At 48.5% G+C, this 72,089-nt stretch overlaps 2 protein-coding genes and 1 non-coding gene across 3 annotated transcripts; 2 read left to right on the plus strand and 1 right to left on the minus strand.

Moving 5' to 3' along the window:
* The first annotated feature begins 24,172 nt into the window (after positions 1-24,172).
* Positions 24,173-29,614, plus strand: LOC109769582 (protein NRT1/ PTR FAMILY 2.3). Its single transcript, XM_020328310.4, has 4 exons — positions 24,173-24,636; positions 24,754-24,971; positions 27,955-28,499; positions 28,588-29,614. The coding sequence occupies exons 1-4, from the start codon at positions 24,519-24,521 to the stop codon at positions 29,423-29,425; spliced, it is 1,719 nt and encodes a 572-aa protein (XP_020183899.1). The 5' UTR covers positions 24,173-24,518; the 3' UTR covers positions 29,426-29,614.
* A 13,614-nt stretch (positions 29,615-43,228) lies between these two features.
* On the minus strand, positions 43,229-43,302 carry TRNAI-AAU (transfer RNA isoleucine (anticodon AAU)). Its single transcript has one exon. It is a non-coding gene; the product is annotated as a tRNA-Ile (tRNA).
* Positions 43,303-44,830: 1,528 nt separating this feature from the next.
* On the plus strand, positions 44,831-47,844 carry LOC109769580 (uncharacterized). Its single transcript, XM_020328309.4, has 8 exons — positions 44,831-45,039; positions 45,314-45,482; positions 45,831-45,921; positions 46,006-46,064; positions 46,168-46,228; positions 46,861-46,951; positions 47,035-47,111; positions 47,558-47,844. Exons 1-8 carry the CDS (start codon positions 45,012-45,014, stop codon positions 47,684-47,686), a joined length of 705 nt encoding a protein of 234 aa, XP_020183898.1. The 5' UTR covers positions 44,831-45,011; the 3' UTR covers positions 47,687-47,844.
* Positions 47,845-72,089: the final 24,245 nt, after the last annotated feature.

A 72,089-nucleotide genomic window follows, 5' to 3' on the forward strand; every position in this document is an offset into this window, starting at 1 on the left:
AACTCTGCATCTTTTGGTTTCAACATTATGAATATGTGTATCACTACTATCGAGATTCATCAAAAATAGACCACTCTTCAAGGGTGCATGACCATAAAAGATATTACTCATATAAATAGAACAACCATTATTCTCTGATTTAAATGAATAACCGTCTCGCATCAAACAAGATCCAGATATAATGTTCATGCTCAACGCTGGCACCAAATAGCAATTATTTAGGTCTAATACTAATCCCGAAGGTAGATGTAGAGGTAGCGTGCCGACGGCGATCACATCGACTTTGGAACCGTTTCCCAGGCGCATCGTCACCTCGTCCTTGGCCAGTGTTCGCTTAATCCGTAGTCCCTGTTTTGAGTTGCAAATATTAGCAACAGAACCAGTATCAAATACCCAGGTGCTACTGCGAGCTCTGGTAAGGTACACATCAATAACATGTATATCACATATACCTTTGTTCACCTTGCCATCCTTCTTATCCGCCAAATACTTGGGGCAGTTCCGCTTCCAGTGATCAGTCTGCTTGCAGTAGAAGCACTCAGTCTCAGGCTTAGGTCCAGACTTGGGTTTCTTCTCTTGAGCAGCAACTTGCTTGTTGTTCTTCTTGAAGTTCCCCTTCTTCTTCCCTTTGCTCTTTTTCTTGAAACTGGTGGTCTTATTAACCATCAACACTTGATGCTCCTTCTTGATTTCTACCTCCGCAGCTTTTAGCATTGCGAAGAGCTCGGGAATCGTCTTATCCATCCCTTGCATGTTATAGTTCATCACGAAGCTCTTGTAGCTTGGTGGCAGTGATTGAAGAATTCTGTCAATGACGCTATCATCCGGAAGATTAACTCCCAGTTGAATCAAGTGATTATTATACCCAGACATTTTGAGTATATGCTCACTGACAGAACTATTCTCCTCCATCTTACAGTTGTAGAACTTATTGGAGACTTCATATCTCTCAATCCGGGCATTTGCTTGAAATATTAACTTCAACTCCTGGAACATCTCATATGCTCCATGACGTTCAAAACGTCATTGAAGACCCGGTTCTAAGCCGTAAAGCATGGCACACTGAACTATCGAGTAGTCATCAGCTTTGCTCTGCCAGACGTTCATAACATCTGGTGTTGCTCCTGCAGCAGGTTTGGCACCTAGCGGTGCTTCCAGGACGTAATTCTTCTGTGCAGCAATGAGGATAATCCTCAAGTTACGGACCCAGTCCGTGTAATTGCTACCATCATCTTTCAACTTTGCTTTCTCAAGGAACGCATTAAAATTCAACGGAACAACAGCACGGGCCATCTATCTACAATCAACATAGACAAGCAAGATACTATCAGGTACTAAGTTCATGATAAATTGAAGTTCAATTAATCATATTACTTAAGAACTCCCACTTAGATAGACATCCCTCTAATCAAGTGATCACGTGATCCAAATCAACTAAACCATAACCGATCATCACGTGAAATGGAGTAGCTTTCAATGGTGAACATCACTATGTTGATCATATCTACTATATGATTCACGCTCGACCTTTCGGTCTCAGTGTTCCGAGGCCATATCTGCATATGCTAGGCTCGTCAAGTTTAACCTGAGTATTCTGCGTGTGCAAAACTGGCTTGCACCCGTTGTAGATGGACATAGAGCTTATCACACCCAATCATCACGTGGTGTCTGGGCACGACGAACTTTGGCAACGGTGCATACTCAGGGAGAACACTTTTATCTTGAAATTGAGTGAGAGATCATCTTATAATGCTACTGTCAATCAAAGCAAGATAAGATGCATAAAAGATAAACATCACATGCAATCAATATAAGTGATATGATATGGCCATCATCATCTTGTGCTTGTGATCTCCATCTCCGAAGCATCGTCCTGATTACCATCGTCACCGGCGCGACACCTTGATCTCCATCGTAGCATCGTTGTTGTCTCGCCAATCTTATGCTTCTACGACTATCGCTACCGCTTAGTGATAAAGTAAAGCATTACAGGGTGATTGCATTGCATACAATAAAGCGACAACCATATGGCTCCTGCCAGTTGCCGATAACTCGGTTACAAAACATGATCATCTCATACAATAAAATATAGCATCATGCCTTGACCATATCACATCACAACATGCCCTGCAAAAACAAGTTAGACATCCTCTACTTTGTTGTTGCGAATTTTACGTGGCTGCTACGGGCTTAGCAAGAACCGTTCTTACCTACGCATCAAAACCACAATGATAGTTTGTCAAGTTGGTGTTGTTTTAACCTTCGCAAGGACCGGGCGTAGCCACACTCGGTTCAACTAAAGTTGGAGAAACTGACACCCGCCAGCCACCTGTGTGCAAAGCACGTTGATAGAACCAGTCTTGCGTAAGCGTACGCGTAATGTCGGTCCAGACCGCTTCATCCAACAATACCGCCGAACCAAAGTATGACATGCTGGTAAGCAGTATGACTTATATCGCCCACAACTCACTTGTGTTCTACTCGTGCATATGACATCTACGCATAAAACCTGGCTCGGATGCCACTGTTGGGGAACGTAGTAATTTCAAAAAAATTCCTACGCACACGCAAGATCATGGTGATGCATAGCAACGAGAGGGGAGAGTGTTGTCTACGTATCCTCGTAGACCGTAAGCGGAAGCGTTATATCAACGTGGTTGATGTAGTCGTACGTCTTCACGATCCGACCGATCCAAGTACCGAAAGCACGGCACCTCCGAGTTCTGCACACGTTCGGCTCGGTGACGTCCTCGCCTTCTCGATCCAACAAGAGGGGCAAAGTAGTAGATTAGTTCCGGCAGCACGACGGCGTGGTGACGTTGTTGGTGAAGAACAATCTTCGCAGGGCTTCGCCTAAGCACTATGAAAACTATGACGGAGGATAAACTAGAGGAGACGGGGTTGCCGGCACACGGCTTGGTGTTTCTTGATGTGTCTTGGGTGCTAGCCCTACCCCTCTATTTATATGTTGAGCCTTGGGGTCAAAACTTGGAGTAAAAGCCTCCACAAAGTCGGTTTCACCCGAAAGGCAAGAGTCCTTCTCGGACTCCAGGGCCAGACGCCAGGGTTCCCGGCGTCTAGACCCAGATGCCAGGGACCCTGGCGTCTGGCCCCTGGACTCCGCAAAACTTCCTTTTGCGCTTTCCAAAAACCTCGTGGGCTTTCCCCTTTGGCCCAGATAAAGTGTTCTTATGCCCAAACATTTCGGGAAACATCCGGAACCCCTTCCGATGGATTCCGGAACCTTTCCGGAGATCAAACACTACTATCCACATATCAATCTTTACTTCCGGACCATTCCGGAGTTCCTCGTCATATCCGTGATCTCATCCAAAACTCCGAACAACATTCGGTCACCAACATACATAACTCATAGTACTATATCGTCAACGAACGTTAAGCGTGCGGACCCTACGGGTTCGAGAACTATGTAGACATGACCGAGACACCTCTCTGGTCAATAACCAATAGCGGGACCTGGATGACCATATTGGCTCCTACATATTCTACGAAGATCTTTATCGGTCAGACCGCATAACAACATACGTTGTTCCCTTTGTCATCGGTATGTTACTTGCCCGAGATTCGATCGTCGGTATCTCAATACCTAGTTCAATCTCATTACCGGCAAGTCTCTTTGCTTGTTCTATAATACATCATCCCGCAACTAACTCATTAGTTGCAATGCTTGCAAGGCTTATAGTGATGTGCATTACCGAGTGGGCCCAGAGATACCTCTCCGACAATCGGAGTGACAAATCCTAATCTCGAAATACGCCAACCCAACAAGTACCTTCGGAGACACCTGTAGAGCACCTTTATAATCACCCAGTTACGTTGTGACGTTTGGTAGCACACAGAGTGTTCCTCGGGTAAACGGGAGTTGCATAATCTCATATTCATAGGAACATGTATAAGTCATGAAGAAAGCAATAGCAACATACTAAATGATCGAGTGCTAAGCTAACGGAATGGGTCAAGTCAATCACATCATTCTCCTAATGATGTGATCCCGTTAATCAAATGACAACTCATGTCAATGGCTAGGAAACATAACCATCTTTGATTAACGAGCTAGTCAAGTAGAGGCATACTAGTGACACTCTGTTTGTCTATGTATTCACACAAGTATTATGTTTCCGGTTAATAAAATTCTAGCATGAATAATAAACATTTATCATGATATAAGGAAATAAATAATAACTTTATTATTGCCTCTAGGGCATATTTCCTTCACAAGCTGGGCCACATATCCAAACCTCTCACCTAAGCCTAACATCTAAAGCCGGAGGCCCCGACCAAGCCATCTGCTGGGTCCGGGGCTCAAACCGGTCCGACGCACTCACATGTGTCGTCGCTGCCATCTTCCACTGGTCCATCTTCAGAGCAGATTAAGGTGACAACCTTGGCAGGTCCTCCGCCATCGACGCCACCACGACGCCAAACGAAAACCTCCACCTACGCGAGCCTTTGCAGGTCCTCCGACATTGACGCCACCGCGACGCCAGCCGACGACCTCCACCTATGCGAGTCCATCTCCAAGCAACGGACGTAAATCCATGCTAGGATAGGGCCACACCACCGCCGTCGCCGACCACCCACAAGCGCCACAAACCCCAAGGTTCCCAAAGCGGCGCCTTCAAGAAGGGAACGGCGCCGTGAGCGCCGCCGCCACCCAACAAAGTTAGGGCTTTCGCCCGGGAGACCTAGGGGAAGGTGAAGTGAGGACATTAGTCCATACCGACGCCTCCAAGGGGGGGAACGGCGCCCTCAAGCGTCGCCCTCGGCGCGGCCGGTCATGGCCGGCCAGGGATTTCGCCCGAACTAGATCCCCCCACCACCAGCGCCTCCTTGTCAGGACCCCGATCCTAAGTCACACCGATCTAGCATGTAACACCTCATATCACTTTGCGGCCTCACGCACGGTATTCCCACGGGTGCCACCTTACCTAGCCCAGGACCGTTTGTGCCTTTTGGCTCATGTATATGATAGTGTCGCTAGCATCCATATGACAAAGAAACCCGGGCCGACATGACTAGTCGTAAACCCAAAGTGGAACTAACTTACAGGGACAGGCATACATGACCCAGCAACGAACGTGTCGGTCATCATCGAGTGAATCCGGGCTGTAGCAGCTGGGCTAACAGGACTTCGGAGAATCCAGGCTGTAGCAGACTAACAGGACTCTGGCAGACACCGCGTGACATTTCCCCGAAGGGACAGACACAGGAACGAAGAAGGACACATGCCGGCTAGCCTAAGTGTTCCGGAGCAGTAGAAAGCTACCATGGCTTGGTGGAAGCACTAGGAGACATTTCCCGGTAAGAGAGGCTACTAAGGATAAACAACTAGGTTGTCGGATCCCACACATACCAAGCATTTCAAATCATACACACAATATGCTCGATATGTGCAAATACAACATGGCATCACAACAAAACTCTACAACTCAAAGTATTTATTCATTAGGCTCCGAAGAGCCAGATATTACAAACATGGGTCTCATGACATTTAAGTCATACAAGCAACAAGCACAAGCGGAAACTTAACTTGTCTGAGTACACACAACTACAAATGAAAAGGCTGAGAAGCCTGACTATCTACAAGACCCTGCCGAGGGCACAAGATCGTAGCTGAGGTAACAAGCTAAACGTCGAAGTCCACGCGGAACTACTAGTGAGACTGAAGTCTCTCTGCAAAAACATAAATTAAGCAAATGTGAGTACAAATGTACCCAGCAAGACTTACATCAGAACTAGCTACATATGCATCAGTATCAACAAAGGGATGGTGGGGTTTAACTGCAGCAAGCCAGCTTTGACTCAGTGGCTATCCTGAACTATGACTGCAAGTAACTCTTTGAGGTGACGCACACGAGTCCACATATTCACCATATCAATACACCACTATGGATCCGCTCCCGTCTCCCTACGAGAAGGCCATCCATAGCACTCATGCTTATCTTGCGTATTTTAGAGTATCCACTTTCACTTGTCTAAGAACTGTATAGGCAACCTAGAGGTCCTTTACCGCGGACACGGCTATTCGAATAGATGATGTTAACCCTGCAGGGGTGTACTTCTTCACACACACTCTCGCCAGTTACCACCATGTACATGTCGTGTATCTCGGCAACCTTCAACCGGAAGCCTGGCGAGGGAGTCGGCCACGACCTGACTAACCACACAAGTCTCTAGTCCAGGTTTATCACCTATTCGGGTTCCATCCGCAAGGAGATCCGGCCGGGGTGTCGCTCACGGCCCCAAACGATGTGTGCAGGGTTCCCAAGCCCACCTCGTCGGATGGATCTATGCTTGGTACACCGTGCCACGGTGCCTAGTCTGTCCCAAGCCCACCTGTATCGGGTGCCACTTGGTAGACTACTAACACTACCTACAAACACCAGAAACTAGTTGCAACTCCTGGACAGAGATCGAGGCGGTTAATAAGCCGAGAGGGGCACTTAAGCATTCCAATGCGTGGTAGTAACTGTTCATGGATCACAAACACAGAACTCAGTTCTTGAGGACGGTTTCAATGAGACAACCCACCATGTACTCCTACATGGCCTCTCACCGCTACCTTTACCAAATCGTGTTCACACACTTAGCTCTCAACAGTAGGACATGTTCACCACATTCCAATTCATCCCTGATGAATCAGACCAGACTCAACTCTAAGCAGTAGCAGGCATGACAAACAAGCATGAATGAGTAGGCACATCAGGGCTCAAACAACTCCTACTCATGATAGTGGGTTTCATCTATTTACTGTGGCAATGACAGGTCATCCAGAGGAAAGGGGCTCAACTACCGCAGCATGTAACAGTTGAATCGTTGTTGTCCTAATGCAGTAAAAGAGAGCAGAAGTGAGAGAGTGGGATTGTATCGGAATAAACAAGGGGGTTTTGCTTGCCTGGCACTTCTGAAGATAGTATAGCTCTTCATCGGTGTCATCGAACTCATCGTCGGGATATACGTCTACTGAGGGGGAACAACCACCGGCAACAAAGAAAGAACACAATCAATGCAATGCAACAATATGATGCATGATCATGACATGGCAATATGTTGTTGTTTGAGCTAATGCAACTAGCAACACAATTAAATGAAGTTGGTTTGAACCCTAGTTTCAAATTCAAACTCCATATGTGAAGGTTTAAATGCCCTTTATATGGTTTGTCCTAAACAGCAGCCATAAGTTGTTCTAACATGCATGAAAATGCCATAAAAAGATTCTTTGGATTTTTCTGATCATTTTTCATATATAAACTATTTCATTTGGAGTTATGGTTGATTTTCTATGATATTTAGAAGTTTGGGATATTTTCTAAAATAAATAAATCATTTCTGATTTATTTTAAATCCAGATAATATTTACTGCATCAGCATGATGTACCAGTGATGTCAGCAGGTCAACGGGCTGGTCTAGGTCAAACCTGACCAGTAGGGCCCACTGGTTAGTGATACGGAGTCAGCTACAGAGGCTGACACGTGGGACCCGGTCAATGCTGACGTGGCCAAGTCAAACTGACCGGTGGGGCCATGGCATTAGCTTAAACTAAGCAGGGAGATAAACCTGTGATTAATTAAGGGCATGGGCCCCATTTGTTAGTGACCTAAGACTATTAGGTTAGCGCCTAATCTGCAGTTAGGCCGGTGTTTAACCGGGGTTAACTCGCCGGCGAGGTGCCGCGGCGGTGGGCTGGCCCGGGAATCGCCCACAGGGCACGGCTTGCGACGCGGTTGGGTTCTACGGCGAGTTGGGGCTCGTGCGCATCCAGTGGTGGCAGTGAGAGGGTGCGAGGTGGTCTGTAGTGGCGGCAGTGGCGAGTTGGGCGGAGGTCGGAGCTCTGGTGTCGACGGAATTGACGACACGGCGCGCGGGAGGACCAGCGGTTTGCACCTACGTGATCTACGAGAGCTCACGAACCCAAGGAGGCACGCACGGGACCAATTGGCCACTGGAGCCTCGTCGGCGACGAGCTCGTGCGGCGGCGTGCTTCGGGCATCAATGAAAACGGCGGCTACAGCGAGTGCTAGGCCACGGGGTTAGGGGGAAACAACGACAAAGCTCATAGTGATCACGGAGAGGGGCTCGGCTTGCTCGGGGATGTCATGTGGCCGGCGAATCGACGACGGCGGTGGTCGGCTCCCGAGGACGAGGACGACGGCGATGGCGAGGCTGAGGGGCTCCCGGGCTTGTTTTGTTCTTCTCGTCGACGTGTAGAGCCGCGGCGGAGCCTAGGGATACGGTGAGGAGGTCAGGCGAGCTCGGTGGGCGCGTTGGCAGTGAGCGGCGGCGACGGCTAAGCTCGGGTGGTCGCGGGAGAGAGAGCAGAGAAGGGGGAGGAGTTCCAGAGAGAGGGGGGTTCGTGGCGCTAGGAGAGAGTCTCGGGGGTGTGAGGCGGGCAGGGAGGAGGTGGAGGCCTCACGCGCGCAGGCGTCGACACGCCTCTCCCTACTGGCAGAGGTTGAAGACAACCGCTCCAGCCATTGGGCTGGGCCGTCCAGCTGGCCGCGCTAGGTAAGTGCAGGTAAGGTTCCTCTCTCTTCTCTGTTTTCTCTTTTGTTTCTGTTTTCTATTTATTTCCTCTCTGTTTTGATTTAGTTTTAGGACTAAATCATTTTATTAAATTCTGAAAATAATTATGGGCACTATCTGAATTATTCCAGAGGCCCTCAAGTGATTCCAGAATATTTGGAGCATTTAAAATATTTATAGAATTCAAATTCCCCAATTCAAATACATTATGATTTAATTCAAACATCCAGGAATGACCTAGAAATATGTTCATCATTTTTGGCAGAGGTTTTTACCTTTATCAGAAATCATGAACATTTTCAAAGGGCATTTCGGGATCATTGAAAATGATTTTATTTGAACCTATTTGAATTCATTTGGTGCTAGGGCTTGGATCAATCCCCATTTCAAGTTTCATGAAATTTAAACATGATGCATGGATGCAATGCCACTAGTTACAGGCAAACTCTAGGGCTGTTCCCCACGCAGATGCAGGGCAACCGAGGCCCCGCCGCCACCATCCTTGGCGCCCCGGGCTTGCCCGGCGGCTGCCTCAGGCGGCGGCGAGGAAGGGAAGAGGGGGTGAGGAGGAGGGGCTGCTAGGGTTGGAATTAGAAGTTTCTATCCCTAGAAAACTTTATGATGAGTGGAAACCTACTATTAAAATTAATATTAAAGATCATGAATGCTATGCTTTGTGTTATTTGGGTGCTAGTGTTTCCACGATTCCTAAAACTTTGTGTGATGTGTTAGGTTTCCGTGAATTTGAAGATTGTTCTTTAAATTTGCACATTGCGGATTCCACCATTAAGAAACCTATGGGAAGGATTAATGATGTTCTTAGTGTTGCAAATAGGAATTATGTGCCCGTAGATTTTTATTGTTCTTGATATATATTGCAATCCTACATGTCCTATTATTCTTGGTAGACCTTTCCTTAGAATGATTGATGCAATTATTGATATGAAAGAAGGAAATATTAGATTCCAATTTCCATTAAGGAAGGGCATGGAACACTTTCCTAGGAAGAAAATTAAATTACCTTATGAATCTATTATGAGAGCCACTTATGGATTGCCAACCAAAGATGACAATACCTAGATCTATTCTTGTTTTTATGCCTAGCTAGGGGCGTTAAACGATAGCGCTTGTTTGGAGGCAACCCAATTTTATTTTTGTTCCTTGCTTTTTGTTCCTGTTTAGTAATAAATATTTCATCTAGCCTCTGGTTAGATGTGGTTTTAGGTTTTAATTAGTGTTTGTGCCAAGTAAAACCTATAGGACCTTCTTGGGTGATAATTATTTGATCTTGCTGAAAAAGACAGAAACTTTATGCTCACGAAAACAATTGTTAAAAATCATCAGAAAGTGATAAAATACTGATCCCAATTGTAGTAGATCAATAATAAAATTATCTAGGTCCTCCTATTTTGGAAGATCTTTCTTAGTTACATAAGTTTGCGTTTGATACAGATTACTACAGATTGTTCTGTTTTTGACAGATTCTGTTTTTCGTGTGTTGTTTGCTTATTTTGAAGAATCTATGGCTAGTATCGGGGGGTATGAACCATGCAGAAGTTGGAATACAGTAGGTTTAACACCAATATAAATAAAGAATGATTTCATTACAGTACCTTAAAGTGGTGGTTTGTTTTATTTCGCTAACGAAGCTCATGAGATTTTCTGTTGAGTTTTGTGTTGTGAAGTTTTCAAGTTTTTGGGTAAAGATTTGATGGATTTTGGAACAAGGAGTGGCAAGAGCCTAATCTTGGGGATGGCCAAGGCACCCCAAGGTAAAATTCAAGGACAACCAAAAGCCTAAGCTTGGGTATGCCCCGGAAGGCATCCCCTCTTTCGTCTTCGTCTATCGGCAACTTTACTCGATGCTATATTTTTATTCACCACATGATATGTGTTTTGCTTGGAGCGTCTTGTATTATTTAATTATTTGCTTTTTTGTTTACCACAATCATCCTTTCTGTACACACCTTTTGGGAGATACACACATGAATCGGAATTTATTAGAATACTCTATGTGCTTCACTTATATCTTTTGAGCTAGATAATTTCGCTCTAGTGCTTCACTTATACCTTTTTAGAGCACGGTGGTGGTTTTATTTTGTAGAAATTATTGATCTCTCATGCTTCACTTATATTATTTCGAGAGTCTTTTATAAAAGCATGGTAGTTTGCTTTGGCTATAATATTAGTCCTAATATGATAGGCATCCAAGATAGGTATAATAAAAACTTTCATATAAAGTGCATTAAACACTATGATAAATTTGATACTTGATAATGGTTTTGAGATATAAAGGTGGTAATGTTAGAGTCATGCTAGTTGGGTAATTGTGAAATTGAGAAATACTTGTGTTAAGGTTGGCAAGTCCCGTAGCATGCACGTATGGTAAACGTTGTGTGACAGATTTGAAGCATGGGGTGTTCTTTGATTGCTTTCCTTATGAGTGGCGGTCGGGGACGAGCGATGGTCTTTTCCTACCAATCTATCCCCCTAGGGGCATGCGTAGTAGTACTTTGCTTCGAGGGCTAATAAACTTTTGCAATAAGTATATGAGTTCTTTATGACTAATGTGAGTCCATGGATTATACGCACTCTTACCTTTCCGCAATTTGCTAGCCTCTACGGTACCATGCATTGCCCTTTCTCACCTTGAGAGTTGGTGCAAACTTCGCCGGTGCATCCAAACCCCGTGATATGATATGCTCTATCACACATAAGCCTCCTTATATCTTCCTCAAAACAGCCACCATACCTACCTATTATGGCATTTCCATAGCCATTCCGAGATATATTGCCATGCAACTTTCCACCGTTCCGTTTATTATGACACGCTCCATCATTGTCATATTGCTTTGCATGATCATGTAGTTGACATCATATTTGTGGCAAAGCCACCTTTATAATTCTTTCAGTCACTCTTGATTCATTGCATATCCCGGTACACCGCCAGAGGCATTCACATAGAGTCATATTATGTTCTAAGTATCAAGTTGTAATTCTTGAGTTGTAAGTAAATAGAAGTGTGATGATTTTCATTATTAGAGCATTGTCCCATGTGAGGAAAGGATGATGGAGACTATGATTCCCTCACAAGTCGGGATGAGACTCCGGACTAAAGATTAAAAAAATGAGAGAAAAAGAGAGAAGGGACAATGTTACTATCCTTTTTCCACACTTGTGCTTCAAAATAGCACCATGATCTTCATGACAGAGAGTTTCTTATTTTGTCACTTTCATATACTAGTGGGAATTTTTCATTATAGAACTTGGCTTGTATATTCCAATGATGGGCTTCCTCAAAATGCCCTAGGTCTTCGTGAGCAAGCAAGTTGGATGCACACCCACTTAGTTTCTTTTGATGAGCTTTCATACACTTATAGCTCTAGTGCATCCATTGCATGGCAATCCCTACTCCTCGCATTGACATCAATTGATGGGCATCTCCATAGCCCGTTGATTAGCCGCGTCAACGTGAGACTTTCTCCTTTTTTGTCTTCTCACATAACCCCTATCATCATACTCTACTCCACCCATAGTGCTATATCCATGGCTTGCGCTCATGTATTGCGTAAGGGTTGAAAAGGCTGAAGCGCATTAAAAAGTATGAACCAATTGCTCGCCTTGTCATCGGGGTTGTGCATGATGGGAGCATTTTGTGTGACGAAAATGAAGCATGGCCAAACTATATGATTTTGTAGGGATAAGCTTTCTTTGGCTATGTTATGATAAGACATAATTGCTTGTAGTATGCTTGAAGTATTACTATTTTTATGTCAATATTAAACTTTTATCTTGAATCTTTTGGATCTAAACATTCATTCCACAATAAAGAGAATTACATTGAAAATTATGTTAGGTAGCATTCCACATCAAAAATTCTGTTTTTATCATTTACCTACTCGAGGACGAGCAGGAATTAAGCTTGGGGAGGCTTGATACGTCTCCAACGTATCTATAATTTTTTATTGTTCCATGCTATTATATTATCTGTTTTGGATGTTTAATGGGCTTTAATATACCTTTTTATATTATTTTTGGGACTAACCTATTAACCGAAGGCCCAGTGCAAATTGCTGTTTTTTTGCCTATTTCAGTGTTTCGCAGAAAAGGAATATCAAACGGAATCCAAACGGAATGAAACCTTCGCGAGGATCGTTTTTGGAACAAACGCAATCCAGGAGACTTGGAGTGGACGTCAAGGAAGCAACAAGGCGGCCACGAGGCAGGGAGGCGCGCCCAGGGGGGTAGGCGCGCACCCCACCCTCGTGGGCCCCTCGTAGCTCCACCGACCTACTTCCTTCGCCTATATATACTCTTATACCCTGAAAACATCCAGGAGAGCCATGAAACACTTTTTCCACCACCGCAACCTTCTGTACCCGTGAGATCCCCTCTTGGGGCCTTTTCTGGCACTCCGCCGGATGGGGAATCGATCACGGAGGGCCTCTACATCAACACCATGGCCTCTCCGATGATGTGTGAGTAGTTTACCACAGACCTTTGGGTCCATAGTTATTAGCTAGATGGCTTCTTCTCTCTCTTTGGATCTCAATACAAAGTTCTCCTCGATTCTCTTGGAGATCTATTCGATGTAATACTTTTTGCGGTGTGTTTGTCGAGATCCGATGAATTGTGGGTTTATGATCAAGATTATCTATGAACAATATTTGATTCTTCTCTGAATTCTTATATGCATGATTTGATATCTTTGCAAGTCTCTTCGAATTATCGGTTTAGTTTGGCCTACTAGATTGATCTTTCTTGCAATGGGAGAAGTGCTTAGCTTTGGGTTCAATCTTGCGGTGTCCTTTCCCAGTGGCAGCAGGGGCAGCAAGGCACGTATTGTATTGTTGCCATCGAGGATAAAAAGATGGGGTTTATATCATATTGCTTGAGTTTATCCCTCTACATCATGTCATCTTGCCTAATGCGTTACTCTGTTCTTATGAACTTAATACTCTAGATGCATGCTGGATAGCGGCCGATGTGTGGAGTAATAGTAGTAAATGCAGAATCATTTCGGTCTACTTGTCACGGATGTGATGCCTATATACATGATCATGCCTAGATATTCTCATAACTATGCGCTTTTCTATCAATTGCTCGACACTAATTTGTTCACCTACCGTAGAACATGCTATCTTGAGAGAAGCCACTAGTGAAACCTATGGCCCCCGGGTCTATTTTCCATTCCCGTCAACTAGCTATTTCTATCGCCATTTATTTTTGCAATCTTTACTTTTCAATCTATACAACAAAAATACCAAAAATATTTATCTTATTATCATCAGATCTCACTTTTGCAAGTGGCCGTGAAGGGATTGACAACCCCTTTATCGCGTTGGTTGCAAGGTTCTTAATTGTTTGTGCAGGTACTAGGGATTTGCGTGTAGTCTCCACTGGATTGATACCTTGGTTCTCAAAAACTAAGGGAAATACTCACGCTACTTTGCTGCATCACCCTTTCCTCTTCAAGGGAAAACCAACGCATGCTCAAGAAGTAGCATGCTACTATTATAATTGAGTTTTAGTGTTTTAATTAGTGTTTGTGCCAAGTAAAGCCTTTGGGATGATTTGGGTGAAAGTTGATTTGATTATGTGCATTAACAGGAACTTTTGTGTCCAGTAGCAGAATTGTTCAAATTTTCTGGAATGCGATAAAATTCTGAATTTTCTACACATGATTGATATACAAATTTCCCACATTTTCCTAATTTTTTAGAATTTGTGGAGTTGCAGAAGTATGGTCAAAGTTCAGATTACTACAGACTATTCTGTTTTTGACAGATTCTATTTTCATTGCATTGTGCGCTTATTTTGATGAAACTATGGATTGTATCGGGGGTATAAGCCATTGTAAAGTTAGAATACAGTAGGTATACTGCAATAACAAAATAAGAATGGGTTTGAAACAGTACTTAAAGTGGGGATTTGCTTTATTATAGTAACAATTCTCACAAAGGTTTTGTTAAGTTTTGTCTGATTGAAGTTTTCATGTTTTGGGTGAGATCACGATGGATGAAGGAATAAGGAGTGGCAAGAGCCTAATCTTGGGGATGCCCAAGGCACCCCAAGATAATATTCAGGGACTCCCAAGCAACTAATCTTGGGGATGCACCGGAAGGCATCCGCTATTTCTTCTAACGACCATCGGTAATTTTACTTGGAGCTATATTTTTATTCGTCACATATCATGAGTTTTGCTTGGAGTGTCTTGTATTATATGAGTCTTTGCTTTGTTTATTATTTAGTTTGTCACAATCATCCTTGCCGAACACACTTCTTTGAGAGAGCCACACGCATATCATGATTTGCTAGAATACTCTATGTGATTCACTTAAATCTTTTGAGCTCGGCAGTTACTCTAGTACTTCACTTATATGTTTTTGAGCACTGCGGTGGTTATATTTTAAAGAAATATGCTCTCATGCTTCACTTATATTATTTTGAGAGTTGGGAAATTTTAAAGAAATATTTATGCTGTCGTGCTTCACTTAGATCTTTCTGAGAGTTCACAATAGTAATGGTAATTTGCACGAGATATGAATTTGGTCCCAAAGTGATAGATATCCAAGGGGATATAATAAAAACTTTCATGAAGATCATTGGATATTATAAACTTGATTCCTTGCAATAGTTTTGAGATATGGAGGTAATGATATGTGAGTCATGGTGGTGAGTAATTATGCTTTAGTAAGAATATTAGTCTTAAGGTTTGTGATTCCCTATGCATGCACGGAAAGTCAATAGTTATGCATGAAATTATATCCTACTTGTGGTGCATTATTCGGTGTTAATTATTTTCAATGCTCATTTATGACTGTTTTTGTTTTTTGGTTGGTTGCTTCTCAATCTAATTGCTAGCCTTCCCTTGTACTAAGTGGGAATAATGCTTGTGCATCCAACTCCTTAAACCCAAAGTTGTGCCAAATGAGTCCAGCATACCTACCTATATGCGGTATTTCCATGTCGTTCCAAGTAAATTTGTATGTGCCAACTCTAATTTTCAAAATGAATTTCCGTTTTGTGTGCCCATACCGCTCATGAAGCGGCAAGGGGTGGCCAATATTTTCCATGCTAGGTATTTTGTTCTCACGATGAGTATTTATTCACTTGTCATTGCACGAGAGTGTGGCGGGTAATAGGGATGCCCAGTCCTGAAATGAAAAAAAACTTATGTTGTTAATAATAAATTCCTTGGAAAGTGTTGGTATGGAAGGCACCCGTGGATACGGCTAGCCATGGATTGTGAAAGAATGGTGGAAAGGAAATAAACTTTACTTTTTGTTTGGGAACCGCCTATGATTTATCTAGCATGGAAGATATTGGTAATTTTTGGTTGTTTTCGTTGACAGGAAAAGCATGCCTCTCAAAACAAATTTATCTCTTAATTTAAGCTATGAGCACTAGCACCTCTACAAATCTCTGCTTCCCTCTACGAAGGGCCTATCTATTTTTTTATGCAATTTTTATTGAGTCTCCATCTTCTCTTACAAAGAACCAACTAGGGAACACTATTGTCATACATGTGTATTGGACGTAGTTAATATTTGAGTTTGTTTCATGAATGGATCAATGATTGAGCATAATGGGCCAGGGATAACTTTCTTTAGCGTTGATATTTTGAAAGACATAGTTGCTTGTTGATATGCTTGACTATTGATGTTTCCATGTCAAATTATAGACTATTTCTTTGAATCATTCAAGTTCAAATGTCCATGCTACAAAGAAAAGAATATATGATGAATATGTTCGGTAGCATTCCACATCAAAAATTTTGTTTTTATCATCTCCAACGTATCTGTAATTTTTTATTGTTCCAAGCTATTATATTATCAATCTTGGATGTTTTATATATATTTACACAACTTTATATCATTTTTTGGGACTAACCTACTAACTTAGTGCCCAGTGCCAGTTGCTGTTTTTTGCTTGTTTTTTACTTTGCAGAATATCAGTACCAGACGAAGTCCAAATGCCATGAAACTTTTTGGAGATTTTTTCTGGCGATAAGAGAACCTGGAAGCTTCTGGAGGCCACGAGAAGATGGAGAAGTGGCCCACTAGGCACCAGGGCGTGCCAGGGGCCTCTAGCGCGCCCTGGTGGGTAGTGGGGCCCATAGCCCTCCGTTTGACCTACCTCCGCCTCTATAAATACTCTAAAATCCCAAAACCCTCAGGAGAGTCCACGAAATACTTTTTCCGCCATCGCAAGTTCCAGAACCACGAGATCCAATCTAGAGGCCTTTTTCGGCACTCTGCCAGAGTGGGAAATGATCACGGAGGGGTTATTCATCATCCTTGCTACCCCTCCGATGATGCGTGAGTAGTTTACCACAGACCTACGGGTCAGTAGTTAGTAGCTAGATGGCTTCTTCTCTCTTTTTGATCTTCAATGCAATGTTTTCCTCGGTGTTCTTGGAGATCTATTTGATGTAATGACTTTTTGCGGTGTGTTTGTTGGGGTCCGATGAATTGTGAGTTTATGATCAGATCTATCCATGAATATTATTTGGGTTTTCTTCAAACTCTTTTATGCATGACTATTATAGCTTCGTATTTCTTCTCTGATTTATTGGTTTGGTTTGGCCAACTAGATTGATTTATCTTGCCATGGGAAGAGGTGCTTCGTAATGAGTTCAATCTTGCGGTGCTCAATCCCAGTGACAGAAAGGGACATGGCACGTATGTATCATTGCTATTAAGGGTAAAAAGAAGGGGCTTATTCATACGTGAGTTTATCTTGTCTACATCATGTCATCTTGCTTAAAGCATTACTCCGTTTTTCCATGAACTTAATACACTAGATGCATGCTGGATAGCAGTCGATGTGTAGAGTAATAGTAGTACATGCAGGCAGGAGTCGGTCTACTAATCTTGGACATGATGCCTATATACATGATCATTGCCTTGGATATCGTCATAATTATTTGTTTTTCTGTTAATTGCCCAACAGTAATTTGTTTACCCACCATATTTTCTCGAGAGAAGCCTCTAGTGAGATCTATCTATTTTCTATCATATATTAAAACCAAAAATACCTTGCTGCAATTTTCTTTCATTTATTTTATTTTGTATTTTAGTTAGATCTATCTATCAAAACCTATATAATTTAATCTTGCTCATAACCGTTGAGGGATTGACAACCCCTCTGCGCGTTGGGTTGCAAGTATTTGTTGTTTGCGTGCAGGTGTTATTTACATCGTGTTGCTTGGTTCTCCTACTGTATTGATAACCTTGGTTTCATAACTGAGGGAAATACTTATCTCTACTGTACTGCATCATCCTATCCTCTTCGGGGAAATCCCAACGCAACTCACAAGTAGCATGCTTCACTTATATTTAGTGGTATTTTGTAGAAAGAATTAAACTCTCATGCTTCACTTATATCTATTTATAGAGTCAACAGGAATTTGTCATTCACATGGTTAGTCATAAAGTCCTACATAAAACTTGTAGATCACTTAATATGATATGTTTGATTCCCCGCATTAGTTTTACGATATTAAGATGGTAATATGTGGGCGTACTAGTGGATGATTGTGGTTTAGTAAGAATATCGATGTTAAGGTTTGTGATTCCCGAAGCATGCACGTATAGCTCTAGTTTTGCGATGAAGTTGGAGCATAATTTATCCTTGATTGAAATCATTTGTGCTACTATAATCAGGGGCATGCGATGGTAAACTCCTACCAACCTCCCTAGGGGCATGCGAGTAGTACTTTGCTTCGAGGGCTAATAGGCTTTCACAATAAGCATGTGAGTTTTTTATGACTAATGTGAGTCCATGGATTATACGCACTCTTACCTTTCCGCAATTTGCTAGCCTCTTCAGAACCGAGAATTTCCCTTTCTCACCTAAAGAGTTGGTGCATACTTCGTCGGTCCATTCAAATCCCGTGATATGATATGCTCTATCACACATAAGCCTCTTTATATCTTCCTCAAAACAGCCACCATACCTACCTATTATGGCATTTCCATAGCCATTCCGAGATATATTGCCATGTAAATTCCATCGTTCCATTTTTATGACACGCAAATTCATTGTCATATTGCTTTGCATGATCATATAGCTGACATAGTATTTGTGGCTCAGCCACCATTCATCTTTTTTTCAAATGTTACGCTAGATCATTGCACATCCTGGTACACTGTCGGGGGCATTCATATAGAGTCATATCGTTCTAGATATCGAGTTGTAATATTGAGTTGTAAGTAAATAAAAGTGTGATGATCATCATTATTAGAGCATTGTTCCAGTGAGGAAAAGATGATGGAGACTATGATTCCCCCACAAGTTGGGATGAGTATCTAGGCAAAAAAAAGAGCCCAAAAAGGAGAAAAGAAAAAGGAAAAGGAAAAAATGAGAGAAAAATTTAGAAGGGGCAATGTTACTATCCTTTTACCGCACCTGTGCTTCAGAGTAGCACCATATTTTTCATAAAAAGAGTCTCCTATGTTGTCACTTTCATATACTAGTGGGAATTTTCCATTATAGAACTTGGTTTGTATATTCCGATGATGGGCTTCCTCAAATGCCCGAGGTCTTCATGAGCAAGCGAGTTGGATGCACACCCACTTAGTTTTCGTTGAGCTTTCATGCACTTATAGCTCTTAGTGCATCCTTTGCCTGGCAATCCTGACTCACATTGATATCAATTGATGGGCATCTCCATAGCCCGTTGATCCGCCTAGTTGATGCGAGACTTTCTCCCTTTTTGACTTCTCCTTATTGATCCCTACTACATCATTATATTCCATATATAGTGCCATGTCCATGGCTCATGCTCATGTATAGCGTGGGAGTTGAAAATGCTGAAGCGCGTTAGAAGTACGAGTCAATTGCTTGGTTTGACACCGGGTGCTCATGATTTATACTTTATGCTAGGAAGACTAAGCATGATAGGCTATACAATTTAGTAGGGATAGCGTTATTTAGCATTCTTTATTTTGAAGGGCATGATTGTTTGTTAGTATGCATATGTATTGATGTCCTTATGTCAAATGATAGACTATTGCCTTGAATCACTTGTATCTTAATACTCATGCCATGATTAGATTATATGGTCAAGATTATGCTAGGTAGCATTCCACATAAAAATTTATCTTTTTATCATTTACCTACTCGAGGACGAGCAGGAATTAAGCTTGCGGATGCTGATACGTCTCTGTCGTATCTATAATTTTTTATTGTTTCATGCCAATACTCTACAACTTTCATATACTTTTGACAACATTTTATATTATTTTTGGGACTAACATATTGATCCAGTGCCCAATGCCAGTTCCTGTTTTTTTGCATGTGTTTTTGTTTTGTATAAAATCCATATCAAACGAAATCCAAACGCGATAAATTTTATGGAGAATTATTTTGGAATATATGTGATTTTTGGGAAGAAGAATCAATGCAAGACGGTGCCCGAGGTGGCCACAAGGTAACAGGGTGCGGCCAGGGGGGTAGGTCGCACCGTGTTGCCTTGTGACTCCCTCGTAAGTCGGTGGTAGACCTTCTTTTGCTGCAAGAAAGATAATTTTCGGATAAAAAATCCCTCAAAATTTCAGCCCAATCAGAGTTACAGATCTCCGGGAATATGAAAAACGGTGAAGGGGTCCGAAAATAGAGGCAAAATAGAAGAGAAATAGAGAGAGAGAGAGAGAGAGAGAGAGAGAGAGAGAGAGAGAGAGAGAGAGAGAGAGAGTGAGAGAGAGAGATCCAATCTCGGAGGAGCTCTTGCCCTCCTGGAGCCATGGCAGCCATGGACCAGAGGGAAAACTCTCCACTCATCTAGGGGGGAGGCCAAGGAAGAAGAAGAAGGATGGGTCTCTCTCTCCCTCTCTCCCCGTGGCGCTGGAACACCGCCGGGGCAATCATCATGACGACGATCTACACCAGCAACTTCGCCACCGTCATCACCAACTCTCTCCCCCTCTATCCAACGGTGTAACCTCTCTATTCCTGTTGTAATATCTACTTAAACATGGTGCTTTGTGCTATATATTATTACCCAATGATGTGTGTCCATCCTATGATGTTTGAGTAGATTTGTTTTATCCTATGGGTTGATTGATGATCGTGATTGGTTTGAGTTGTATGTTTTATTTTGGTGTTGTCCTATTTGTGTCTTCCGTGTCGCGCACACGTAGGGGATTCCCGTTGTAGGGTGTTGCAATATGTTCATGATTCGCTTATAGTGGGTTGCGAGAGTGACAAAAGCTTAAAACTGAGTAAGGGGCTTGTTGCGTATGGGACTAAAGAAGACTTGTTACTTAATGCTATGGTTGGGTGTTACATTAATGATCTTTAGTAGTTGTGGATGCTTGCTAGAGTTCCAATCATAAGTGCATATGATCCAAGTACGAAAAGTATGTTAGCTCATGGCTCTCCCTCATATAAAATTGCAATAATGATTACCAATCTAGATATCAATTACCTAAGGACAAATCCTTCTCTCGTGCTACAAAAAGCTTTCTACTAAACAACTAACTTTTATTATCTTACAAATTACTCCTAGTTTTACTCTTGCTAACTACTTCTAGTTTTATTCTTGCAAACTTATCCTTACACCTACAAAGTAGTTTTATTCTTGTTCTTGGTAAAGCAAACGTTAAGTGTGCATAGATTTGTATCGGTGGTCGATAAAACTTGAATAGAATATAAATTCTACCTTTAGCTCCTCGTTGGGTTCGACACTCTTATTTTTTGGGTTATCGCATCACCACTTACGCGGCTACATTCACACCAATAGATTTATCTAAAATATTCCATTCTATTCTAAACTACTAACAAGGGTAAAAATGAAAATAAAAAGGTAGATAAAATAGAGAGGCGACACTTGAGTAATAAGAGCATTCTCGAGGGATTTGGAGTCATCACTACCGTTCCGATCTACGTCGCATGTGCAAATGCATAGTTCTAGGTTGGATACCAAAGCCACTTATCATGTTTGTTTAAGTGGGCAGAGCCGGATATGTATAGGTTCATACATGTAGCAGCCCCGTATCACATTCGCCACCACCGTTCATCCCCACTCTGATTACCGAACAGTGATCGATTAAGGGTTTCCCCATGGATGCAGCCAAAGTCGGTCTCCATTTGTCCCCTATTGCAATGATCGCTGAAGGAGGGAGATAAGCACCATCACTACCGACCTTCTCAACCCAGCATCACACCAATAGTAATTACCTTTCGTCCAAAGCCGGCAAATGTTGGATGGTCGACTTCATCCAACATCGAGAAGATCATTAACATAAACATGTAGAAGAGAATCTCATATCTTGCGTAGGTGTTCGATTCTAATACATAGTACTAGAGTTCATCTTATTTCCCGAGAACTAATGGAATTACTCAAACATGAAGATGAAATACATAGAGGGTAGGGATGAGTTACACGCCAACGTGATGTTAGATATGGAGATAGGCGTGATGGTGTTGATGGAGACGGCACCGGCCCTCCGGCTGACGCGGGATGTTTGCGAAACCTCCTCCTTTCTTATTCATTGTCTTGACCCTTCCTCTATGGTGGATTTGCAGCAATAGAGGTGTGCCGACAGGAGATGAGACTTGTGGGTGATGATTGAGATGATGATCCCGACAGCTAGGGTTGGAGGTCATCTTACAGGAGGCATCGTCGGGCCTCCTCCATTGATGTGGCTCCTCCTCCTTCATCAAAGGGCTCTAGGGGAGCCAAATTCTCTCCTAAATCATCTCTTGTCCTCCAAGGATCGTGTACGAACAAACCAGAACAAAATCGGAGCAAAATCAAAGTAGTTATGGTGGTGTTTTCGAGCTGTCTCGAGCGGTACAACCGTTGTATCCTGCGTCGTTGAACGTTGTGGACTACTTCAATAAACTGCCCGCCATTTCTACATACGGACTCCGATTTTGATGTTGTTGGGCTCGTTGGAATCGCATGAATGACGCCAATGCACCTTTGGTATTAGATCTTCATTTTGAGCACTTATAAAAAAGTCATTTTTGACTTCCAAAATGCCACCCCAACTTAGTCCTCTTTGATGTGCCAAGTCCAGGAACATGTGAACATACATACAAAGACCAATAAAACAAAGAAAAACTAAAACTTGTGCAACGAAAGTGGTAAAACGAGCAAACGTCATAAACTAAGCATTGTGAATATGAGAAAGTGCTAGATGGATATGATATAAGGGATTTAGGCACTAAGATATGCTCTAAAAAATGTGCATAAAATCCACTCATCATTTAGTTAGTTTCTCAGTGCTAAATACATGCAAAACCTTGTTTGGATGGAAAAATAGACAAAATAGGTCCTGACTAAGTCTCAGTTGACTCGAATGAGACTTGACTAAGTCTTGGTCATCTTAGTCAGGATGATGTCATCCGAATATAGTCTTGCCCATTTTATTTCCTCATTCAGACTGGTTTTTGCTCTTGTTATTGGATTGGCCGTGCTACGATCTTTGTCTTCTGTTGCTTTTTGTTTTGGGCCAGCGATTTTTGACTGCATTGTGGTTTTTCGAGGTGCTCCTCCTCCTGGTGGTGCACTGGCTAGACACCTAGGATAATAGCGTAACTTTAGCTTTTCCTACGATTTTCTTAACGTTCAATTTTTTGTTGATTTTTGTTCAGTTTTTCTATTTCATTTTCCCTTTTTCCGTTCAATGTGTTTTTTCTTTATTTCATTTTTAGTTACATGTTCATTAAAAAGTAAATGGAAGCATTTGTTTACATTTGTCATGATGCTTTAGAAATAGTGTTCGGGCATTTGTGTGTCAAGCTACGCATGTGCATTTCTAGTTGGAGGAATTTGTACCCCTTGTAGTTGTGTATCATGTTACCGTGCAGTTGCAATCGAGCTACGATGTGTGTAGTCGAAGGTCGGGTTGGACATGCAATTGCCGCACAAGTTTTTTTTAAACCACTGTGATGAAAAACATCCCGAACCCTAGGTGGATCCTCATCTTAGGATGTAGCTTTCACACGCTCATTCCCCTCTCATCTTACTAGTTGGAAGCACTTGTACCCCTTACAATCGTGTGTCATGTTAACCGTGCAGTTGCCGGTCACGTGTGGACATGAAACTGTTGCAAAAGTTCTTGTAAAAAAACTATGATGAAAAACATTCGCCTCGTGGCGTTAAGCCCTTTGGAGGGTTCGGATAGAGATGCTATGAAGAGGGAGAACCGAAAAATAGACTCCATCTCTTTCTAGATTTTCTTTTTCATCGTTGTTATGTCTGGCAATTCTAGAATTTTCTTACAAACTACAGTGAAAAGAAACTGGTCCTCAGCTTAGGTTGGTCATAATGAAAGTATCATAAGCGGTATCATGCATGTCAACTAGACTTTTTAAATGATGCGGCACACAATTAAATGAGGAAAGAGATGATGTGGTATCATATTAAATATTATACTACTTTGTGTCATGCATGACAATTAATAAGTCAACCTAAAGTACTAACTTGTGATACTCCCTCCGTTCCTAAATATAAGTTTTTTTAGACATTTCAAATGGAATACAATATATGAATGTATGTAGACATATTTTAGAGTGTAGATTCACTCATTTTGCTCCATATGTAGCCATTTGGTGGAATCTCTAGAAAGACTTATATTTAAGAACGGAGGGGGTACTATGCATTACGAAACTAATATCATACACTAGTACGTATCATATGCATGATACTAGTATATGATACTCCATATTACTGCCAGCCTTACATGCAAATTTCAACAATAGCCCATGTGTGCCCAGACGCAGGACCGACCCCTCAAAAGTATTGTTGCAGATTAATGTTCAAACACAGCCTTGATTTTGGTTCGGAAAATAAATAAATAAATAAGATACAACGACCACTCGATCAAAATTTATTTCTTCACAAGCTATCCTACCCAGCAAAGACACCCTACTTCCATTCCGTTCCGTATGTGCAGCTATATATGCGTAGCCAAACCGTGATACTTCAAGCCCCATTTTCGACGCCGGGCTAGAAGCAATGGCAGACGCAGGGACGGAGAGTTCGCCGAGATCTCAGCCCAAACCATCCGACCAAGAAGGGCAAGCCAGTGGAGAGACGAAGCAAGGAGGGTGGATCACCCTCCCCTTCATAGCCGGTTCGTGATCTCTCTGTCTCTCCCTCTCTTCCCCGCACAATTAATTAATTCTCATACTGAGGTGGAGAAAAACATGCGTCCTGCACATGCGTGTGTTTTGTGTGAGCATGCATGCAGGGAGCATGGTTGGGCTGGGGCTGGCCATCAACGGCACCACCAGCAACCTGCAGATTTACCTCATCAAGGAGTACCACGTGGAGAGCATCGACGCGGCGCAGATCGCCAACATCGTCCGCGGCTCGCTCAACTTCCTCCCCGTCGCCGGAGCCATCCTCTCCGACTCCTACTTGGGTTGCTTCCCGGTCATCCTCGCCGGCGCGGCCATCAATGTTCTGGTGCGTACATCCACCTGCTTCCTCTGTTCAAAGCTTCTTGTTTGATATCATTTTGTCCAGGGTTTTTTCTTAGAAAAAATCATTTTGTCCAGGTGATTTATCTCATTGTGTTCAAATGACTGACTTGGCTAGCTTATTTCTATTATAACATGCCTAAAAAGTAGCTTCGGAAGTATTTAGACAATCTAAGCTAAGAACTCAAAAAATGATCAGATTTAGACTATAAACTCATTTATGTTATCATTGAGGCGAAAAACGCAGGAGGGAAACAAATCATCCACGTGGCTGCTAGGTCAGCATATCTTGGACCACTCGCACTAGGTTCATGTTTATGCTTTTTTTACAAGTTGACATGTGCAGACACAAAATAGCTCGTAGCGGCCGAGCTATTTTGGGCGTATGGTTGCTCGCATGAGGCCTAACCAGGCCCGCGCGGGAAGGGAACGGGCTGTTTGGTTGCCTGATTTTTCTGTTGGGTCTGCATAGCACGAAACTTAAAGCACCTCTGAGCCTGGCTCATTGGAAACGCTCAGATCGGTAGTTTCTCGCGAGCCAGGCCGAGCCGAGCGCAAGCGAGTGGGCCCTCGCACGAGCGGAGACGCGAGGGATGCGAGGTGATAAAGTGAGGTCTTCTTCAACCTCAAGTAAGCTTCTATCTAATCTCCTCCCTCTAATTTACACAACGGTGCTTCGGTTTGAGGTGAGCTCTACACGAAAAAGATGCACCTCGATGCTACGATTCCATTCAGGCGATCGGTTCGTAGTTTCGTCGGCCGTAAGTTCTTAATCTCGTGTTCCTGTTTGGGGCTATTCTGAATGAATTTTGTCAGATTCGTCGCGCACAATCAATATGAAATTTCCTTTGACCAGCAGCATAATCTCGCAGTTCCTCACAACATTCGTGTTGTAAATTTTTGGTTTCGACGATCGTAGCTTCATCTCTCTTTGAACAGCAGCCTACTGCACTTCCGCCGCCATGTCGAGCTCCTCTGTCCTCTGCTCAGAGCCCTCCTATTCGTCCCTCTCGACGCCGACGCCCTTCCCCTTGATCTCCTTGCCCATGTCCTACTACACTAGAGTCTTTTCCGATGTCGCTCATCTCGGCCTACTCTCTGTCGTCCTCCTACTGCACTGACGGTGCAATGGCGCGTACACTGCTTTCTTGTGTCCTCTGCCTCCGTGCACACTGCAGTTCGCCGCACCGCCGATGGGGTCGATCATCTTGGCCTCCTCTCTCTCGTCCTACTACACTGGAGTCGTTTCCGGCGTCGATCATCTCGGCCTCCTCTCTCGTCCACTGCACTGACGCTGCAATGGCGCGAGCATTGCATTCTCCTCCTTTGTCCACTGTCTTTGCGCGAGCACCGCAACTAGTTCACCAACGGTGTCGCTAGCCGTGCCGCCGACGGGGTCGCTCGTCCACGACTCCATGCTTGTCATGTCGGACATGGCGCCACGGCCACTATCCACCGTAGTCGCCATGGTCCGGCGCACATTGTACTTCTTCTCCCCTTCCCTCTGCTAGCTCTTAGCCCTGTCTACTAAGTGAAGTGCTACCTCTTAATCATACCTCATGCGTGCAACCAAACACCGAGTTCATGTGCCGCTTGGGCCAATGCAGGCAACCAAAAAAAATGCACTTGCGTATTACCTAACGCAGGGACCCTAGATGCAGGCAACCAAACAACTCGCAAATGTCGCATATGAGGCTGTTTTTTCAGAGACGGGCTGGGTTGAGATGTGTATGCAACGCAACTACTATTCACTACGGCAACCAAACACGCCCTTTGTGTCTGCATATATCATCTTTGAAAATGCGAGGTGGTTTGTTTGTAAAGCGGGTTATATAATGTATTCTGATGAGAAATGAAACTTAAGCTTTGGAACAGCTTAACTTTCATTTCTCATGGTTTGAAGACACGGTTTGAAAGCTCAACTTTCATTTTTTGCAAACGAACAAATTTGGTTGAGCGAGGTTTTTCATAATTTACGCAATGCCAATATGGATGGGATTACTTGCGTAAAATCACCCCTCCTGTTTATAAAAGAAATATAGATATAGATTATTGTTTGATGTGCAACACACATAATTAAAGCTTGAAATAAATCAATACCAATAGACATTATAGACTTATAGTTGTCATGTCTCACTCTCTCCCGAAAACAACCACACGTAATTATACAAACATGACCACTTGACACTGATGCAATGACGTTGACAACTAACAATAACCATTATGTTTCTGACAAACAACGGCGATGGGTATGCTCCTATCATTTCCAACAACCGATGATTTGTTACCAGCAAGACCATTTCAATCCAACACTAGCTAGTAGTACGATGGATCACATGCACCGTTGGATTGCATCATCTTTAGTACGATCGGTCAAAAACAATTGGTACGGATTTCATCATGTGGCTCACAGTGGTGTCATATCAGAATCAGACTTCAAACCATGGTATGCACATCAGTTTCGTTCTACATAGAACACTTCTCGAGCATTACCATTTATAGTGGATATCATATGGAGACAAAGTTTCGATAGAAACCGATGAAAACCATGTGAAAGTGATATTTGAAGTTTTTTTAAAAAAAATCCAGGATGTTAAGAGTGTGAAGTTCTATTAGCATGAAAAATTCCCAAACGCATTACCATTAACACGGTATGAAAAAAAATCAACATTGAGTAGCGTCGAACAGTAAACATCGATATTCATTGTTGAAGTTGCTCTTTTCATAGCTCGTAAATGGTAATGTGTTTGAACGTAAAATTTCACATGGCAATAAAACATCATCCTCTCAACATCCCAAATTTTCTTCAAATTTTTTCGAAACTTTCAAACATGTTCCACGAATTTTTCTGTGAAGCTCGGTTTCCATGTAATATTCTCTCTTGAACATCCCCGCAAAAAAATGTTTATATTCAATTAATGCTTGTTTGAGAGCAACTAATTACCTGCCCATCCAATGTCAATTTCCAGTCCTTCGTACTGTTCACTCTCTCAGCGGCACTGCCGTCCCTGCGGCCGCCGCACTGCCCGGCGCCGTCCGCCGCGTGCCAGCGCGGAACGGCCGGGCAGCTCGCCGTGCTGTACGCCGCTGTGTCCCTTCTAGCCATCGGCACCGGCGGGACGCGTTTCAACGTGGCCACCATGGGCGCGGACCAGTTCGGCGGCGCGCGCGACCAGGACACCTTCTTCAACTGGTACTTTGTCTTCCTCTACGCTTCCTTCCTGATCGGCGACACGGCCATCGTCTACATCCAGGACGGCGTATCCTGGGCCCTGGGCTTCGCCGTCTGCCTCGCCGCGACGGCGTTCAGCCTAGTCCTGTTTCTCCTCGGCACGCGGTACTACCGGATGCCCGCGGCGAAGGGCAGCCCATACTCCGAGCTGGCCCGCGTCGTAGTGGCCGCCGTGCGCAAGGCTCCCGTCCATGTCGGCGCGCTAGGTCCCGTGCGGTACTACGTGGGAGACAATGCCGTCGCGGACTCGGCCGGCGAGGGCGCTCCAAGTAAACGACTAAGGTCGGTGCCATTCCCATATTCCAATTTATGGAAGAAGGATGAGCGCTGGTACGTGCTGACACCCGTGTTCATGCCGTCTTGCTTGCAGCTTTCTTAATCGTGCCGCCATGATCACCACCACCGACGACCCCATGGATGATGCGTCCGGTGGCCGTCGTGCAAGCGGCTGGCGGCTGTGCAGGGTGCAGCAAGTGGAGGATCTCAAGTCCCTGCTCGGCGTCTTCCCGCTGTGGTCATCTGGTATAATGCTCAGCGTGTCCATCGGGGTGGTGATCGGCATGATCATCCTGCAGGCTCTCGCCATGGACCGCTCCCTCGGACCGCGCTTCAAGATCCCAGCAGGGTCCATCACCGTCTGCTCGCTCGTGGCCTTCATCGCCGTCACCCCGGTCCTTGACCGTGCCGTCTTCCCGCTCTGGCGCAGGATCACCGGCATGCCGCCGTCCCCGCTGCAGCGCGTGGGGCTCGGCCACGTCGTGAACATTGCGGGCATGGTGGTCGCAGCTCTGGTGGAGCGCCGAAGGTTGAGCGTCGTGCGCGCGCACGACGGCGCCGATGCGGCGGCCGGCTGGGTCACCCCCATGTCCGTACTGTGGCTCCTGCTTCCTCTTGGTGTCGTGGGGATCGGGGAGGCCCTCCACTTCCCAGGAAACATGGCCTTCTACTATCTGGAGTTCCCCAAGACGTTGCGGAGCTTGGCGACGGCCATGGCGCCGCTGCTCATCGCCATGGGGTTCTACCTCAGCACGGTGTTCGTCGACGTGGTGAGACGGGTCACGGCGTGGCTGCCGGGGAACGTAAACCATGCGAGGCTGGACAACGTGTACTGGACAGTGGCTGTGGCAGTGACTCTGAACTTTGGCTATTTCCTCATTTGTGCCAGCCGATATAAGTATCAAAACCAATCGACCACCGTGGTGATGTAAATACGGATTTGTAGGTTGAGTCTTGAACTGTTATTTTCATGATGAGGTGCCTGATTTCCTTTTTCTTTTGAGAAATTATGAGGGCTTTTTCTTTGAGAAATTATGAGGTGTCTAGTTAGATTTGGTTTGTCTTCTTCTTGTCTTAGCCTGATGGCCTTTGTTTGTGGCGAAACACTGAATATCCATTTCTGAACTCGAGCTTATCTGAATTTTTTTCTTTTTGCATTGAAGATGTTTTGAGTGCCTGAAGTCCGTTTCAATTTTCTGCTCGTTCAGATATTTGTGTAGCTCTCAGTAAAAAAAAGTGTTAGAGCATCTTCAACAGGCGTGCAACGCGCGGCAGGCTAAAAAAGCGTTTACATCGTCGGAATCGCGAGTTTTTGTGCGCCGCGGAGCGCTGGCTCCAGCGGCCGCTGCAAAATATAGCGCGCACGAGCCGCTCCAGCAGACGCGCTAAACTGCAGCGCGCGCGAGCAGCCGGCGCTTGCCATATGTTGCATTTTGGAGACAATATAGTGATATTTCAAACATCAAAACAAGACATGGCATAGTTAAAAATCACCCAAACAAGTTCAAAATCATGCCACATCACATCATCATCCAACCAAGTTCAAAATCATGCAACCAAGTTCGTGACATAAAAGTTCACACAAATAAATGGCACATCAACAATCATGCCTCATCATCCTCATCTTCGTCCTCTTCCTCCGTTTCTTCATCCTCCGAAGACGATTCTTCTTCCTCCACTTCATTGTGTCGCGCCGCATCATCATGGGAAGCTCGGAAGGCGTTGGCAAGATCTTCAACGGCATCATGCGAAGGTATGTGAGACACACCGGAAGACATGCGTCCACCCATGTCACCCGGAGGTGCTCCCATGCCTCCCATGAGAGACGCAAAACTCAAGCCTCCCATGGTACATCTGAAGCCACTCATGCCTCCCATGGCCCCCATGGTATCTCCGAAGCCACCCATGCCTCCCATGCCGTCCATGGTAGCTCTGAAGCCACCAATGCCTCCCATGCCCTCCATGCCTCCCATGCCAACCATGGCTCTTTTTTGGACCAAGACTTCTTCACGGGCAAGATTGACGTACTCCTTTTGCTTCTCATCAAGGGTAGATGTGTCTATGAAGAACAAGTACTTCTCTCATTCCAACAATCTAGTCTGCTCCTCCATGGCCACCTTCTTCTCCTCCAATGCCATCCTCCTCTCCTCGGCCGCCACCCTCCTCTCCTCGGCCGCCAACCTCCTCTCCTCGGCCGCGCCATCTTGGTTCCTTGCCATCTTCCTCACCTTGTTCGCTTCCTTTCTTGCGTTGACAATGGCTTCCATATCATTTTTTAGCTCGTCATCTCCCTTCCTCTTCTTCTTTTTTTTCGCGTCTTTCTTGCCTTCATTTGGTCTTTTTGGCTTGGAGTAGGCAACCGAGTTTGGTGTATGGCTTCTCTTGCCGTCATCACTTGATGCCTCCTCCTCATCATCATCCAAATCAATAGTTCGCTTGCGTTTGTTGCTCTCATCATCGACACCATCACGGGGCTTCCGTTTCTCATCATCCTTCAGCTCTTCATAGCAATGAGGCAAGGTAAATGGTCTTCCTTTCTTGATCTTCCCTTTCTTGGTCTTCTTCTCCTCTCCTTGAAATAAGTTTTGTGCAATAGTGAGCTACAAACAAAAGAACAAGTTAGCACTTGAAACACCAAGAAGAAGCATGATGAACATGGAAGAATCATGAAAGAAATGGCACTTACCCTATCTCTATCATTAGTGCCACTTGGGTTCAACGTGTCAACCGCCTTAAGTGCGGCCGCCCACCTTTGACAATCTCGGTTGATTGTCGACCACCGGGAGCGAAGAGATCTTCCCGAGTGGTCAATTCCACTTTTGTTGTGTAGATCAAAGTGCTCCTTCATCCGGAGCCAATATGCATCTCTACTTTGATCCCCTCTAACGGCGGGATCCCTCGACACTTGCAATCAAGTATTGCATAGCAAGATGTCTTCGTCCATGGTGTAGTTGCCCCCTCTTCCTTTCGGTGCATCGACAATGTCCTCATCATCCTCGTCCACCTCAAACTCATGATCATCGAAATGCATCTCATTGGTTTGAGACCAACGAGAATTGTTGGAGCCAACACCCATAGTTGACATATATGTCTCATCATTGAAACTACAAAGTATATACAACAAACCAAATAAGCTAACCATATGTATGCATTAAAAAAACAACAACAAAAGTGGGCGAAATTTTACCTTTGGGGCATTTCATCGAACACCTTGTGCGCGTCAGCTGCCGGCGCAAGAAGTGGGCTCGCCGGCGCTTCGGTCGCCGCCGCATCCGTCACACGCTCTACAAGCTTCTTCTTCGGCCGCCTAGAGGAGCCGTCCGCCGCCTTGTTCTTCTTCCCGGGCACCTTGCCCGCCTTCACCCGCGCCACATTTGGGAGCTTCGAGAGGGGTGCACGTGGCTTCACGGCGAGCGCCGGCACGACGCTGCGCGCCGCCGAGGTCGTCCGTGGTGGCATGAAAAGGCCGTGCGCAATACCGGTGCTTGGAGGAGCTCCTACGGGGTCCTGTATCGCAGGGAAGTGGTTGGCGGGAGGGACATTTCAGCTCGGGCCCTTTCCCCACCTCCTTCCACCGCCGCCCGCAATTGGTTCCGCCCGTCCGCCCCCGGCGATTCTGGCCAAATCTGCGGACAGAATTGCGCCGCGGGGGCGTCCCCCACCCTCCACCACCGATACGCTGCACCGCTCCTGGATCCGGCGAGACAAGACGAGCCGCCCCTGGTCGCCGTCGCTGCCGGGGATCGACCGCCCTCGAGCCTCCCCTAGTCGCCGCCCGGGATCGCCCGCCCTACGAGCTGCCGGTGAGTGCTTGCTTGTGCTTTGTGTCGAGCGCTATGCATAGTTGGTTGACGCGGCGTGCAATTTTTGTTCATGTAGGTGGAATCGAGCCTGTGCGAGAAGTTTTTGCTCGACAATTCGTCCGATTCAGAGGACTTGGATGTTGAGACGCTGCTTGCAAACTATCGGCAACAGATGCTGGTGATGGCCCTTGCCGTGAAGGTGTTGGAAATATGCCCTAGAGGCAATAATAAATGGTTATTATTATATTTCTTTGTTCATGGTAATTGTCTATTATTCATGCTATAATTGTATTGTCCAGAAATCGTAATACATGTGTGAATACATAGACCACAACCTGTCCCTAGTAAGCCTCTAGTTGACTAGCTCGTTGATCAACAGATAGTCATGGTTTCCTGACTATGGACATTGGATGTCATTGATAACGGGATCACATCATTAGGAGAATGATGTGATGGACAAGACCCAATCCTAAGCATAGCATAAAAGATCGTGTAGTTTCGTTTGCTAGAGCTTTTCCAATGTCAAGTATCTTTTCCTTAGACCATGAGATCGTGCAACTCCCGGATACCGTAGGAGTGCTTTGGGTGTGCCAAACGTCACAACGTAACTGGGTGACTATAAAGGTGCACTACGGGTATCTCCGAAAGTGTCTGTTGGGTTGGCACGGATCGAGACTGGGATTTGTCACTCCGTGTGACGGAGAGGTATCTCTGGGCCCACTCGGTAATGCTTCATCATAATGAGCTCAATGTGACTAAGGAGTTAGTCACGGGATCATGCATTGCGGTACGAGTAAAGAGACTTGCCGGTAACGAGATTGAACAAGGTATTGGGATACCGACGATCGAATCTCGGGCAAGTAACATACCGATTGACAAAGGGAATTGCATACGGATTGATTGAATCCTCGACACCGTGGTTCATCCGATGAGATCATCGTGGAACATGTGGGAGCCAACATGGGTATCCAGATCCCGCTGTTGGTTATTGACCGGAGAGGCGTCTCGGTCATGTCTGCATGTCTCCCGAACCCGTAGGGTCTACACACTTAAGGTCCGGTGACGCTAGGGTTGTAGAGATATATGTATGCGGAAACCCGAAAGTTTTTCGGAGTCCCGGATGAGATCCCGGACGTCACGAGAGGCTCCGGAATGGTCCGGAGGTGAAGAATTATATATAGGAAGTCAAGTTTCGGCCACCGGGAAAGTTTCGGGGGTTACCGGTATTGTACCGGGACCACCGGAAGGGTCCCGGGGGTCCACCGGGTGGGGCCACCTATCCCGGAGGGCCCCGTGGGCTGAAAGTGGAAGGGAACCAGCCCTTAGTGGGCTGGGGCGCCCCCCTTGGGCCTCCCCCCATGCGCCTAGGGTTGGGAACCCTAGGGGGGGAGCTTCCCCCTTGCCTTGGGGGGCAAGGCACCCCTTCCCCCCCACTTGGCCGCTGCCCCCCTTGGAGATCTGATCTCCCAAGGGCTGCCCCCCCCAGGGGTCCTATAAATAGTGGGGGGGGGAGGGAGGGCAGCAACCTACAGCCTTGGGCGCCTCCCTCCTCCCCTGCAACACCTCTCTCTCTCTCTCGCAGAAGCTTGGCGAAGCCCTGCCGGAGACCCGCTACATCCACCACCACGCCGTCGTGCTGCTGGATCTCCATCAACCTCTCCTTCCCCCTTGCTGGATCAAGAAGGAGGAGATTCGCTGCACCGTACGTGTGTTGAACGCGGAGGTGCCGTCCGTTCGGCACTCGGTCATCGGTGATTTGGATCACGGCGAGTACGACTCCGTCATCCACGTTCATTGGAACGCTTCCTCTCGCGATCTACAAGGGTATGTAGATGCACTCCTTTCCCCTCGTTGCTACTAGACTCCATAGATGCATCTTGGTGAGCGTAGGAAAATTTTAAATTATGCTACGATTCGCAACAGTGGCATCATGAGCCAGGTCTATGCGTAGTTACTATGCACGAGTAGAACACAAAGCAGTTGTGGGCGTTGAGTTTGCCAATTCTTCTTGCCGCTACTAGTCGTTTCTTGTTTCGGCGGCATTGTAGGATGAAGCGGCCCGGACCGACCTTACACGTACACTTACGTGAGACAGGTTCCACCGACTGACATGCACTAGATGCATAAGGTGGCTAGCGGGTGTCTGTCTCTCTTACTTTAGTCGGAACGGATTCGATGAAAAGGGTCCTTATGAAGGGTAAATAGAAATTGGCAAATCACGTTGTGGTCATACGTAGGTAAGAAACGTTCTTGCTAGAAACCTACAAACCACGTAAAAACTTGCAACAACAATTAGAGGACGTCTAACTTGTTTTTGCAGCAAGTGCTATGTGATGTGATATGGCCAGAAGATGTGATGAATGATATATGTGATGTATGAGATTGATCATATTCTTGTAATAGGAATCACGACTTGCATGTCGATGAGTATGACAACCGGCAGGAGCCATAGGAGTTGTCTTTATTATTTTGTATGACCTGCGTGTCATTGAATAACGCCATGTAAATTACTTTACTTTATTGCTAAACGCGTTAGCCATAGAAGTAGAAGTAATCGTTGGCGTGACGACTTTATGAAGACACAATGATGGAGATCATGGTGTCATGCCGGTGACGAAGATGATCATGGTGCCCCGAAGATGGAGATCAAAGGAGCATAATGATATTGGCCATATCATGTCACTATTTGATTGCATGTGATGTTTATCATGTTTTTGCATCTTATTTGCTTAGAACGACGGTAGCAAGTAGGATGATCCCTTATAATAATTTCAAGAAAGTGTTCACCCTAACTGTGCACCGTTGCGAAGGTTCGTTGTTTCGAAGCACCACGTGATGATCGGGTGTGATAGATTCTAACGTTCGAATACAACGGGTGTTGACGAGCCTAGCATGTACAGACATGGCCTCGGAACACACGCAATACACTTAGGTTGACTTGACGAGCCTAGCATGTACAGACATGGCCTCGGAACACGGAGGACCGAAAGGTCGAGCATGAGTCGTATAGAAGATACGATCAACATGGAGATGTTCACCGATCTTGACTAGTCCGTCTCACGTGATGATCGGACATGGCCTAGTTAAACTCGGATCATGTTTCACTTAGATGACTAGAGGGATGTCTATCTGAGTGGGAGTTCATAATCAGATGAACTTCATTATCATGAACATAGTCAAATAGGTATTTGCAAATTATGTCATAGCTTGCGCTTTAGTTCTACTGGTTAAGATATGTTCCTAGAGAAAATTTAGTTGAAAGTTGGTAGTAGCAATTATGCGGACTGGGTCCGTAAACTGAGGATTGTCCTCATTGCTGCATAGAAGGCTTATGTCCTTAATGCACCGCTCGGTGTGCTGAACCTCAGCGTCGTCTGTAGATGTTACGAAACATCTGACATACACGTTTTGATGACTACGTGATAGTTCAGTGCGGTTTAGAATTGTGGCACCAAAGACGTTTTTGAAACGTCGTAGAACATGTGAGATGTTCCGAAGACGAAATTGGGATTTCAGATTAGTGCCCACGTCAAGAGGTATGAGACCTCTGACAAGTTTCTTAAGCCTGCAAACTAAGGGAGAAAAGCTCAATCGTTGAGCGTGTGCTCAGATTGTCTGAGTGCCACAATCGCTTGAATCGAGTGGGAGTTAATCTCCCAGATGAGATAGTGATAGTTCTCCATAGTCACTGCCACCAAGCTAGTAGAGCTTCGTGATGAACTATAACATATCAAGGATAATTATGATGATCCTTGAGCTATTCGCGATGTTTGACACCGCGAGAGTAGAAATCAAGAAGGAGCATCAATTGTTGATGGTTAGTAAAACCACTAGTTTAAGAAGGGCAAGGGCAAAAGGGATACTTCATGAAACAGCAAGTCGTTTGCTGCTCTAGTGAAGAATCCCAAGGTTGAACCCAAACCCGAGACTAAGTGCTTCTGTAATGAGAGGAACGGTCACTGAAGCAGTACTACCCTAGATACTTGGTAGATGAGAAGGCAGGCAAGGTCGACAGAAGTATATTGGATATACGTTATATGAATGTGTACTTTACTAGTACTCCTAGCAGCACCAGGGTATTAGATACTGGTTCGGTTGCTAAGTGTTAGTAACTCGAAATAAAAGCTGCGGAATAAATGGAGACTAGCTAAAGGTGAGATGACGATATGTGTTGGAAGTGTTTCCAAGGTTGATGTGATCAAGCATCGCATGCTCCCTCTACCATCGAGATTTGGTGTTTGCGTTGAACATTATTGGATTATGTTTACCGCAAAACGGTTATTCATTTAAGGAGAATAATGGTTACTCTGTTTATTTGAATAATACCTTCAATGGTCTTGCACCTGAAATGAATCTCGATCGCCATGATACACATGTTCGTGCCAAAAGATATAAGATAGTAATGATAGTACCACATACTTATGGCACTGCCACTTGAGTCATATTGGTATAAAACGCATGAAGAAGCTCCATATAGATGGATCTTTGGACTCACTCGTTTTGAAAAGATTGAGACATGCGAACCATGTCTATTGGTATATATGCATGAAGAAACTCCATGCAGATGGATCGTTTGGACTCACTTGATTATGAATCACTTGAGACATGCAAATCATACCACATGGGCAAGATGACTGAAAGTCCTCGTTTTCAGTAAGATGGAACAAGAGAGCAACTTATTGGAAGTAATACACTTTGATGTACGCAGTCCAATGAGTGCTGAGGCATGCAGTGGATATCGTTATGTTCTTACTTCACAGATGATCTGAGTAGATGTTGAGTGTATTTACTTGATGAAACAGTAATCTAAATTATTGAAAGGTTCAAGTAATTTCAGAGTGAAGTTGAAGATCGTCGTGACAAGAGGATAAAATGTCTGTGATATGATCATAGAGATGAGTATCTGAGATACGAGTTTGGCACACAATTGAGACATTGTGGAAAGTGTTTCACAATTAATACCGCCTGGAACACCATAGTGTGATGGTGTGTCCGAACATCATAACTGCACCCTATTGGATATGGTGCATACCATGATGTTTCTTATCAAATTACCACTGTCGTTTATGGGTTAGGCATTAGAGACAACCGCATTCACTTTAAAAGGGGCACCATGCAATTCCGTTGAGACGACACCGTTTATAGAAACCTAAGTTGTCGTTTCTTAAAAGTTTGGGGCTACGATGCTTATGTGAAAAAGTTTCAGGCTGATAAGCTCGAACCCAAAGCGGATAAATGCATCTTCATAGAATACCCAAAAACAGTTGGGTATACCTCCTATTTCAGATCTGGAAGCAAAAGTAATTGCTTCTAGAAACGAGTCCTTTCTCGAGGAAAAGTTTCTCTCGAAAGAATTGAGTGGGAGGATGGTGGAGACTTGATAAGGTTATTGAACCGTCGCTTCAACTAGTGTGTAGCAGGGCACAGGAAATTGTTCCTGTGGCACCTACACCAATTGAAGTGGAAGCTTATGATAGTGATCATGAAACTTCGGATCAAGTCACTACCAAACCTCGTAGGATGACGAGGATGCGCACTACTTCAGAGTAATGCGTGATCCTGTCTTGGAAGTCATGTTGCTAGACAACAATGAACCTACGAGCTATGGAGAAGCGATGGTGGGCCCATATTCCGACGAATGGCTCGAGGCCATGAAATCCGAGATAGAATCCATGTATCAGAACAAAGCATGGACTTTGGTGAACTTGCCCGATGATCGGCAAGCCATTGAGATAAATGGATCTTTAAGAAGAAGACGGACATGGACGGTAATGTTACCGTCTATGAAGCTCGACTTGTGGCAAAGAGTATTTTCACAAGTTCAAGGAGTTGACTACGATGAGTTTTTCTCATCCGTAGCGGTGCTTAGGTCCGTCGGAATCATGTTAGCATTAGCTGCATTTATGAAATCTGGCAGATGGATGTCAAAACAAGTTTCCTTATCAGTTTTCGTAAGGAAAGGTTGTATGTGATACAATCAGAAAGGTTTTGTCGATCCTAAGGATGCTAAAAGGTATGCTAGCTCCAGCGATCCTTCCATGGATTAGAGCAAGCATCTCGGAGTCAGAATATACGCTTTGATGGAGTGATCAAAGTTTTTGGGTTTATACAAAGTTTGTTAGAAACTTGTATTTACAATAAAGTGAGTGGGAGCGCTACAACATTTCTGATAAGTATATGTGAATGACATATTGTTGATCCGAAATGATGTAAAATTTCTGGAAAGCATAAAGGGTTGTTTGAAAGGAGTTTTTCAAAGGAAGACCTGGATAAAGCTGCTTACATATTGGGCATCAAGATCCATAGAGATAGATCAAGACGCCTGATGATACTTTCAAAAGATAGCACACCTTGACATGATTTTGAAAGAGTTCAAAATAGATCAGCAAAGAAGGAGTTCTTGGCTGTGTTGCAAGGTGTGAGTATTGAGTGAGACTCAAGACCTGACCACAGCGGAAGATAGAGAAAGGACGAAGGTCGTCCCCTATGCTTTAGACATAGGCTCTATAGTATGCTATGCTGTGTACCGCACATGTAGTGTGCCTTGCCATGAGTTGGTCAAGAGGGTACAATGGTGATCCGGGAAAGGATCTCATGACAGCGGTCGAACTTATCCTTAGTACCTAGTGGATTAAGGAATTTTCTCGATTATGGAGGTGGAAAGGAGTTCGTCGTAAAGGGTTACGTCGATGCGAACTTTGACACTAATCCGGATGACTCTGAGTAGTAAACCGGATTCGTATAGTAGAGCAATTATTTGAAATGGCTCCAAATAGCGCGTGGTAGCATCCACAAGATGACATAGATATTCGTAAAGCACACGGTTCTGAAAGGTTCAGACCCGTTGACTAATAACCTCTCTCACAAGCATAACATGACCAAACCAGAACACATTGAGTGATAATCACATAGTGATGTGAACTAGATTGTTGACTCTAGTAAACTCTTTAGATGTTGGTCACATGGTGATGTGACCAGTGAGTGTTAATCACATGGTGATGTGAACTAGATTATTGACTCTAGTGCAAGTGGGAGACTGTTGGAAATATGCCCTAGAGGCAATAATAAATGGTTATTATTATATTTCTTTGTTCATGGTAATTGTCTATTATTCATGCTATAATTGTATTGTCCGGAAATCGTAATACATGTGTGAATACATAGACCACAACCTGTCCCTAGTAAGCCTCTAGTTGACTAGCTCGTTGATCAACAGATAGTCATGGTTTCCTGACTATGGACATTGGATGTCATTGATAACGGGATCACATCATTAGGAGAATGATGTGATGGACAAGACCCAATCCTAAGCATAGCATAAAAGATCGTGTAGTTTCGTTTGCTAGAGCTTTTCCAATGTCAAGTATCTTTTCCTTAGACCATGAGATCGTGCAACTCCCGGATACCGTAGGAGTGCTTTGGGTGTGCCAAACGTCACAACGTAACTGGGTGACTATAAAGGTGCACTACGGGTATCTCCGAAAGTGTCTGTTGGGTTGGCACGGATCGAGACTGGGATTTGTCACTCCGTGTGACGGAGAGGTATCTTTGGGCCCACTCGGTAATGCATCATCATAATGAGCTCAATGTGACTAAGGCGTTAGTCACGGGATCATGCATTGCGGTACGAGTAAAGAGACTTGCCGGTAACGAGATTGAACAAGGTATTGGGATACCGACGATCGAATCTCGGGCAAGTAACATACCGATTGACAAAGGGAATTGCATACGGATTGATTGAATCCTCGACACCGTGGTTCATCCGATGAGATCATCGTGGAACATGTGGGAGCCAACATGGGTATCCAGATCCCGCTGTTGGTTATTGACCGGAGAGGCGTCTCGGTCATGTCTGCATGTCTCCCGAACCCGTAGGGTCTACACACTTAAGGTCCGGTGACGCTAGGGTTGTAGAGATATATGTATGCGGAAACCCGAAAGTTGTTCGGAGTCCTGGATGAGATCCCGGACGTCACGAGAGGCTCCGGAATGGTCCGGAGGTGAAGAATTATATATAGGAAGTCAAGTTTCGGCCACCGGGAAAGTTTCGGGGGTTACCGGTATTGTACCGGGACCACCGGAAGGGTCCCGGGGGTCCACCGGGTGGGGCCACCTATCCCGGAGGGCCCCGTGGGCTGAAAGTGGAAGGGAACCAGCCCTTAGTGGGCTGGGGCGCCCCCCTTGGGCCTCCCCCCATGCGCCTAGGGTTGGGAACCCTAGGGGGGAGCTTCCCCCTTGCCTTGGGGGGCAAGGCACCCCTTCCCCCCCACTTGGCCGCCGCCCCCCTTGGAGATCTGATCTCCCAAGGGCTGCCCCCCCAGGGGTCCTATAAATAGTGGGGGGGAGGGAGGGCAGCAACCTACAGCCTTGGGCGCCTCCCTCCTCCCCTGCAACACCTCTCTCTCTCTCGCAGAAGCTTGGCGAAGCCCTGCCGGAGACCCGCTACATCCACCACCACGCCGTCGTGCTGCTGGATCTCCATCAACCTCTCCTTCCCCCTTGCTGGATCAAGAAGGAGGAGACGTCGCTGCACCGTACGTGTGTTGAACGCGGAGGTGCCGTCCGTTCGGCACTCGGTCATCGGTGATTTGGATCACGGCGAGTACGACTCCGTCATCCACGTTCATTGGAACGCTTCCGCTCGCGATCTACAAGGGTATGTAGATGCACTCCTTTCCCCTCGTTGCTAGTAGACTCCATAGATGCATCTTGGTGAGCGTAGGAAAATTTTAAATTATGCTACGATTCCCAACAGAAGGAGCACGAAGGCGAGAACCGAAAGAGGCGGCGAGGATCGACCGTCGGGAGTCTTTGCATTCCTCGAAATCGCCATCTCGGGAACGAGATGTTGATGCAAGACTACTTCGCGGAGAATCCAACATATCCACCGCACCTCTTCCGGAGAAGGTACCAATGCGCCGATCGTCCTTTGTGAAAATTGTTCAACCTTGCGAGGCAAATTGTCGGTATTTTACTCAAAGAAGAAATGACGCGGGCTTGAAGGGATTTAGTGCATATCAAAAAATCTCGGTAGCTATGCGGGTGATTGCATATGGCGTTCCAGCTGACTATGCCGATGAGTACCTTCGCATTGGTGAAGATACCACAATTGAGTCGGTGCGTAGGTTTGCCAAAGTGATCATCCGTGTCTTTGGTCCTGAATATCTTTGGGCACCCAACGAGGATGACACAAAAAAATTGATGGCAACTAATGAGAGGAGAGGTTGGCCTGGCATGCTAGGTAGCATTGATTGTATGCATTGGACTTGAAAAAATTGCCCGAAGGCATGGCAGGGAATGTATTGTGGCAAGTCTCGTGATGCAACAATTGTGCTAGATGACGTAGCATCGGAGGATTTATGAATTTGGCATTGCTTTTTTGGTATGCCGGGCACTCTCAATGATATCAATATGTTGCAACGGTCTCATTTGTTTGTTAGGCTTGCTAGTGGTGATGCTTCTGCTTGCAACTACACTATCAATGGACATGAATACACAAAAGGGCACTATCTTGCAGATGGTATATACCCACCTTGGTGCACATTTGTCAAGAGCATCAAAGAATCCAAAACTAAAAAACAATGTGAATTCGCATGGGTGCAAGAGGCAGCCGGAAAATACATTGAAAGAGCATTCGGGGTTTTGCAATCTAGGTTTGCCATTGTTCGTGGTCCTGCTCGTTTTTGGGACAAGCGGACCTTGAAAAACATCATGACATGTTGTGTTATCCTTCACAATATGATTCTCGAAGATGAGAGAGGCATGAACTTGGAGTTCTTCTACGACAATGTGGGTAGCCGTGTCAAACCAGCTAGAGACCCTAACCGCATTAGAGCTTTTCTTCAGACGGACAAGTTTTATATTGCATTATTTAGTTTGCTTCGGTGATTTGAATAATTATTTGTAATGTGGATGATTGTTGTATTGTGTTGGTATTGATATTTTTTCTAAATAATTATTTTGTATTGTTGTATTTTTATGATGTGGTATTGATATTTGCGGACCGGCGGCAGCGACCCGTAAAGAGTATATTCCGCGAATATCGATTTATACGGGTCCGTTTGGGTGGGTCTGCCTCTGCGACCGTCCGCGCCGGCTTGCAAAGCCGTTTTTCCGACATAGACTGCTGGTTTTTGTATGTTTACATCAGAGTTGTGAACTGCATTGCGACAGAAGGAAAGGAACAGGTGTAATGGCCCTCGAACCTGCGACCTTCGCGTTATTAGCGCGACGCTCTAACCAGCTGAGCTAATAGGCCAATGTGATAGCAACGTGAAATTTACATTATTCATATTATCCTGAATAACGCAAGAACAGTTTTAAGTACGAACTATGCAAGGTTTAAATTTGTTTTTAGAGCGAGATTACCCTCAAATTCGAATTAATAAAGCTCCAAACTGGTACAAATTTGTGGCTTGATAGTACAAGTAAAAGATCTATCGGTCGCGCCACATGTGGGGCCAATCGACAGTTCATCCGGCGAGAACTGGCGGTGACCGACACACTGTTCAACAAGGTGGAAGCGGAGGCCGACGCGGAGCAGCCGGGGAGGCGCAGCTATGGCTGCCGCCCATGTACCCGGACACGTAGATAGTGAACATCCTCAACAAGGATTAGGGTAGTTGATCTACGTAGTATGTTTGCATTTTTTTATTATGGATCTCAGGTTTGTAGGTATTTGAGGGGTCAGATTTATTGTCCGTGGCTCTAGCTGCTCTTAGAGTAAGCAGGATGCAGCGAATAGCAACTGCTGAGTTGGTATCTGCCGACGGTTCATTGACTAATGGTTTAATCTGTTTTTGTATGTTTACATGAGAGTTGTGAACCGCATTGCGGATAGAGGAATTGGAACAGATGTAATTGCATGAAACAAATGGAAAGAAAGTCCACTATGAGGTCGAAAAATTGTGGCTAGAGACTGTAGAAAAACAATGGCCCATGCAGGTCTCGAACCTGCGACCTTCGCGTTATTAGCACGACGCTCTAACCAGCTGAGCTAATAGGCCAATGCGAAAGCAGTGTGAAATTCTCTTTATTTAAAATAGCTTGACTAACGCAAGAACAGTTTTAACTACAAACTATGCAAGGTTTAAAATTGTTTTTAGAGCGAGATTACCCTCAAATTCGAAATAATAAAGCTCCAAACTGGTACAAGTTTGTGGCTTGATATAGTACAAGTAAAAGATCTATCGGTCGCGCCACATGATCGACGAAGACAACCCCTCAAGTCCTGGACCATCGTCCGGTCACCGCCGGCGGTCCCTCCTTCGTCTCAACCAGAGGAAGAGGAAGACAGAAGCGAAGAGGAGCGCAAAGACGACGACGAATAGCAGCAGCATGAGCTCCCCGTGCGACTTGTAGCTCCTCTCATCGTCCACCATCTGCGGCAGCCTGCTGCCGTACTCTGCCGCCGGAGCAGACGACGGCGTCTGGGCCTGGCCACCTCCGGAGACCATGGCTTCTACGCTAGCTAGTGATCCTCCAGTGACATGAGCACATATCTTGTACACGAGCGTCTGGAGGGAGACCTATCGCAAGTTGGACGGAGTTGCGTGCACTGTTGGGATTGATGAGAGGAGAGCGAGTGAGTGGGCGACTGACCTGCGTGGTCGTTTCGTGTCGCCAAACACAGCATATCTAGTCACCCATCCACATCAGGGATGGCGACCCATCTCATGAGCCGCTCCATACAACATTAATTACTTTATTACTTTACTTTTTTGTGAATGAATTAATTTATACTACTATTAACCTTGGGCATTTGAATGTGGATCAGACCCACAAGCTAAAAAAAGGCATATGTGGTTTTAGTGATTCACATGATATATATACAAAGAAACAGGAGAGCGGACAGGTTTATGTTGTTTCTAACTGGTAGGTCTTAGCAATCAACTGTACAAATGCTACGTGTCTCACCTGGCTGTAGCCCCGAATCGATTAAAACCGACCATGATTAAAATTTCTTGAGTACATGTTAAAAAAATTTCAAATACGCATTCAAATATTTTGTTGAATGATATGAAACATTTTTCTTTAACTATGCGACGCCTTTTTACATTGTATAAACATTTTTTATAAATGTCATAAACAAATTTTTGAAACATGTCGACACTTTTAAATGTGTGGTACGTCTTTGTTGATAGTACAAAACATGGTTTAATTACACAATTTTTTTTGACATTGTATAGCATTTTTCAAAAATATGACATGCATTTTTTGAAACCCATGAACATTTACTAAATGTCACATACAATACAATCTTTTAGTGGTATAAACATTCTCTAAAAGTTTAGCGAACATTTGTTTTACACCACATGAACATTTTTAAAATATGGATGAACACTTGAAAAAACGGTAACCTTTGTAATATATGTATTTTGTATTTTTCAAAATAAAATAAACAAAATTAAAGAAAAAAACGTGCGTGACATCAACATGACAAGCCCACATGGCTGCTAGACATGAAATTTTGTTCGTAAGGATTAATGGGCCAGGCTAAGTGCGAATGGGACAGTCGGGCTCTCTACTAGGCCTGTTATAGTCCAACTCCGGCCAGGCCTGCGGTCTCTCCCCTTCGTCGAGCGGCGCAGCACAAAACAAAAGCCGAGGCAGGACAAGAGAGCGAACCCTCTCTAAACCCTAGAAACTTAGGCACCGCCGCCGCCGCCGCTGCTCCCAGGACAGCAGCCAAGGAAGACGAAACCAAGCCTCCGCCATGCCGAAATCCAAGCGCAATCGCTCAGGTCAGTTCACTCGCTCTGTTCCGCTGCCCTCAATCCCCCCCTCCTGCCTCTACCCGCTTCCTTTTCCGTCTCCTGGATTCGACCAAGTTTGGCTGACCAAACTTGTGTATCTGGATTAGTTCCAACAGCCAATGGTGTTCATATGGAACCTAAATATGTGCTGAACTGCTAGGCAAGAATTGAAACCCAAGTTTCGGCGAGCGACGATGTCATTTTTCTTTTCTTGTTTTGTCGTCTCATGCTCGAAATTTGGATGTTTTGATGATGGGCGCAGTCACCCTGTCAAAGACCAAGAAGAAGCCGGGGCTAGAGCGGAAGGGCAAGGTGGTCACGGAGATCAAAGACGCGATTGAGCGCCACAGCAGCGCCTATGTCTTCACCTACAACAACATGAGGAACCAGAAGCTCAAGGACCTCAGGGACCAACTCAAGTCCTCTAGCCGGTAGGTTCCCCTCTTTATTTGCTACTACTAGTTATCTCTTATGCTGTGTTCAAGTCCTCTATCCAAGAGCAATTCGGAATATGGTTGGTTTTCAACCTTTTCCTAAACAACAATGACATGTTTGCAAATGCTTTTTGGCTTGAATCAACACAATTTGCTTCAGCTCGTTGGTGCATGCTGCTTTGTTTTGCTGGACAGTGCCTTGAAACCCTGATAAAGTGACAGGTCACAACTATGGTGCATATAGAACACACACCATGCTAGTTAGTGCTTAAGCTTTACTGGTGGTTTATGCTGCAAAATTTGTAGGCCAATTTTATAACTTGTAAGTATTGTTTTTTTTCTCAGGATATTCCTTGCTGGAAAGAAGGTCATGCAGATAGCATTGGGGCGGTCACCTGCTGATGAAGCTAAGACAGGCCTGCATAAACTCTCCAAGGTGATTCATCCTTTGCCACTGTTATAAGTGTAATCCACACCATTCTTGTGAGGTTTTTGCTGACAGCAATTTTTCTCTATCTAGTTCCTTCAAGGTGCTTCTGGATTGTTATTTACAAATCTCCCAAGGGATGATGTCGAGAGGTAGCCCTGTCTTATAGTTTTTAGCTTTGCACATTATTGCTAATGCTTGCTTACATACTTGGTGTGGCTCTAGTAAAGTTATGATCATAAATCCTGTGTGCAGATTATTCCGAGAATTTGAGGCGAATGATTTTGCGAGGACAGGAAGTATTGCGACTCAAACGGTATTACTTTTGCTTCCATGCTCGTGGACTCTGGTCAAGCTTTTAGTTCGGTTAGACAATGATAAGCTGGTAGGACTCCCTCTGTTCTGATATAGAGAGTACTTATTTTGCAAATCCTGACAGGCCTAAAGGGTGCAATCGTTCGAATCTTACCCCTAATTAAATGTTGGTCTTCCTAAAGCAGACACATGTTATGCTGGCCTTTCTTGCTGCAGATTGTGGGGAGATGGGAAATCTAGAAGTAACTGCATGATAATTCTGGGGATTAAGTTATTGCGCCAGTTTTCCTGACGCCGCATCGGTTCATGCAAAAACTTTGTAACAGCTGGTGTGGGTATTTTTGGTAGAATTGGCATGAGATTGATGGGATGCCTTCTATTAGTAATTGCATGAAAAAAATTACATGCCCTATAACACGGAACAGAGGGAGTATGACTTTGTGAAATGAAGGTCGACATCCTTCCTGTGTAGATTCACTTTAGCGATTACCCATTGGTAAAAACTGTTTATGCCCTGGATAGGGTATAACAATGAGTGTTAGTCTGAAGTTGTGTTATTCTTCTGTTAAATAGCACTAGTGGTTTCTTGTATGAGTTGGCTATAACAAACTCTGGAACTTTTTGATGCCTCAGGTTGAGCTAAAGGAAGGCCCTCTGGAACAGTTTTCACATGAAATGGAACCCTTTCTGCGCAAACAAGGACTGCCAGTTCGCCTAAACAAAGGTTTGTAGTTCCCTTGCACTCAGGTGCTTGAAGCTACCAAGCAAAATGGTTGGAACTAATAAAGTTGACCGTTGTTGGTGCAGGTGTTGTTGAATTGGTTGCAGATCATGTAGTATGTGAAGAAGGAAAGCCCCTTTCACCAGAAGCAGCACACACTCTGGTATGCATGGGATATTGTGCAGTGTTACCGACATATTAGTTCAAAAAATAACAAGACAGATACTGATCATGTGCCTATGGGAAGCAGCAGTATAGTTTCCCAGTAATGCCATATGTTAGCTAGGTTTGGCAAAACATAGAGGCAGATTGTTCACTTGATAGAGCTTCATATAGTACTTCATTGGTCTGTCCCAGAATACTGATCATGTGCCTATGGGAAGCAGCAGTATAGTTCCCCAGTAATGCCATATGTTAGCTAGGTTTGGCAAAACATAGAGGCAGATTGTTCATTGTTCACTTGATGGAGTTTCATATAGTACTTCATTGGTCTGTTCCAGAATACCACATTTTAATCCTTGATAACACTCTGGAAGCATGTCTACCCTTGTTGTGCAAACTGTCGATCTGTTTCTTTGCACTGAGACCCATTTGATTTCCTTGTGGCAGCGCGTGCTTGGGACGAAGATGGCGACGTTCCGACTGTACCTTGTCTGCCGCTGGTCGTCCGATGACTTTGAAGTGTACAAGGAAGGCTTGGCGCACCTGGGAGGTGAGGAAGCTGACGAGTCTTCTTAAGGTTGTTGGATTATCATGGTGGCGTGCTTGTTGTCTAGCTGTGTTCAGACGGTTTTGTGCCATGCCTTTGTACCCTTAATTCGACAGGAATCTCAAATATATGATCTGACCCAGTTGGGCATATTGTTGAGTGCCAGTATTTTTGTGAGCTACTATTATAGGTTGATCTTCTTCCTTGGCCTCTTCTCCGTTGTACTCCCTCCGTAAACTAATATGTTGCGCCTATACTTGTGCTGCAAGTGGTTCGGCTCAAGGCTGCTGGTGGATCCGTCCCTCTGATGTTTGTGTTGCAGTCGCGGTGGTCTAGTCGAGTTGGGTCCTGTTGTTATGCAACCATGTTAGCAACAACCATGTTTCAAGTTTTGCAGTGGACAGTTCTCGCTTCAATGCCTTGTGTTGTATCTTTTGCTCTAGTCTAGGTTGGGTTCGGTGTTTTCCTTCTCGTGGATCTTAGAAAAGGCACCCAAAGGGCATTGTTATTTCTGATTATTATGAATACAATCGAAGGACAACAAGACACAGAATGACATGTAAAAAATAAAATTACATCGAAAACCATACCGGCTCTCTTAGTCGTCCCTCGGAGCTTGAAAATACAACGAACGGGCAGTAGGTATAGGGGCACCTGTAAACATCCTCGCCATACAAGGTTTCCAATACCGCAATAGTCACTGGCTGGTAACAACGAGATCCAGTAACTCTTGAAAGAACATCAACTGGGACAGCACCCCACAGCGTAGGCCACCGATCCAGAGAATGATGGGCTAATGCACTACGCCGCGCCATAACGTGATGATGGTGACAGAGCTATGCTAAACCCTTCTTTCCTTGAGCGCGCGCTCCTCTCTCTCTCTCTCTCTCTCTCTCTCTCTCTCTCTCCTGCGTGTACCCTCATCACGCCGCCGTCAGCGTCTCCTGCGGCATCGACGTCAGTCAGGGAGGCGGGCGTCCGCTGAACCAGTGGTGGAGCTTAGTGGAGATCAACCTGGGCCATCGCCCCCCTGCCCAGGAGATTTGTTCATATTATCATGAGTAAATTGCCCATAGATTCATAGAAATCTAGCCTAAACTCGATGTTGGTTGCCCCCTAGCCCATTTGCCCCTCCTAAGATGTGTCCCAAGCTCCGCCACTGGCTGAACAACATGCATCGAGACAGACATATAGTACAGGCTGCACCCCGCGGGGCTCACGCAACGCGGAGGAGCTGGCCGCCGCCACATGACGAGTTGGACGGAATGTATGTAGGCGGTCATAAGCTTGCGACGATTACTAGCAAAAAGAAAACCGCTATTAGCTGAATCACGTCCCTCCCGTCCCTCGCGTCACCCCTAGGGCGACTCGGGGGAGTCTAGGGTTTTCCCCCGCCACCTCCCCCACCCCCTCGGCGCCACCGGAGACGACCGCCGGGAAAGCCCGCGCGGGCGCCGGGGAAGGTGGCGGCGGGGTCTTCGGCGCTTCTTCTTCACGGAGGCCATCGGATCCAGGGCGGCGGCCCCTGCTGGCGTGGCGTGCAGCGTGCCTGAGGGTTCGGCCGTGAGGACGGCGAGCCGCAGGCGTGCCAGATCTGGAGGTATTGCCCCCTTCCCTTCCATGCATCCCTTCCCAGTCCCCGGTTTGGTTTGGATCTTGCCGGATCCACCTCCGGTGTGTTCTGGTGGAGCAGATCGGTGTCCGGGGAAAACCTTGGCCGCCTTGGCTGGCTGGCAGCGGCGACGCCGCTTTTTGGCGCCGCTTTCTCCTTGGGGGCGCTGCTGAGGGCACCATCTCTCCACTCTGACCCATGTCCGGGTGAAAGCCCAAGATCCGATGCGGATCGGGCGTCGGCGGCGCCCCGTGCACCGTAATCTTCCTGGAGGCGACGCCAAGGACATTGGGACCGGATGGAAGGGTCTGCAGGTGAGGGGTGGGGATGTGCTGCCTCCCTTTCGGTGGAGCGGTGTTTCTTTCTATATATTCTTGGCGGCGGCTCTTGGCGGCATGGAGCAGCGGAGGCTTGGCGTCAGATGTGTGGTGACGGACACGCGCAGGAGGTCGACGCTGTCTGGCGTCGTGGTGGTGTCGGCGGCAGCGAGACCGGGCAAGGCCGATGCAACAGTACAGCTCTGAAGATGGATATGTGGCAGGTGGCTGTGGCGGCCTCATACCCGGCAGACGTCCTGGTTGAGGAGCACGCCGGACTGGTGGGTGCCCATACCCGGCAGGCGTCCTGGTTGGGACCTCAGGTCTTAGATGTTAGGTTTGGCTGCGAGGTCTGTTTGGTATTAGGCCCAGACCATCAGCACCCCTTCATCAGTTAGATAAGAGTAGCGACAGAGGTTGCGAAGATGATGGCTTTGGTCTTACTGTTGTACGACTTTGTAAGGTCTTGTATTAATAATTAATAAATTGGCCGTATGCATCGTTCAGATGCAGAGGCCGGAGATATTCCTTCTTTTCTAAAATAATGTAGGCGGTGGCGGTCGCAGGGACAAGGAAACATCCTTGTGGGGGTGCAAGGCAGCACTATGCATGCACGACGACAATGATACAGTAGGTTATTATTCTAAAATAAATAAAAGCCAATAGAGTTTCATGTGAGGCCAGAAGTGCACTTGTCAAACCCCGAGATTAATCCGGTGGTGGTGGCTTGATTACTTTTTTTTCTTTTTTTTTGCGAGGTGATTACTTCTTCTCTCGTACTGTACTAGCAAGCTTGTGGCTGTGCCCAGCTCTCACCTGCCCGTCGACGTCACCGCGGCGCTGCCGCCGCGGCCAGCATTGACATACAGGCAGCTTACCATTTCCTCATGAGCTAGCCATGTCATCGTCTGACCCTTTCTCCGTTCCTAATTCTCGTGCGACAGCGTGTTTTCCCGTCTCTAATCTAACTTCTTCTTCTTCTTTTGAGGGATGTCTCTAATCTTACTTGACGTGCTAGCGTTTGACCCTCCAATTGGCGATAATTCTCTCCTTTTAACTTGACGTGATCAATTTAGCTGACTAATACGGAGGATACGCTACTAATACCGGCCGGCGCGGTTCACGCCGCCGCTGGCAATTGCGCATTGCGCGTCGTGTCGTGCGTGCCACATTTGTGTGTGTCCCGGTCAGTCCCAGGCATGGATCACCTGGCTTTCAATTCATTGGTCATATACAACCCTTTGGTGGACTGAATATTTCCTCCTCCATCGGATCCCATCTTTGACACTGTGTTTTAATTCGTGTTTTAGTGTATGAGTCCTCGCCCTTACGAAAACCAAATAAATAAACAATACAATGTGCTTCGACAATTCCGTTGCGAAGCAATGTGGCGCAGGCGAGATGTAGAACGGGGCGCGCCATATGTTCTTCCGTTGCAAACCAAGAATATTCTGCTAGCTAGTCGGATAAACATTTCAGTTGACTTAATACTAACCACAACACAAACATTTTACTCGTTTAATTAACTATGTGGCTGCTATATACATGTCCACGTCTGCTGAATCGTGCGCACCTCACCGCACACGTTGCGTCGGCGCCATTCGTGATGCCCCGGGCGCCGGCCGGTCCATGAGAGAGAGAGAGTTCACGATGTGGGTGTGGCCAGAGTTCGTTGACATCGGCGTTGCTCATGCTAATTGCCACATAAAATTCTCCTCCGATCATTATCACTAACGCCTACTCCCTCTGTAAGCTAACATAAAAGCGTTTACATCACTACTTTAATGATCTAAACGTTTTTATATTAGTTTATGTAGGGAGTACGTATTAACGTATATGTATGCTTGCTTAAATATATACTTAGCTTTTATATATCATGCATAGGTATCGCAAAAGTCAAGCTAAACAAACTTTGGTTAAGTTTGATCCTCGGTTAAGCCTATGCCCTTTATCGAAGGCTCCCGGCGGTTCCTATCCAGCTATATGCTCAGCCTCACGAATATTCAGGAACAGTTTACGAAGCAGATCGTCAAGTGAAAAGGCATTGCACTCGGGCCGGAGACAGCGCCGACGCCGACGGCTACGGCGGCCCCTGTAAGGCTACCCGAGGAGGCCAAGGCTGGGAAGAAACCACCAAAAGGGAAGGTGAAGCTGAACGTGGATGATGCTTTTCTGGAATCCACTGGAGCGGCAGGGGCTGGTATGATCTTGCAGGATGCGCATGGACCGTATTCTCCTCGTGTCGCTCCTTGCGAAGTTGTGGTTCTGCACTTGGAAGCCGAGTTGTGTGCCGGCCTGGAGCCAGCTGGATGTGGTGGTGGAGACTCGAGACATCTGCGCGCCAATATATTAAGATAGGAAGAAAGTTGCATCTACAAGTTTGAGGTTGTGCGCCACAAGACGGCAGTCCGGAAACCCTCCCAACCACCGTCGAAAAGAAATTACGAGATCACTCGCCTAGGACTACCATTCTCTGCCTACTTCCATTCATATCAATGGGCATACCTCTTTTGAACGACCGCTCCAACGAGAAGAGTGTATTTTTGAACACCTAGCGGTTTCGCTCAAGCCAGATGCTCCTGATCCGGGTGCATAGGTCATCGAGTTTGATCCTTGGTTTCAGTTGTATAAAGTTTGATTGGATACACTACTACAGATGTAGGGTGGAAACTCTAGGGCCGATCTTTCACGAAATGGAGGGGATCCTACGAAGAACACGAGGGGAAACACTCAAATCAACGGAAACGATCACACGTGTGCTAGATCCATGAACATAAAGAGTGATACAAGATTCAAACGCAACAAAGGACGATACAAGCGGTAGCTAGTTCATCTCCGTGAGGAAGTCTTGAAGGTCTTCCCGTGAGGGGTCTTGAATCCACTTGGGAGATCTTCTCCGTAGAGGCCGCGGTCTCCGAAGGAGAAAGTATCAACTGGATGAGCAAAGCTCTATCTCGATAATGAGCTATCACATTGCTAACCCTAAAAAGAGGGAGGGGGAGGAGTATATATAGTCTAAGTGGACGAAGGGGTACATGGGTTTCGGCCCAACACGCTATCAACACACAGGTGTCGGTCGTCCGACAGCTACCGGACGTTCGGTGGCTCGCAGACGCTCGGTCGTCCGGTAGTTGTCGGACGTCCGACGTTTTGGCTCTGATCAGGTGGCGTCGGATTTCCGGTGGACGTCGGACGTCCGATGCGTCGGTCGTCCGGTGGCCTCCATACTTCTGACATTTTCGTTCTGGACTGGTGGTCACGGTCGTCCGGAGGAGCTCGGTCGTCCTGTGGCTGGAGTGTATCGGACGCCTGATCAGTGTCGGTCGTCCGGCCGCTGGAGCGTGCGCAGGCTGGGATTCGGCTGGCGGGCTGGTGCCTCCAAGCATCGGACGTCCGACATGTGTCGGTCGTCCGGGGGCTGTAGCTTCCTAGCAGCTCTTCCTCTTGGTCCTTGTACTTGGTGTCCTTGTCGTCTTGTCCATTGGGTGTAGCTGTCCCGTGGCTTCCCTCCAAGTACCTGATCACACATAGGGTCTCCGCTTGAGGTAGTAGCCATGTCTCATATGTAGAAAGTGGTAGTTCAGAGAGGAGTGAGTTCACCTTATCTTCGATTGCCTTTGCTCGAGCTCTTGTCATTGGTCCAAGTGGTGTCGTGGGAGACTTAGGTAGGTCCATGGGGATGACCATGGGATGCTCCGCATCATCTCTCCCCCCCTTGGAAAAGATCCGGCCTCGGATCACAAACCTCATCACCATGGTAGGGAGGGAGATCCTTGACATTGCAAATGTCGCTCACGGAGTATTTGTCGCGTGGTAAGTCAATCTTGTATGCGTTGTTGTTGTAGCGCTCGAGCACCTTGAAAGGTCCATCGGCTCGTGGTCGTAGCTTGGACTCGCGTTCGTTGGGGAAGCGTTCCTTGCGAAGGTTTCCGATGTTGAATATCATGGGTTGCTTGTTGATGTTGAGCTTGGTCGCGAGTCATTGTACTTGGTGCTCGATGGTGTGCCTTGTATCTTCATGTATCTTCTTGAGGTAGCTCACTCGTGCACTTGCGTCCATGTTGGTAAGCTCTGGTAGAGGTAGAGGTAGAGGTAGAATGTCCAATGGGGACAACGGGTTGAAGCCGTAGACGACCTCGAAGGGGGACTTGCCGGTAGTAGAGTGTCTTGCGCGGTTGTAGGCGTACTTGGCGATGGGTAGAAACTCCTCCCACTCCTTGATTTTCTTCTTGATCAACACGCGTAGGAGAGTGGAGAGCGTCTGGTTCGTGACCTCCGTCTGGCTGTCGGTTTGAGGATGGTATGCCAAAGAGAACAAAAGCTTGATTCCGAGCTTGGCGCATAAGGTCTTCCAAAAGTAGCTTAGGAACTTGACGTCGCGGTCCGAGGCAATCCTTTTTGGCACTCCATGTAGACGCAATATTTCCCTACAAAAGAGATTTGCAACATGTGAAGCATCGTCTATCTTGTTGCATGGTATGAAATGAGCCATCTTAGAGAATCGGTCCACAACAACAAACACGAAATCTTTGCCGTTTCGAGTTCTAGGCAAACCAAGCACAAAGTCGATACTAATATCTTCCCATGGGTGATACAGAATAGGAAGTGGCATATAGAGACCATGGGATTGAGCTTTGGACTTAGCTTTGCTACATGTAGAGCATCGGTTGGTGAAGCGTGAGACGTCGCAGAACATCTTGGGCCAATAGTAGTTCTTGGAGAGCGTAGCAAATGTCTTGTCGCGCCCAAAGTGTCCCATAAGTCTTCCTCGATGAGATTCTTGCAAAAGTAACAAATGAAGCGAAGACTCGGGGATGCATAGTTTGTTAGCTCTCATAAGATAACCATCCTTGATTTAACATCGTTCCCAAGATGTATGCGTCAAACATTTGGCATAAGGAATAGAAAAGTAGGATCATGCGCATACAAGTATTTAATGTGCCCAAAGCCAATGGCATTCAATTCAAGTTGGGTAACAAGCATGCATCTACGGGAAAGCGCATCCTCCACAACATTCTCTTTGCCTTTGATATACTTGATGACATAAGAAAGAGACTCAATGAATTCACTCCACTTAGCATGAGGCTTGTTCACCTTAGTTTGACCCGGGGATATAACTACTGGGTATGAACCGCCCAGGAGGGGCTGGGTCATACCACTGACGGCTTATACATTGAAGATGGCGGATCATGGCGAACCTATTGACGGCCCAAGACCCAGAGGCAACTTGAGGCCCAAGAGGATGAACTGCCACATGTATAACTTGTATTGTAAGGCAAGCTTAGTTAGTCACCGAGCCGGACACATTGTGTATGAGCCGATCGGGACTCTGTAAGCCACCAGACATCAACCTATGTATATAAAGGGGTGATCCGGCGGCGGGTTAACTCAAGAAACAAGAGATCGAGAACTAGGTCAAGCGTATTCGCTCCCTGGTAATCGAAATCCAAGCAATACAATCCCAAACTGGAGTAAGCCTTTACCTCCACCGCGAGGGGCCGAACCAGTATAAACTCTCTGTGTCCTTTGTCCCGATTAACCCCTTCAAGCTAACCTAGTTGCGATGGCTCCACGACTAAGTCCTTTCGCCAGGACATCTGCCGTGTTAAGTCCACGACAGTTGGTGCCCACCATGGAGCCAGCGCAGGGTGGTTTCGAGTTCTTGAAGGGTAACTTCACAGGGATCAAGGGATACGCCGTGGGCCGGATGACCAAGAGTCATCGTGACAAGCTCTACATCGACAATGCTGGCTGGGGCCCCGAGGCCGGCTCAATTGAGTACGGGTACCGGGTCCCCTTCGGCGGAATCCACGTCTTCATCGGCAAGATCGGTGAATCGGGCCCAGAGCCGGACACCTACACCGACATCGTCGAGACGGCTCAGCGTGCACGACCCGCCAAGGTTCAAGCCGCCGTGAAGCATGCCTTTGTTGGTTTCATCCATGGGGCGGAATTTGAGGAAGGGTCTGTGTCTGGTGGTGAGACGGCCATCTACTCTGATGGTGAATCGTCAACCGGCGAGATCAATTCAATGTATCAACTGCAGGACGGCCGGCTTGGGCGCTGTTCCGACGGTGATAGTATTCCGGACCCCTATGAGCCGCCGAATAAGGTTGCGATCTTCATGGCCAGTACACAACCGGCGCTCGGCTCAACAACCGTTGCGGCGACGGTTGGTGCTGGCGGCTCTGCGCGCCCACCGACTCAAGTTCTGACAGAGTTGTTGGAGGCTTTGGCAACTTTGATGGGGGTGGAGGTGACCCCGGACACTCAGGAACAACATAAGGTGGATGTGGCGACGCTACAAGATGAGATAGCTCAAGCCAAGGAAGAGCTGGCGGCTGAGAACGCTAGGATGGCCACGGAGCGAGCTGCTTTGGATGCTCAGGCACAATGGATTCAGGCAGAGTCTTTCCGGCTTACCTTGGATCAAAACACTTCGAATGCCATCATGAGAAGGAGACACAGAGTCGTTTACCTCTGGTTTATGACACAAGAAACCTCTTCAACACGCCTGGGACAGGGACCAGTGACCCGTCTGTGGTGAATCGGGCGGTTGAGGCGCGTGTGACCGGAGCACCAGTTTAGCCGCGTGCGGTGGATCCGCCTCGCTTGGGTATGACTCCGCCTCGGTATGTTCCGACGCTGCCGGGATATTATTCTAATCCTTTGGAGAATATGATTGCTTTGGCGACGCGATTGGTGGCTCTCCCAGTTGAAGGCGAGTCTCCGGCAGCAATAGAGACACGGAGGGCCAGAGAGCTTCTTCAGACAGCCGTGGCTCAACAGGCGGCTTATTCGTATAGTCGCGAACGGATTCACTCAACCCCTCGACCAAGCCGGAGTTATAGCAGGCACATTGACTCACCAGCAGTTTCAAGCAGTGAGCAACACCGTAGCCAGCCTCGTAGGCATGACCCAGCACGTGGTGGTGTCTATGCCCAGACTTTGGGGGATCAGGGCAGGGCATGTCGGAAGGCGGAGCTGGCGGCTCAGCTAGCGGCTCAACAACAAGCCCCGGTTTATCCGTCAGCGTATGTGGAGGCAGGAGTGACCTCTAGAACCCTGGGGGTGCCATGTTTAGTGCCACTCTACGCAACAAGCGTTTGCCTAAGGATTTCAAGGGCCCTTGAAAGGTGCTTAATTACACAGCGGATCAGGCCCTAGAGGCTTGGATTGAGAGCTATGAGATGGCTATGGAGATGTTGGATGTTAATGATGTTGCGTGTGCTAAATATTTCACCATGATGTTGGATGGGCCAGCTCATACTTGGTTGAAAGGGCTGCCTGCTAGCTCCATTAGGTCATGGGCGGAGCTGAAAACGCATTTTATCCAGAATTTTAAAGACACATGCAAGCAGCCCATGTCAATTCTGGATTTAGACTCTTGTGTCCAAGGTGAGGGCGAGTCGACAACCAATTGGGTGTGCCGGATCTCAGCTATCATACACTCGTCGGACAGTATCAACGTCGGTTCAGCAGTCCTGATGTTGGAAAAGAATTGCCGTTTCCTCCCCCTTAAAAAGAAACTAGGGCGGCTTAAACGTCACTGCAATGATATGGGAGAGCTCATGGCGGCTCTCGTCAAATACGCCGACTCTGATAGTACTAAAGGCCCGAGTCTGATGAGGAGAAGGCTGGTAAGGGGAAGAAGAGTGGCAGTGCGAAGGAACAGCAGCATAACACGGCGGGTCACGGGGCAACGGTAAACACAAGACTGAGGGCGGTTTAGACTTTGTGGCCAACACCAATATGCAGAACCATAATCAGCATCGGAAGGGAAAGCCGTCCCGGCTTGGCAGGCCAAAGTTCAACCTTGAGGCGATGATGAATCAGCCTTGCCCAAAGCATAGTACGCACGAGAAGCCGGCCAATCATCTATGGAAGGATTGCTTCATCATGAGGGAGTACAGAAATTCCAATTTTTTTCCAGAACAATCATGGCCCGAATGGCGGTTCAGGATCCGGCTCTCACGGGCCTGGCTTTGGTGGAAGCAGCTCAAGTTCTGGTTTTCAGGGCCAAGGCAATCAAGGTGGTTTCAATCAGCAGTCTGGTCAAGGGAATCAGCAGTAGTAATCTGGATATTAGAGTAACCCGAAGCAGCCGGATAGTGGACAGTATCATGTGTTCACCACGAGTTTATGCAAACGAGATCAAAAGATTCATAAAAGGGCGGTGAACGCAGTTGAGCCGGCGGTTCCCCGTTACTTGCGATGGTCTTGTCGGGGGGATGAACCCCGGGTAGGCAACGCAACCCGGATGCTTTTCAAAAACAACGGGGCCAGCATCGCCCCTTAAGCCGGCTCGCGCTTGGAAGGGTTGCTCAACCTGGCCAAACCCCTCGACCCGGCCGGACTCCTCAACCCGGCCTAACGGCCAGCACAAGGCGGCTGAACCCGGCACACCAAGACCTCTCCAACAAGCCAGCTCTCCCTTTGGCGTGTTCCTCAACCCGGCCACGGGTTAGCTCCTATCCTATCCTGTCCATACGATGGGACGAGTCTCCATTCAAGGGTGAGCGAGGCAGCAGTGCCCCGCCCATGCCTCTGGTCAGCCGAGGCGTGGCGACAGTGCCCCACCTACCCGCTGACCAGGGCCGGCATGGCAACAGTGCACTCGTCGTCACTGCTGACACAAGCAAGCGGTGACCTGACGAAGCACCAATGTAGCAGACTCAACCCAGCCACTCCCTGACGCACGACAAGACGGCGAACAGTGCCCCTAGGCCTGCGGGGCCCGTGCCCGGAGAACCCAGCGAGCCCTGACACCCGGCGGGTCCCAGCACCGACTTCCCGGACACTGACAACCCGGCCCCATGACCTTGTAACATTACCATTGTATCCCTGGGGGGTTGACCTATAAAACCCCCCAGGAGCCCTCATGCATACGGGCAAGCAACTCACACAAGTGATCAGACCATCAGTAGAACACACACACCACAAGAGGGAGCAGCCTGAGCCTTGGCCTATCTACCTTCTTCCTCCATACAGCTCGAGGAGCAACTCTGTACTGTTACGCATAAACCACACTCGGTGGGAGTAGGGGTGTTATCTCTCCGGAGAGCCCCGAACCTGGGCATGTCTTGCGTCCCGCGCTCGCTCATGCCGACCTCGCCTCTGGAGCCCACCAGTGCCCTCGAGCCTCCTCCTCTCTTTAGCCATCCCTTGGCATATGTCGTGTGCCTACCACGACAGTTGGCACCCACCATGGGGTAGCTCGAGGTCCTGGCCGGAAGCATGTTCCAGGGACTCCCCTCCGACTCCGACGAGCCCGTCACGCTGGCGGACGACATCATCGACGCGCTCGCCGCCTCCTTCGCCGTGTTGCGCATCCCCTATGCGCCTGCGGCCGACGAGTACCCCAGCGAGGTACTTGACTTCTCCGACTCCCCCCTTTCCCTCGACGGCAGCGCTCCCGCCGGGGCAATGGATCTCCGCGTGGAGGTCTTCGTCACCGACACCGGCGCCTCCTCCTCGTCCAGCGCGGCGAGGAAGGCCGCTGAAGTCAGGGCCACAGCGGATCGGGCTGGCTCGCCCAACCCTTTGCGCGCCACGATGCAGAGCCTTCGCGTCCCCATCGCCACCGACGTCGACACCTCCAACATCACCGAGGCCCGGACTCGGCTCGAGGAGGACCGCCAGCACCTGCTGGACCTGACCGAGACACTCGCCACCACGCAGCGTCGCCTGGACCCCGCTCAGCTGGAGCGCAACGCGGCCTACGGCTTCACGCCTGCCGCGGCCGAGCCAAGCCGGGTCACCGATGTGCGAGCCCGGGGCGGTGCAATTGGCCGCGCCTTCGGCGCCATCCCTCCTGTCTACGAGACTCCTGTGAAGAACATGTGTGCCGCCCAGGCGGCTGCAGTCGGCCTGGAGCAGCTCTCTGGCGAAGAGCTGAAGGACCGCCAGAAGCAGGTGAACAACCTCCTCGACGCGGCCAACGCGCAGCAGGACCGCCTCAACCAACTCGCCAAGCCGGCCGGATCCGGCTCCGCCCGCACCAACGGTCCCGAGGACCAGCAGAACATGGCGTCTTCACCACCCGGCGAGGCGCATTCCGGCCGCACCCGGATTCGGCGCAACCCCGCCCGACGGTAGCCGGCGGCTTGGGTGACGAGCCAGCCCTGGAAGATCGGCGTCGGCATGACCCTCCCCTGCAACCCGGCCGACGTCCGGCTTCGGTCGATCCAGCCCCCCGCAGCGCGGTCGCCAGCCGGCTGGGCCTGTGCGCCGTCGACAACACCGACGCCCACCACCGCCTCGACTGACTCGCCCTCTCCCTAGAGCTGGAGGAGAGCGGCGCTGTCGGGCCGGTATGCTTTGGCCCGCGCATCCGGGACGAGCCCTTTCCTAAAGGGTTCACGCTCCCCCGCGACACCCCCAAGTACAACAGCACCGTCAAGCCATAGGACCGGCTCACCGACTACACCACCGCCATCGGCATCGCGGGCGGCAACCACCAGCTCACCGTGCGCTACGCGCCGCTCATGCTCCAGGGGTCGGCCCGCACATGGTTGAAGAGCCTGCCGGTGGGCAGCATCAACGCGTGGGTCGATTTCAAGCAAGCCTTCGTACGCAACTTCACCGGGACCTACTGGCGACCCGGCCGTCCCAGCCAGCTCGCCATGTGCGTGCAGGGGCCGGCGGAAAGCGGCCGCGAGTACCTCGGACGTTGGACCGAGCTCCGGAACAGCTGTGAGGGCGTCCACGAAGTCCAAGCAATCCAGTACTTCATCAACGGGTGCCGGGATGGCACCCTCCTCAAACACAAGCTCTTACGCTCCGAGCCGGCCACCATGGCCGCGCTCATGGTGACGGTGGACAAGCACGCCAACGCCGACTCCACCATGAAGATCCAGGTGGCACTGGACGAAGCCGGCAAAGCAAAGCCGGTTCCCCCTCCGAAGCCGGCCGGCGAAGGCAGCCGGCGGCAGCACAACCAGCAGAACAACAAGCGCAAGGCCGACCAGCCGGCCCAGCGCTACGACAACCGGCTCGTCGCGGCCGCCGAGCAAGCGCCCGTGGCTGACCCGGCCGCCAAATGCCGGCAAGACGGCGTGGCAGCCCGCCATGAGTTTTGAGGAGATGCTCGACGCTCCCTGCAAGCATCACAGCGGCGCAAGGCCGTCCACGCACACGCTTCGGCAGTGTGCCATCACCAAGCGCCTCATGAGGGGCGACATCCTGCCTCCTCCGGCCACGGCTCCAGGAGCGGGGCAGCCGTCTCCGCCTCCTCCATCGCCCCCGGCTGGCGGCGCGATGCGCGATGACGTCTACCCCGCCCAGAACGCGACTTACGTCGTCTTCACCAGCATCGGTGACGACAAGCGTAGCGAACGCCTGCTCCGGCAGGAAGTGAACACCGTCATCCCGGCCAAGCCGGAATACATGCACTGGTCGGAGCGCCCGGTCACTTGGACTCGGGAAGACCACCCGACTGTCATGCCGAACCCGGGTGGCTACGCCCTCGTCCTCAACCCCACCATCATGGCACCTCGGTGCACGTGCAAGTTCTCCCGGGTTCTCATCGACGATGGCAGCAACATCAACATCCTCTACCGCGACACCATGACCAAGCTCGGCCTCGAGGCCAAAGACCTGGAGCCGACCCGGACGATCTTCCACGTCATCGTTCCCGGCCTCTCCCGCTCTCCGATCGGCCGGATCCGGCTCGACGTCCTGTTCGGCACCAGCGACCACTTCCGACCCGAGCTGTTCTGGTTCGAGGTGCTGGATCTGTCCAGCGCGTACCATGCGCTGCTGGGCCGGCCCGCACTCGCCAAGTTCATGGCGGTCCCCCACTACGCTTACCTGAAGATGAAGCTGCCGGGTCCGAAGGGCCTCATCACCATCACTAGCGATTACCGCAAGTCCCTGGAGTGCGCCCGAGACGATGCCAAACTGGCCGAGTCACTGGTCATAGCCGAGGAGCGGCGCCAGCTCGACCGAATCATCGTCCTAGCCGGCGAGATGCCGGCCGTGCCGATTCCGGCCGAGGAGCCGGCCGACGAGGCCTCGTTCAAGCCCTCCAAGGAGACCAAGAAAGTGAAGCTGAACCCGGAAGACCTCAGCTGCAGCAAGTACGTTGTCGTAGGCACCCGCCTCGACAGCAAATAGGAAGGCGAGCTCGTCGACTTCCTCCATGAGAATCGGGATATTTTTGCATGGACCCCAAAGGACATCTCGGGTATCCCGAGGAAGTACGCCGAGCACAAACTCCACGTCCGCAAGGACGCCAAGCCTGTCCGCCAACCCCTACGATGTTTCTCCGAAGAGAAAATAAGAATCATTGGTGAAGAGGTCGCCAAGCTGTTGGCGGCCGGCTTCATCATGGAAGTGTTTCACCCCAAGTGGCTGGCCAACCCAGTCCTCGTCCTGAAGAAGAACAAGACCTGGCGCATGTGTATCATGTTGGGGATCGTAGCAGAAATTTAAAATTTTCTACGCATCACCAAGATCAATCGATGGAGTCATCTAGCAACGAGAGAGAGGAGTGCATCTACATACCCTTGTAGATCGCGAGCGGAAGCGTTCAAGAGAACGGGGTTGATGGAGTCGTACTCGTCGTGATCCAAATCATCGATGATCCTAGCGCCGAATGGACGGCACCTCCGCGTTCAACACACGTACGGTTGGGAGAGACGTCTCCTCCTTCTTGATCCAGAAAGGGGGAAGGAGAGGTTGATGGAGATCCAGCACCACGAGGGCGTGATGGTGGAAGCAGCGGGGATCTCGGCAGGGCTTCGCCAAGCTCAGCGAGAGGGAGGCGCCAGGGGCTTGGGTGCGCAGCCCTCCCTCCCCCCTTTATATAGGGGCCCTGGGGGGGCGCCGGCCCCTGGAGATCCCATCTCAAGGGGGGGCGGCAGCCAAGGGGGGACTTGCCCCACAAGTCAGGTGGGGCGCCCCCACCCCCAGGGTTTCCAACCCTAGGCGCAGGGGGAGGCCCATTGGGGGCGCACCAGCCCACCAGGGGCTGGTTCCTTTCCCACTTCAGCCCATGGGGCCCTCCGGGATAGGTGGCCCCACCCGGTGGACCCCCGGGACCCTTCCGGTGGTCCCGGTACAATACCGGTGACCCCCGAAACTTTCCCGGTGGCCGAAACTGGACTTCCTATATATAAATCTTTACCTCCGGACCATTCCGGAACTCCTCGTGATGTCCGGGATCTCATCCGGGACTCCAAACAACTTTCGAGTTACCGCATACTAATATCTCTACAACCCTAGTGTCACCGAACCTTAAGTGTGTAGACCCTACGGGTTCGGGAGACACGCAGACATGACCGAGACGACTCTCCGGTCAATAACCAACAGCGGGATCTGGATACCCATGTTGGCTCCCACATGCTCCTCGATGATCTCATCGGATGAACCACGATGTCGAGGATTCAAGCAATCCCGTATACAATTCCCTTTGTCAATCGGTACGTTACTTGCCCGAGATTCGATCGTCGGTATCCCAATACCTCGTTCAATCTCGTTACCGACAAGTCACTTTACTCGTACCGTAATGCATGATCCCGTGACCAATCACTTGGTCACATTGAGCTCATTATGATGATGCATTACCGAGTGGGCCCAGAGATACCTCTCTGTCATACGGAGTGACAAATCCCAGTCTCGATCTGTGCCAACCCAACAGACACTTTCGGAGATACCTGTAGTGCACCTTTATGGCCACCCAGTTACGTTGTGATGTTTGGTACACCCAAAGCATTCCTACGGTATCCGGGAGTTGCACGATCTCATGGTCTAAGGAAATGGTACTTGACATTAGAAAAGCTTCAGCAAACGAACTACACGATCTAGTGCTATGCTTAGGATTGGGTCTTGTCCATCACATCATTCTCCTAATGATGTGATCCCGTTACCAATGACATCCAATGTCCATGGTCAGGAAACCGTAACCATCTATTGATCAACGAGCTAGTCAACTAGAGGCTCACTAGGGACATGTTATGGTCTATGTGTTCACACATGTATTACGATTTCCGGATAACACAATTATAGCATGAACAATAGACAATTATCATGAACAAGGAAATATAATAATAACCATTTTATTATTGCCTCTAGGGCATATTTCCAACATATCGACTACACCAGCCTGAACAAGGCCTGCCCCAAGGATCCATTCTCCCTCCCGCGGATCGATCAAGTCATCGACTCCACTGCCGGCTGTGAGCTCCTGTCCTTCCTAGATGCTTACTCCGGCTATCATCAGATAAAACTGGACCCAGCCGACACCCTGAAGACGTCCTTCATCACGCCCTTTGGGGCATATTGCTACATCACCATGTCATTTGGCCTGAAGAACGTCGGTGCCACCTTCCAGCGCTGCATGCAGAAATGCTTGCTGCCGCAACTCGGCCACAACATCCACGTCTACGTGGACGACATCGTGGTGAAGACCAAGCAACACCTCACGCTCCTCGATGACCTGAAGGAAACCTTCGCCAACTTGCACGAGTACCAAGTCAAGCTCAACCCGGAGAAATGCATTTTTGGCGTCCCGGTCGGAAAGCTACTCGGCCTCCTTGTTTCGAAGCGCGGCATTGAGGCAAAGCCGGAGAAGATCAAGGCCATCGAGCGCATGCACAAGCCGGCTTGGCTGCGCGATGTCCAGAAATTCACCAGCTGCTTGGCCTCGGTCATCCGGTTTCTTAGCCGGCTGGGCGAGAGGGCCTTGCAAATGTATCAGTTGATGAAGAAGACGACGCAGTTTGAATGGAACGACCAGGTGGACGAGGCTTTCCGGGACCTCAAGCGCATGCTCTCCACCGCACCCGTCCTAGCCGCACCAGCCGAGAAGGAGCCGTTGTTGCTCTACATTGCCGCAACCTTGCGGTCGGTCAACACGGTGATGGTGGTCGAGCGACCAGAGAAGGGCAAGATCCAAGCCGTCCAGCGCCCAGTCTACTACCTGAGCGAGGTGCTCTCCGCCTCCAAGAAGAACTACCCGCACTACCAGAAGATGTGTTACGGCGTGTACTTCACCGCCAAGAAATTGAAGCAGTACTTCCAAGAGCACGTTGTTACCGTGGTCAGCACGGCCCCCCTCGGCGAGATCATCGGGTGCCGGGACGCCTCTGGTCGGGTCGCCAAGTGGGCGCTCGAGCTAGCTGGCCACACCATCCTCTACGAGCCTCGCACTACGATCAAGTCCCAAGCTCTGGCCGACTTCCTCATCGACTGGACCGAGACCCAGTACCTGCCGCCGCTGCCGGACTCGACGCACTGGCGCATGCACTTCGACGGCACCAAGATGCGTCTCGGCCTGGGGGCCGGCATCGTGCTATCCTCCCCGAAGGGTGATAGGCTTCGGTACGCGCTCCAGACCCACTTCACCGCCTCCAACAACGTCGCCGAGTACGAAGCCCTTGTGCATGGCCTCCGGCTTGCCAAGGAACTCGGCATCCGGCGCATCCTATGCTACGGCGACTCGGATTTGGTGGTGCAGCAGTGCTCCGGCGAGTGGGATGCGCGCGACCCCAAGATGGCAAGCTACCGGTTCCTCGTCTGGAAGCTGTCTGGTTTCTTTGTAGGCTGCGAGTTCCTCCATGTCCCGCGCGCGGAAAATGAGGCCGCCGACACACTCGCCAAGATCGCCTCGTCCCGACAGTCCATCCCATCCGGCGTCTCTCTCGAGCACCTGCACAAGCCGTCCGTCAAGCCGTCTCCGGACTCCGAGTCCATCTACGTTCCGGACAACCCGTCTGCGCCTCAACCCGGCCCGGGGGCTGCCGAACCCGGCTCGGGGACTGCCGAACCCGGCCCGGGGGCTGCAGGCGTCGACCCGGCCGCCGTCGTCCCTAACCCGGGGGCTGCTGCCCCCGGCTCGGGGGCTGCCACCCTGGAACCCGCCATGGTGGCCGTCTTCGCCGTGGTGACGGCTCCATCATGGGCCCTGCCCATCTCGGAGTTTTTGGAGAACGAGGTTCTCCCCATGGACGAGACCGAGGCCCAGCAAGTGGAGCATCGGGCGTCCGCCTACAACATCATCAACAACGAGCTCGTCAAGCGCAGCTCCACCGGTGTGTTCCAGCGCTGCGTCGAGCAAGACCAGGGCGTTGAGATCCTCCTCGACATACACCAGGGTGCGGGCACCATGCCGCCTTAAGGTCCCTGGTGGCCAAGGCTTTCCGCCATGGTTTCTACTGGCCCACGGCCCTCCAAGACGCCGAGTTGCTTGTCCTCAAGTGCGAGGGATGCCAACGCTTCAGCAAGCGCAGCCACCAGCCGGCCTCGGCACTCCGGACCATCCCGATCGCCTGGCCTTTTGCGGTCTGGGGACTCGACATGGTGGGGGCCTTCAAGACCGCCCGCGGCGGCATAACGCATTTGCTGGTGGCGGTGGACAAGTTCACCAAGTGCATCAAAGCACGGCCGATCAAGAAGCTGGATGGGCAGACAGCCGTCCGGTTCGTCAAAGACATCGCAGTACGCTATGGCATGCCGAACAGCATCACCACGGACAACGACACCAACTTCGCCAAGGGCGCGCTCGCGCAATACTGCTCCGTCTTCGGCATCCGCCTCGACCTGGCTTCCATTGCACACCCGCAGTCCAACGGCCAGGTGGAGCGGGCCAACGGCCTTATCCTATCCGGCATCAAGCCACTGCTCGCCGAGCCGCTCATCTGCTCACCCGGCAGCTAGCTCGACGAGTTGCCGGCCGTCCTCTGGAGCCTCCGCACCACGCCAAACCGGTCGACCGGGTTCACCCTGTTCTTCCTCGTCTACGGAGCCGAAGCCGTCAACCCGACCGACGTTGAGTTTAACTTGCCGCGCGTTGCGATGTACACTGAAGCCGAAGCCAAAGAAGCCAGCGAGGACGGCGTCGACCTACTCGAAGAAGCACGCCTCTTGGCGCTCAGCCGGTCAGCAATCTACCAGCAAGGCCTGAGGCACTACCACAGCAAGAAGATCAAGCCCCTTGCATTCCGCGAGGGAGACCCCGTCCTCCGACTCGTCTAGGAGCAAGCCGGCCGGCACAAGCTGTCCCCCCCCCCATGGGAGGGCCCCTTCATCGTCAGCAAGGCCTTGTGCGACCGCAACGCCTACTACCTCATCGACGCCCGCAAGTCAAACAAGCACAAGAAAGACACTGCCGGCGAAGAAACAACCCGGCCGTGGAAGGCAGAACTCCTCCGCCCGTTTTACAGTTAGTTGTGCACACGTATGTATCGTTGCCTTTTGTAATCGTATGAAAACTATGGAGTCCCCGAACGACGCTCGGAAGCTGCCCTTTTCGACCAAGCTATTGTGTCTCCCGCACTTGTGCATTTTCTCTCTCTTAAACTAACCCCACCACCGGTTCGACTTGCTCGACCCGGGGGCTCGGGGGCTGGCCGGCTTGGCCACCACCCGCCGCCTTCCTTAGTAATTCCTGACGCGTTGAGGTCGCCGCGGCCCTCCACTTCACCCTAGGCCATAGAACCGACTTCGGCTGTCGGTTGGCAAGCACAACGGGCCAAAGCACTAGCGCACCACGAATACTAAGTCAAGGACCGCCGGATTGCCCAACCCGGCCCCGCCACTGTTAAGTTGCCGCACGACCGGCTACTCGCCAACCGGTTTTGCCGGATTGCCGCCAGCCAGCCCAGTGAGTGTTTCGCTCGCACTCAACGTTTCGAAAGCCTAAGTACTGCACGCTCCTCTAAAAGGCCAAACTCCTTTTCACGGACCGGAGCCTCGGCCATCAGACTCGCGGGGGGGGGGGGAGCCCAAGAGGGGAAAGTCACAAGAAAACAGCTCAAAAGACAAAAGGCTAAAGCACAAGCACCCACGAAATATATACATCACAAATTTAAAAGACAGGCCCAAGGCCAGAGTTCATTACACCCAAACACCCCCAGTGGGTGGGTGGACCTGCTACCTAACTGAAATCTTTACTAAGTTAAATAGGATAGCCTCATGCAACCCCAGCGCCGGGTCGCGCAGCTGCCGGCTCCCCCTCGGTGGCCTCCGGGTTCGCCAAGGTGCCGACATCTTCCTCCTCGGCATCTGCGTCGCCGTAGACACCCGTCTCCTCAGAGCTGCCCTCCGGGTCATTCAGAAGCAGGCCGCAGTCGTCAGCAGGCACGACTCCGCCATCTTCCGTACGCTCTGGCTGGAACTCGTCGTGAAAGGCAAACCCGGCAATGAAGCTGGCCCGGGCAGCGATCCGTCCGGCCTCTGCCCGCAGCTAGTTCTCCGTGCTGGCTCGGTGGCCCATCAGCGCATCCAGTGATAGGTCCGGATGCCAAGACATCGCAAACCGGAGCGCCATCTTAGTGTCGGCACGGGCGGCTGAAACGCACCACTCGTGGAGCCGGTCCGGGCCCGCCTCCAACCACCGCGCCAACCTCGTGAAGCTGGTCGGCGCAATGGAGCCCGGCCTAAGGGACGCCGTCATCGCTGCGCCGGCCTCAGAGAGCAGCCCCATCTGCTCGCCCAAGACTCGCAGACGAGCTTTGGCGGCGGTCACGATCTTCGGGAAGGTCCAAGCCACCTGGAGGTCGGTCCCGAAGCCGACGACTCCCTGCAGGTCCCACTGAAAGCGGACGGCTTCCTCCGCCAGCTGGCGTGTCTCCGAGAAGGCCCCTGTCAAGAAAGGAGAGCAAGTTAGAACAACCACCAAGGAAAAGAAGCCAGGATTCCAGCCCGACAGAACCCAAGATAAGCACTTACTGGAGAAGGACTCTTCCAGGTACTGCGCTTCAAGCAACGTACCGCGCCGCTCCCTGGCAATGGTGCGGTCACGCTCCTAGAGCGTCTTCTCCAAGTCGGCGACCTTGGCGAAGGCCGCCTTCAGCTCGGCATCCTTGGCCTCGGCCGCCTTCTCGGACTCCTCGCGGCGACGGGTTTCCCCCTGACGGGTCTCCTCCGCCGCGGCCACCAACACCTTCAGGCGCTCCACCTCGGCCTGGAGCTGACCCTTGTCACCGGCCAGCTTGCCGCATTGCCGATCAGCCTCGGCAAGGCCCCGCTGTGCCTCCACGACCTTGGAGGCTTCCACCTTGAGGCGCTCCACTTCGGCCTCAAGACGGCCCTTGTCGCCCGTCAGCTGCTCCTGCAGCCGGCTGACTTCATCAAGCGCCTGCCGGGCTCCCGTCGCCTCCGCCCTCACCTTCGCCACCTCGGCCTTAAGCCGGCTGGCGTCGGCAACAAGCCGGTCATAATGGAAGCCGGCTCGAAACAGCCAGGTCTTCTGAGACAACATCTCAGCTGCAAAAGAAAGACTCAGAAACAAAGGACCGCCTTAAGATTCGACCCAACTGCTAGGCAGTTGGCTACACCCAATGGGTGCTCTAGCGCGCCCCCACTAAAAAGAGCACACGAGAAAAATACCTGCGGCAACACGGAGCTCCTCCTCCTTGGCAGCAAGCTGCTCCTTGAGCCACTGGTGCTTGTCCAGGAGCCGATTGAAGACGCCGACTCGGTAGGAGTCCAATTGCTGCAAGGAACGATGATCAGCACAAGACGACAGTTTAAGATTCGACCCAACTACTACGTAGTTGGCCTGAATCTCGGGGGCTACACCCAGTGGGTGCGCTAGCGCCCCCCCACACAGAAGAAGCAATAAATAGAAAAACAGAAGACAAGGGAGAACTTACGAACACGGCGCGCTCCAGCTCCCGCGTCTGCTCCACCTCGGCCTGGGTCCTGTCCGTCCGCCCCCGCAGGCGCCGGCTCACGGCGGCCATTGCCGCCTCCTCCTGGTTCAGGGGCCCGAAGATGACCTCGCTGGTCCCGCCCCGAGCCTGCTGCGACCCGGTGGCCCGGCGTCCCCCTGGCCTAGGCACCAGGGCGTACTCTCCGCTGACCGCCTCTTCCGCGGCCGGTGCCTTCTTCGGCGCCCTCTCCGGCACCCTCGCTGACTGAAAGGTCGGAGTGGCCTGCGGCACCACCACCAGCAGCGCCCCGCTCGTCGGCGTCCTAGGCGCTCCCTCCGGCTATCAGGACCCCGATCCTAAGTCACACTGATCTAGCGTGTAACACATCATATCACTTTGCGGCCTCACGCACGGTATTCCCACGGGTGCCACCTTACCTGGCCCGGGTCCGTTTGCGCCTTTTGGCTCACGTATATGATAGTGTCACTAGCATCCATATGACAGAGAACCCGGGCCGACATGACTAGTCGTAAACCCAAAGTGGCACTAACTTACAGGGACAGGCATACATGACCCAACAACGAACATGTCGGTCATCAGCGAGTGAATCCGGGCTGTAGCGGCTGGGCTAACAGGACTTCGGAGAATCCGGGCTGTAGCAGGCTAACAGGACTCCGGTAGACACCGCGTGACATTTCCCCGAAGGGACAGACACATGAACGAGGAAGGACACATGCCGGCCAGCCTAAGTGTTCCGGAGCAGTAGCAAGCTACCATGGCTCAGTGGAAGCACTAGGAGACATTTCCCGGTAAGAGAGGCTACCAAGAATAAACAACTAGGTTGTCGAATCCCACACATACCAAGCATTTCAAAATCATACACACAATATGCTCGATATGTGCAAATACAACATGGCATCACAACAAAACTCTATGACTCAAAGTATTTATTCATAAGGCTCCGAAGAGTCATACATAGTAAGAATTACAATCATGGGTCACGTGACCCAACATACAGGGCATACAGGCAACGGAAGCATAAACATGTCTGGGTACAGACATCTGAAAAGGAAGAAGGCCTTAGAGCCTGACTATCTACAAGACCCTCCCAAGAGTACAAGATCGTAGCTGAGGTAACAAGCTAAACGTCGAAGTCCATGCGGAACTACTAGTGAGACTGAAGTCTCTCTGGAAAACATAAATTAAGCAAACGTGAGTACAAATGTACCCAGCAAGACTTACATCAGAACTATCGACATATGCATCAGTATCAACAAAGGGGGTGGTGGATTTTAACTGCAGCAAGCCAGCTTTGACTCGGTGGCTATCCTGAACTACGACTGCAAGTAACTCTTTTGAGGTGGTGCACACGAGTCCACATATTCACCATATCAATACACCACTATGGATCCGCTCCCGTCTCCCTACGAGAAGGCCATCCATAGCACTCACGCTTATCTTGTACATTTTAGAGTATCCACTTTCACTTGTCTATGAACTGTACAGGCAACCCAGAAGTCCTTTACCGCGGACGCGGCTATTCGAATAGATGATGTTAACCCTGCAGGGGTGTACTTCTTCACACATGCTCTCGCCACTTACCACCATGTACACATCGTTTATCTCGGCAACCTTCAAGCGAAAGCCTGGCGAGGGAGTCGGCCACGACCCGACTAACCACACAAGTCTCTAGTCCAGGTTTATCGCCTATTCGGGTTCCATCCGCAAGGATATCCGCCCGGGGTGTCGCTCACGGCCCCAAACGATGTGAGCAGGGTTCCCAAGCCCACCAAATGGGCAACGCTTGGTACACCGTGCCACTGCACCTAGTCTATCCCAAGCCCACCTGTACCAGGTGCCACTTGGTAGACTACTAGCACTACGTACAAACACCAGAAACTAGTTGCAACTCCTGGACAGAGATCAGGTTGATTAATAAGTCGAGAGTGCTTGGAGTGCCCGGAGCCCAATGTGTGGTAGTAGTTGTTCATGGATCACAAACACAGAACTCAGTTCCTGAGGACGGTTTCAATGAGACAACCCACCATGTACTTCTACATGGCCTCTCACCGCTACTTTTACCAAATCGTGTTCACACACTTAGCTCTCAACAGTAAGACATGTTCACCACATTCCAATTCATCCCTGATGAATCAGTCCTGACTCAACTCTAAGCAGTAGCAGGCATGACAACAAGCATGAATGAGTAGGCACATCAGGGCTCAAACAACTCCTACTCATGCTAGTGGGTTTCATCTATTTACTGTGGCAATGAAAGTCATGCAGAGGAAAGGGGTTCAACTACCGCAACATCTAACAGTTGAATCATTGTTGTCCTAATGCAGTAAAAGAGAGCAGAAGCAAGAGAGTGGGATTGTATCGGAATTAACAAGGGGGTTTTGCTTGCCTGGTACTTCTGAAGATAGTATAGCTCTTCATCGGTGTCATCGAACTCATCGTCGGAACATACGTCTACTGAGGGGGAACAACCACCGGCAACAGAGAAAGAACACAATCAATGCAATGCAACAATATGATGCATGATCATGACATGGCAATATATTGTTGATTGAGCTAATGCAACTAGCAACCAGATTAAATGAAGTTGGTTTGAACCAAAGGTTCAAATTCAAACTCCATATAAGACATTACAAATGCCATTAATTAAAATTGTCTTATACAACAACTTTAAGTTGTTCAAACATGCATGAAAATGGTACAGATGGATAGATAGCATTTTTCTGATAATTTTTCATATAAAAATTATTTCAAACTTAGCTACGGTTGAATTTATGTGAATTTCTGAAATTTTGAACATTTTCTGGAATAAATAAATCATTTCTGATTTATTTTAAATCCCAGAAAATATTTACTGCGTCAACATGACCTCACGCTGACTTCAGCA

The sequence above is a fragment of the Aegilops tauschii genome, chromosome 5, assembly GCF_002575655.3.
Source record: "Aegilops tauschii subsp. strangulata cultivar AL8/78 chromosome 5, Aet v6.0, whole genome shotgun sequence".
NCBI classification, from domain to species: Eukaryota; Viridiplantae; Streptophyta; class Magnoliopsida; order Poales; family Poaceae; genus Aegilops; species Aegilops tauschii.

Excerpts from the sequence above, each read along its gene's own strand:
- LOC109769582 (XM_020328310.4), top strand. The coding sequence starts at position 24,519 with ATGGCAGACGCAGGGACGGAGAGTTCGCCGAGATCTCAGCCCAAACCA. Across the intron at positions 24,972-27,954 it reads GCGCGGCCATCAATGTTCTG|TCCTTCGTACTGTTCACTCT; the intron begins GTGCGTACATCC and ends GTCAATTTCCAG. Across the intron at positions 28,500-28,587 it reads GCTCCAAGTAAACGACTAAG|CTTTCTTAATCGTGCCGCCA; the intron begins GTCGGTGCCATT and ends TCTTGCTTGCAG.
- LOC109769580 (XM_020328309.4), top strand. The coding sequence starts at position 45,012 with ATGCCGAAATCCAAGCGCAATCGCTCAG. Across the intron at positions 46,952-47,034 it reads GCCAGTTCGCCTAAACAAAG|GTGTTGTTGAATTGGTTGCA; the intron begins GTTTGTAGTTCC and ends TTGTTGGTGCAG. Across the intron at positions 47,112-47,557 it reads CAGAAGCAGCACACACTCTG|CGCGTGCTTGGGACGAAGAT; the intron begins GTATGCATGGGA and ends TCCTTGTGGCAG.